Here is a 71415-nt window from a genome sequence, read left to right on the forward strand (position 1 = left end):
GGTGCAGCTGCAACTGGTGATTCATTTTGTGGATAGGCTAGAGGGATGTTCAAGTTTATCTCAGCTCTAGGGCCTAGCATTTGAGATGAGGATGGAGAGTTAAAAGCCTCGTTTTGAGGAATTTCTGTTTCAACAGAATGTGGCACAAAAGGTGGATTTGGAATAAATTCATCTTCAACAGAAGGTTCAGGAATTTGTTGAGATTGTGCAGTGTCATCATACTGCTCATTCCTTTTTCTCTTGGCTCTAGTGTAAACTTTTACAGGAGCTTGGGAGATAGGTTCATTCTTGAAGTGTTTGAGGTTTTTTAAGGAAAACTTCTTGTGTTCAGTTTCAGCAATTTCCCCCTCAAAAGGTACTTTGAAATGATCAAAGATTTTGGTTAAAGCCATGCCATACGAGACACAGAATTTTTTGTTATTCCTATTAGCTATATCCATCATAAAATTGATCATTAGGAATGGAAGGTTTAGCTTTTTCCTTTCAAACAGGTGATGAATGACCATGAGTTCATTATCATCTAGCTCAGCATATTTTCCTTGTCTTGGCAAAACACTTCCTTGAGTTATGATATGAAAAACTTTGGATAAAAAGTTTAGGTCAGAGGTTTTGCGAGAGTCTTTTGGAGATTCTAAAGTGAAAATAGGGATTCTAACTTCTTCAAATGTGGTTTTAGCTAGGCTATACCAGTTTCTTCCATAAGACATAAATCCATCATTTGGAATTTTAAAGATATCAGCAATAACATCAGGGTTAAGTTCAAAATCTACTCCCTTAACAATGGTTTTAATGGTGCAATTTTCACGATCACACTTAGCCTTAAAGTAAAAGGCTTGAACTAACCTAGGGTAATAGGTTTCTTTAAGAGATAGAAAAGAGGACCAACCTTGAAAGTCAGTGTAGGCTTTTATCTCAAGAGGATGTGATTGAAGAGCTTCAAAATTGAAAAACCGTCCTGGTGCTATTGGCTTGGTTCTCCATTTTTCTTGAAAAATCTTTTCTTCAGCTTCTGATGAGTACATTGGTGTTTCATCTTGAAACATAGCATTCACAGATTTTTTCTTTTCCAATCTCTGTTTCGGCTTAGAGGAAGTTTCACAGACTTTCTCTTTTCCCTTTTTAGTTTGAGTTTGAGTTGGAATGGTGGAATCTGACTTAGTTTCCTCGCTTGAGGATTTTGATGAAGGGTTAGAGTTAGATTTGGATGATGGAGGAACGAAAGTTTCTTCCTCATCACTTTCTTCTTCATCAGTTGAATCAACATTTATGTAGATTTTTTCAACATTGCTCTGAGTTTGTTGATTTGCAAAGTTTTCTTTCAACCTTTGGGAACGGCGAGGAGGAGCAGAAAAAGAAGGTTTTTTCTTTGATTTTGGCTTGAGATGTGGTGGAGTTTGATTTTGATTTAGTGGTGTTTGAGCTGGATTTGGTGGTGGTTGATCATAGTAAGGAGGAAACAAGGTTCTTAAGGGTTTCAAGTTTAAGGGTAACGATGAAGATGGAGGTGGTGAAGGGTTGCGGAATCGTGGTGGTGAACGGTTGAATGGTGGTGCGCGTCTGGCTGTTTGTTTGGTTCTCATGATTGTGATGGAGAGGAAGATTAAGGAAGAAGAAGGGTTTGGAGAGGATGATGAACTCGGTTGAAGTGAGAAGAGGAAGAGTTGATGAATGAGGAGTGATGGTGGGAGTTGGTTTAAGTAACCGAGGGAGGGAGTGATTAGATGTGATATCTTTGAAAAGATATCCCTTTTCAGATACTTAATAAAGTAAGTTAGATGAAAAGTTTTTAATAAGAAAGGAAATCATTAATGGGTTGTCATTTTATTAAATGATAAATTTTTAATTCACCTTAGATATTTCTGGATTACTAGCTTTTAATGGGATTTTGAATTATTTTTAATTTAACTTTTAACTCATTAAAACGATCTTCTACTAAGGGTTTAGTGAAGATATCAGCTAGTTGATTTTTTGTGTCAACAAAAATTAGTTCAATTTCCTTTTTATTAACATGATCCCTAATAAAATGATGTTTTATCTCAATATGCTTGGATCTTGAATGTTGAATGGGATTTTTTGACAAATTAATTGCACTAGTATTATCACAATAAATAGGTACATTTTCGTACCTTATTGAGAAATCCTCAAGCTGATTTTTAATCCAGAGAACTTGAGAGCAACAGCTTGCAGCTGACACATATTCAGCTTCAGTGGTAGATAATGCTATCGTGTTTTGTTTTCTGCATGACCAGCTTATGAGTGCTTTTCCAAGAAATTGGCATGCACCACTTGTACTTTTTCTTTCAATTTTGTCTCCAGCGTAGTCAGCGTCACAATAAGCTATTAAATCAAAAATAGAATCTTTGCTATACCAAAGACCAAGATTAGTAGTACCGACAAGATATCTGAAAATTCTTTTAACAGCAGTTAGGTGCGATTCTCTAGGAGAAGTTTGAAAACGTGCACATAAACCTACTGCAAAAACTATGTCTGGTCTACTTGCAATTAAGTACAATAGAGATCCAATCATACCTCTATATTCCTTTTCAGGAACAATTTTTCCTTCCTCATCTTTATCCAAATTTGTAGATGGATGCATGGGAGTTGCCATAATTTTGGCTTCATTCATTTTATATTTTTTGAGAAGATCTTTAATATATTTTTCTTGACAAATAAAAATTCCATTTATTTCTTGTTTAATTTGTAAACCAAGAAAATATCTCAGTTCTCCCATCATGCTCATCTCAAATTCATTTTGCATGAGATGGGAAAAATCTTCACATAATTTTTCATTTGTTGATCCAAAAATAATATCATCAACATAGACTTGAACAATTAATAAATCCAATTTATCAATTTTTGTAAAAAGAGTTGTGTCAATTTTTCCTCTAGAAAAATTGTTCTTGATTAAGAATGCACTTAATCTGTCATACCAAGCTCTTGGAGCTTGTTTTAGACCATACAAAGCTTTTGAAAGTTTGAACACATGATCTTTTTTCTTTTCATTTTCAAAACCAGGAGGTTGATGAACATAAACCTCTTCATTTAGAAAACCATTTAAAAAAGCACTTTTAACATCCATTTGAAATAATTTAATATTTTTATGTGATGCATATGCTAAAAGAATTCTTATTGCTTCTAACCTGGCAACTGGAGCAAAAGTTTCATCGTAATCAATACCTTCTTGCTGGTTATATCCTTGAGCAACAAGTCTTGCCTTGTTTCTAATAACCTTACCTTCTTCATCTAGCTTGTTTCTAAAAACCCATCTTGTTCCTATGATTGAGTGATCTGTAGGAGATGGAACAAGTAACCATACTTGATTTTTCTCAAACTGAAGAAGTTCTTCTCTCATTGCTTCTACCCATGACTTATCAATAATGGCTTCGCCAATGGATTTTGGCTCTATCTGAGAGATCATTGCCATGTTGTTATCATTGTCTTTGAATGATAGTCTTGTTCTTATTCCATCAGTGGAACTTCCAATGATTTGATCTTGAGGATGATTCCCAACAATTCTCAATGTTTTTGGAGGAAGAAGAGGATCATCTTCTTTCTTTTGATTTGGAACAACCTGAGAAGTTAGTCTTTCTTGCTCATCATCAATTGATGGCATTATAAGATCATCAAATTCATCAAAGATAATATTCATGCTTATTTCCATGGTTTGAGTTTTCAAGTTATAAATTCTATATCCTTTAGAATTAGTAGCATAACCTAAGAAAATAGCTTTATCTGATTTTGAATCAAATTTACCAAGATTATCTTTTGTGTTTAAGATATAACAAAAACATCCAAAAATATGAAAATATGATATGTTTGGTTTTCTATTTTTCCAAAGTTCATATGGAGTTTTGTCTAGAATTTTTCTTATTGAAACTCTATTTAAAATATAGCAAGAAGTACTTATGGCTTCAGCCCAAAAATATTTTTCAACATTTGATTCATTTAACATTGTTCTTGCCATTTCTTGTAAAGTTCTATTTTTTCTTTCAACAACTCCATTTTGCTGAGGAGTTCTTGCACAAGAAAAATTATGAGAAATACCATTTTCATCAAAGAATGATTTGAAAGATGAATTTTCAAATTCTCCTCCATGATCACTTCTGACAGAGATGATATTTGAGCTTTGTTCATTTTGAACAAGTTTACAAAAGTTTTTGAAAGCATCACAAGATTCATCTTTATTTTTCAAAAACAAAACCCATGTGTATCTGGAGAAATCATCAACTATAACAAAACCATATTGTTTTCCACCAAGACTAGTGGTGTTGACAGGACCAAATAAATCAATGTGAAGTAGTTCTAGAGGTTTTTTAGTTGAAATAAAATCTTTTGGATAAAAACTACTTTTGACTTGTTTTCCTCTTACACAAGCTTCACAGATTTTATCTTTGTCAAACTTGATTTTTGGAAGACCTCTTACTAGATCAAGTTGAGATAATTTTGAAATTGTTTTCATGCTTATATGACCAGCTCTTTTGTGCCAAATCCATTTATCTTTTTCGATAGACATAAAACATGATTCAGCTGGAATGTCATCTAAGTATAAAACATACAAATTTTTCTTTCTTGATCCGGAAAAGAAAACTTTTCCTGATGAAGTTTGTTTGACTTCACAAATATTTGGTTTAAAAATAACTTCAATTGACTGATACTAAGTAAATTATGTTTTAGACCTTCTACATATTGAACATCTTCAATTTTTGCAGAATCATTATTACCTATAATACCTTTTCCTTTTATTTGTGCAGTATTATTATTACCAAACGTAACTGACCCTCCTTCCTTTTTAATGAAGGAGAGAAAACACCTTTTATCTCCTGTCATGTGTTTTGAACAGCCACTGTCCAAAAACCATGGCTTTTTCTTTGCACCTTGATAGTATCCCTGTATTTTGAAATTTTCGTTTAGGTGCCCATAATGACTTGGGTCCTTGAGGGTTAGTTTTCACAATTTGTTTATTTTTAAAATAGCATTCTTTTTCAAGATGCCCAAAGTTTTTGCAAAATGAACAATGTTTATTTTTTCTCTCCAAGTGACGATAACGTTTTGGTTCATAGAAAAAACTTTCATAACTTTCTTTTTGATAGCAAATTGATTCATGATGACCATTTTTGTTACAAAATGAACATCTCAACTTAGACTCTCTGTTTGCTGGTAAAAGAACATTTTCAAAAATTTTGTTTTTAACTTCATTAAAACCTAAGCCATTTTTGTTAAGAGCTTGAGATTGTGATCCCATAATGTTTTGAAAAGTTTCAGTTGATTTTATAAACCCAGTGAGATCATTTCTCAGTTCTTTTATTTCATTTTTCAACACAACATTTTCATCTATTTTCTTAGATAAAACACTAGAGCAAACATGTTTTTCTTTTGACTCAATTAAGTCTTTGTTAATTTTCTCAACATTAAGAATGTCAATTTGAAGTTTTTTCTTTTCTTCTTTTAGTTCAGAAACTTCTTTTTGTAACAAAAAACATTGTTTGGATAAGAATTCAGAATCATGTAATAAACTATCAAAATTAGTTTCTAATTCTTCATAAGGATGAGTTTTGTCAAAGAGAAATACCTCATCATTTTCTGAATCTGCCATTAGACAGATGTTGGCTTCTTCTTCTTCTTTATTTGTTTCAAATTCATCATCATCATCCCAGGTAGCTAACATGGATTTTTTCTTGAAGGGAAAATTTCTGGGTGATTTGTTTAAGGGACATTCTGATTTGTAATGTCCAAGTTTGTTGCAACCAAAGCAGGTCACTTGACTTTTGTCAAAGTCATTTTTCTGCATATCTTTTCCTGAAGAAAAGTTTCTTCTAATTTGATCTCTTCTTCTTAACATACGTTGGATTTTGCCAGAAATGAGAGCTAGTTCTCCTTCTGCCTCTTCTTGGGTAGATTCTAATTCCTTAGAGTCATCTTCTAAAAAACTTATATCTTTTTGAGAAGCTTTTAAAGCAATGGTTTTTTCCTTTTTTAAAGGTTTATCTCCTTGAAGAATAACTTCCTGAGCTTTTAAAGTACCAATAAGATCTTCTATGGGAAGTGTTTTCAAATCTTTAGTTTGAGTAATGGCAGTAACCATTGGTCTCCAAGTGACTGGAAGACATCTTAAAAGTTTTCTAATTCTATCATTAGTTGAAAAAGTTTTTCCAAGTGATCTTAATTCATTTATGATAGTAGTAAATCTTGAAAACATTTCATCAATAGTTTCGTTTTCAATCATTTCAAAAGTTTCAAATTTATTAGTTCCTATGTCTATTCTTGTTTCTTTTACATGACTAGTTCCTTCATGATGAACTTGTAAAGTGTCCCAAACCTTTTTAGCAGTATCACATTCATCTACTCTTTCACTTTCTTCCATGCTTAGAGCACAGGATAGAAATAAATGAGCTTTAGAGTTTAGGAGTACCTTTTGTTGTTCTGCAGTTGTCCATGCATCTTCAGGTTTGTCTGAAATGACTCCCTCAGCAGAAGTTACAGTAGGAACATAATTTCCTTCTGTGACTATGCGCCACATTCCTACTTCTTGAGATTTTAAAAACAATTGCATTTTGTTTTTCCAAAAATAGTAATTTTTTCCAGTGAACAAAGGTGGTCTTGAAGCAGATCCTCCTTCTGGAATGTATCTTTCTTTTGACATTTTTCTTCCTGAATCTTTTTCCTCTAACACTTGTTAAGTGTATAAACCTGTAGAGACAGGCTCTGATACCAATTGAAGTAGCAATAAATGTCACAAGAAAGGGGGGGTTTGAATTGTGACCCTTTTTAAAATTATTTTATGTGAGTTTAAAATAACTCAAGACAATATTTCTTTTAATTGGTTAGTTAACAATTAACAAAGAAATATAGTTAGCAACAATAAAATAAACAATATATAAATGAACAAAATAAATACTGAGTTAGTTGCTGAATAAGTAAATGTTTAAGGCCCAGAGCACTCTGGTATTACTCAGTTAGTTAGTTTAGTATGTTTTAAGGATTTTAGAGTCCAAGAGAAAAACACACAAAAGTTATCCTGGTTCACCCAACTTGGGCTAGTCCAGTCCTCACAGTCCTTGTGAGATTGTCCACTATAAATGCTCAGATCAGAACCTTCTGCTTCGCATCAAAAACTTGATCACAACTGGATCAATACAAACTGCTTTTCTTCACTCGAAAAGACTTTTACACAAATGCTTTTCTTCACTCGAAAAGACTTTCACACAAATGCTTTTCTTCACTCGAAAAGACTTTCTCACAAACACTCAATCTAACATAAAAGAAAGACTTGAGAGGGTTACAATATTTGTGGGGAATATGGGTTAAATCAACTCAAGTGAGAGATTGATAATAGCAAGCTTTGTCTATTTGTTTTTCACAAATTTATGATATATCTTTGATGCTTTGCTTTGCTTTTGAAGAGTTTATTACTTGTTGATTTTTGCTTCAACTAAGTATATGATTTGATTCTTTTTGCAAACTCTTAATCTTCTCTTCATGTAGCTCCATTGTATTTATAGGCAAATATAACCTTGGAGGAGCGTATGAGAGAGGGATTTGAATTTCAAATCCAACTTGACATGTCACAATGTTGTGCTGTCAATTTGCTGTGAATAGTGCGTTATCGTTGCTTCAGTAACATTACCGTTATGGCAATCTGCACTACACTTTTAATCCAATGACAACCACTGCATTTACGTGGCCCATATATGTCCATAAGAAGGAATCTTTCCTAATTTAGGGTTGGACAACATGTATGCAAGTGGGAAAAAATATCATGTAATTATTGTACTTTGTTTTGGTGACTCATTGTCCTTTGTTGTTTCCTTGTCCCCTCTATGTTCCCTTGAAGAGAATGAGACATGCTACAACTTGGCTTATGGTGTGACTTCACCTTGTTGGCCAATTTTCGTCCAAGCCATCATTGTATGATGTGGCTTTCATTTGAAATTCAAATCTTCATCAATCATTGATGGAAGCTTCCTTTGTTTGTCCAAAGGGGCTTTTATTTACTTTAGTCCAAAAAGGCTTTATGGCCCATGATTCAATTTATGTCATGTTTGGCATATTCCTTACATATGTGTTTCCTTAAAATACTACCACTTTTGATGAGGCAAAGGAATAATATCTTTGTGAAGCACTTCATCATTTAAGTCAAGACTTTAAGATGCTTCTTTTGTTTCTACTCATTGCTTATATGTTTTGCTTGTCCATTGGTTGCTCATCCAAAACGTTACCGTTGACAGATGATATCATTATCGTTGAAACATTTCTCACAAAACACATTAGTAGATAACAAGATAATCATAATTAAAATTAATTAATATGTTTGTTATCTTTAAAACATCAAATAAGGATTTTGTCCTCAACAGGCGTGAGTTCAACCATTACCAACTATGTGAGAACATATTGGATTCTTCTCCTCATCAGTGCCGTATCTTAGGGGGGGTGAGGAGGGTGACGGCCTATTAGGCCCCCAAATTTTTTTTAGGGGTACATATATTATATATGTCAATAATATAAAATAAATAAATATCAAAATTCTTGTGAAAATTTAAAATAATATGTCTAAATATCTTGTGAAGATTTTAATATATATTACAATTATATTTACAAATAAAAATATTTTCAAAAAAAATTATATTTACAAATAATAAATTGTTAGAGGTTATTGTTTATATTTTTGTTTTGAATGTATCAAAAAAAATAATTTTGTTTAGAATCTTTTAAGATTTGCTTCTTTTATAAATATATATGATTTAGAAATATATATTTATTACAATTTAGCTCTATAAATATAGCAACAGAGTCATGAATCCATATCTATATTATTATATATAAAGAGAATATATACATCAGTTTTGGTGTGGACTTTTCATAATGCTTGTAGGAATTGTTTTGTATGAGTATTTTGATATTAAATAAAAAATTCAATGTGTATTAGCAATTCAATTTTTTTATACTATTTAATAGTTAGACCCAAATTTTAAGGTCGCCCATAGGCCCCCAAAACCTTAGAAACGGGTTGCTCCTCACGGAGGTTTTGATCTATAATTTTAACCAACAAAGTAAATCAAATGTAGATATAATAATAATAATAATAATAATAATAATAATAATAATAATAATAATAATAATAATAATAATAATAATATTGTTATTATAAAAATTAAAATAAAATATTATTAGACCCTTTTTCTATTACGATTAAATATATTTTATATGGACACCCTTCTCCGGAGCCTGATGGAATGATGTTCAACCAACAACCCCCTAATCATAGAGAACAAACTTTTCTTATCCACTTGATAACCCTTCATTTCTTTCTTTCCACTCTTGAATTTTGTTGCGATTTCTTCTATAGCTCTTGTTTTTCTTCGTACAAATTTAGAAACTAATGGAGGGTATTGAAAAAGAAAAACTCTTCTCACACTTGGATCATCTGAGTATGTTGTTAAAAAGGCTTGTTTCTAGCCAGTTCGTTGACGGATTCCGGACAACAAAGCTTGATGTTTCACTCTTGAAAAAGCTGAAGACAACATTGATGAAACAACAAGCTATATTTGAGCATCTGATCACCTACAAACATGCTGCAGTACTAGTGCAATGGCCAAATTTGTTCACATATAATGTCTTTCATATTGACATTTTGCTTGACGAAATCGACACTGAAAGCTGCAAAGTGGAAGAAACCTTAACTACTACTTCTCATTTCAAACTGTTGATTAATTATAGATTGCAAAAATCAATTGAAAGATTAGAGTTCATGTCATGACTTCAGGAGCTGAAACTTGTACTACAAGTTATGATCTAGCAGCTGATGAATCTTCTATACAACTCCCCTCATTTTTAACTTCTGTCAAGGTGTTGTTAGACAGGCTTGATTCTACTGAGTTCCTCAACAACTTCGCGAGAACGAAGCTTGATGTTTCACACTTGGAAAACCTCAAGAAAACAATGCTGAATCTTGAAAGTATATCTGGTTACGCTGAGGAGAAAAATCTACTTCTCAGGTGTTGAAAAATCTTTCTACTCCTTTCAAACTATATAATGGAGTGAATAATTCTGAATTTCAAAAATTAATTGAAAGATTAGAATTCTTGACTTCACGAGCACTGGTTCTGGGTGAATTTGATAGTTCTCGATCCAAAAGTGTTTCGCGTGAAACTCCTACAAGTTCTATTTTGGATGATGAATCTTCTATTTATGGAAGAGAAGCTGATTTAAAGAAACTTAAACATCTTTTGTTGTCTACTGATTGTGGTGATAGTAAAATAGGAATGATTTCAATTGTTGGCATTGAAGGGATTGGTAAAACAACCCTTGCTAAACTTCTTTACAATGATCCCGAAGTATATAATAAATTTGAGTTAAAAGTGTGGGCACATGTCTCAGTCCATTTTGATGATTTGATTGTTCTGGAAACCATTCTTGATGACTTGAATGCAAACAGAAATGACACAAGTGACGTGAATACCGTTTACCCAAAAATTTTGCTAGTATTGGATGAGCTACAGGATGCAAAATCTATCATGACATTACTACTGAATTTCTCAAAAGTTTGCGAAACAGGAAGCAAGATAATCGTCACAACACAGGATGAAGAAGTTGCACTATCCATGCAAACTTTTGTGCCATCCATGCAAACCATTATTTCTATCCACTACTTGAGACCTTTGGAAATTGAAGATTGCTGGTCTTTACTTGCGAGACATGCATTTGGAGCATGTAACGACCAACAACGATCCAATCTAGAAGAAATTGGCAGAGAAATTGCAAAAAAATGTTACGGATCACCATTTGCTGCAATAGCACTTGGGGATATTCTTCGCGCCAAATTGTGCCGAAATTACTGGAATTTTGTGCTCGAAAGTGACATTTTGGTATTGACTGATCATGACGTGCAACCTTTTATGCAATTGAGCTACCACTATCTTTCAGATCCTTTAAAACGATTCTTTGAATATTGTTCAATTTTTCCGAAGAAGTCCATCATAGAAAAAAAATTGGTAGTTCAATTGTGGATTGCAGAAGGCTTAGTAGAATCGTCCACTGACCAGGAAAAAGTTGGAGAAGAATACTTTGATGTACTAGTATCAAGGTCGTTGATACATCGACGATCTATTGGTGATGAGGAAGCAAACTTTGAAATGCATAACCTCGTCCATGATTTAGCTACAGAGGTTTCATCTTCATATTGTATCAATATGGACGAAGACGAACATGAGCTACATGATCGGGTACGTACCTTATCATACAATAGAGGGATACATGACTCATATACTAAATTTTCTAAATTGTATGGACTAAAAGATCTACGTACCTTTCTAGCATTACCATTACAAGAAAATTTGCCTCTTTGTTTTCTTTCAAACAAGGTAGTACATGACTTGCTGCCATCAATGAAACAATTACGCGTGCTGTCTTTGTCAAACTACAAGAGTATCACTGAGATTCCCAACTCTATTGGAGATTTGTTATACCTGCAATACTTAAATCTTTCTCACACTAAGATTGCAAGGTTGGCTATTGAAACATGCAAGCTTTACAATCTGCAGTTCTTGTTGTTGGCAGGCTGTAGAAGGCTCATTGAATTGCCAGAGGACATTTGGAAGTTGGTTAATCTCCGCCACCTTGATGTTAGTGACACTGCACTAAGGGAGATGCCGGTACAAATAGCCAAACTAGAAAATCTCCAAACTTTGTCTAATTTTGTGGTCAGCAATGACAATCATGGATTGAAGCTTGTGGAGCTTGGAAAATTTCCCCACCTACATGGAAAACTTTCTATCTCCCAGCTACAAAATGTTAGTGACCCCTTTGAAGCAGATCAAGCCAATATGAAGATGAAAGAACAGATAGATGAGTTAGCTTTAGAATGGGATTGTGGAACAGAAGAGTAGGAAACTTACCTGATAAATTTCCTTACTTAATTAAACTTGAGTTAAGAGAATGTCCTCTACTGATGCAATCATCAGATCATTTATTCAACCAACTGATGTTCCCTTTGAATTCTCTTCGACAAATGACCATAGACGGCTTTCCATCTCTGACGTCTTTCCCAACATTTGGTCTACCAAAAGCCTTGAAATTTCTCACAATAAATAATTGTGAGAATCTAGAGTTCCTTCCTCAAGAATACTTGCACAATTACACATCGCTTGAGGAATTGCAAATATCTTATAGCTGTAATTCAATGATATCATTTACCTTGGGCGCTCTCCCTGTCCTCAAGAGTTTGTTTATTGAGGGTTGTAAAAATCTGAAATCCATATTAATTGCAGGAGCGTCAGAAAAGAGTCTCTCATTTTTTAGAAGCATCAAAATATGGGATTGCAATGAATTCGAGTCATTTCCCTCGGGTGGATTGGCTACTCCAAACCTCGTTTATATTGCAGTGTGGAAGTGTGCGAAGCTTCGTTCACTACCTGAAGCAATGAACACTCTAACTGACCTTCAAGAAATGGCAATTGATAATCTACCAAATCTTCAATCTTTTGTTATAGATGATTTGCCTATCAGTTTACGGGAATTGACTGTTGGATCTGTTGGAGGGATTTCGCGGAAAACTGAGCCAACTTGGAATCGTCTTAAATATCTGTCAGTGTAGCGAATTAAAGGTGATGATACTGTGAACGCGTTTGTGGTGCCACTCCTACCTGCATATCTCATGACACTATGCATTTGTGGTCTTAGTGATAAAAGCATTGATTGGAAGTGGCTTCAACATCTCACTTCTCTCCAAAACCTTGAGATCGTTAACGCTCCCAAACTCAAGTTGTTGCCAAAAAAAGGATTGCCTTCCTCTCTTTTAGTACTAAGTATAACTCATTGTCCATTACTGGAAGCAAGTTTTCGGAGAAAGCAAGGGAAAGAGTGGCGTAAGATTGCTCACATTCCCTCCATAATTATAGATGGTGAATTGATCACATGATTTTCATGTCCAGGTGAGTCTCTAAAATGATTCTTTTCTTTGTTTCTTCCTTATTATATGTCATCATTAATTAATATTGTTATTTTCATTAGTAACATCAAAGTACAATAATATAAGTCTAACACTAACTTAATTTTTAATTCCATTCGGTCACCCCTGTTTTTGCATGTTGGGTTTCAAGTGTGAGTGATTAAGTGTCACATTGACTATGACCGGAAAGAATGTTGGATTTATAAGAGAGGTGACTTAGTTGAGATATGGCGCCTCCCTCTCTTGTGGTCTTGGAGCATTTGAGTTTGACCCGATATTTCTCTCGAGCTCCCCGGACTCCCCCAACACTGCACAACCTGCAACCAAGTCCATTAAAAGTTTTACCCTTGGGGAACGGGTGAAAAAGAAAAACAACAACTTCAAATATGTTAGGTACTCTTTTTGTCTATATATATTTATATTTTAATGAGTTTGTTTCAATGCATTGGTTGTATCAAACATTTGTAACATGGTTTAAATTCTTCAATGATAGCTTGTACCAAGGGCTTCAAGTGAGATTGATGGCTTTGTACCAAGATTGAAGCAGTGACATCTCAGCTATAATTGATTTCCCTCTTTGATAGGTTTTAACATGACTCCTTATAGCATGTTCTATAATGCTCATATTTCTTTTCATCAATAAACTATTTTGTTTAACATTGTCCAATGCTCATCCTTATTTCCAAATTGAAGACAGCCTCTAGTTGTGTTCATGACATAACTGATAAATTGTTTAACTTCAACGCCGCAGAGTTGGTGTACTGTGCAAGCAATTTTTGTTTGAGCCCCAAGGATCAGTTCTTTGAGACAACAATTATTGTGAGTTTTCCTCCTCGAGACTAAGTTATTTAATTTTTACAAGCTCTTGTTTAGCTGCACTTTGCTTTGCTATGCAACAATTATTTACTTCCATATCACTTCTGGTTTTATTACAGGATTCAGGAGAATAATTCTGGAGTACTAGGACAAGCAGCAATTATATGTTAGAGTTTTGATTTCGCAGCAACTTCTTTGCCGCAGAGCGCTGGATGCAGTAGAGAAACTGTACTCATAAAATTAAAGAGGAGCAGCGTTTTCTTATAAGCTGCATTTTGTTGTGATTTCTAGCGTCATTCTTATTCATTCAAACTAAGCAACTTAGGGTGTGACTTTTGTTCTATGGAACACAATAAAAAACAACCCCTCTTGTTCATTCATATTGATGTTTCTCATTGATGAAGATAGTTTTGGTGAAAGAAAGAAAAAAAATAGAGTATTGCACTCCCTTATCTTGAGAGATGTTTAAATCACACTCTCATATTCTCTTATGGGAAGTGCTATTTCAAGCTAACAAAATTATCACGAAATCATAGTGAAACATTTATGAGCGTCAAATTCTTTTTTTTACTCAAATAACCTCCGCTCATTTCATTAAATAATCGTTGCTCAAATTCTTATTTAGTTGAAAACATGAGTGGATGGATGAAAAGTTGAAAATGCCATCTTCAGCACCACTATGTCATGATGTTTTGCAAGAACTTTTTCGCTACAAGTAACATTAGCCTTCTCTTAATGTTGTCCAAATACATTAGTTTTACGATGAACCTAAAAAGTAAAATTTCACTTATATATACGCTCTTCCCCCTTCTTATACAAGATATCTCTTATATATTCTAAGCTTATTCCGATAAGCTAACCATAAACCTAATCATTTTTCCTCTCTTTTTATTGTTGTTTTATATATAAAAAAAATTAATTTGTCTACAATGGAAATTGAACATACATCATCTGCTTACAATAAAGTTTTTCAACCACTAAAGCATATGCTTCAATTGTGATTAAAGTTAAAAATCATAATATGTTAACTTAATATTAAATACATTTATAATCTTCTCTTATCTCTTATATTCTAAGCTTATTCTGATAAGCTAACCCTAAACCTAATCATTTTCCCTCTCTTTTTATTGCAGTCTTATATAAAATAAAATAAAATTGTCTATAGTGGGAATCGAACCCGCATCATTTGTTTACAATAAAATTTTTCAACCACTAGAGCATGTGCTTCAATTGTAATTAAAGTTAAAAATCCTAATATGTTAACTTAATATTAAATGCATTTATAATCTTCTCTTATCTCTTATATTCTAAGCTTATTCTGATAAGCTAACCCTAAACTTAAATCATTTATAATCCTTTATTTTTTATAAATAAATAAGATAAGAACCAAAGTGTTGCAAATAAAAGATAAAGGACCAAAATGTTAAAAAAATAAAAATAAATGACCAAAGTGTTACAGAAAAATAAGATAAAGGACCTGCAGTGTAATTTTGTCATCCTAATATGTTAACCTAATATTAAATGCATTTATAATCTTTTCTTATATATTCTAAACTTATTCTGATACGCTAACCCTAAACCTAATCTCTTTCCCGCTCATTTTCCATCTCTTTTTATTGCAGTTTTAAATTAAATAAAAAATTTGTCTAACGTGGAATCAAACTTGCATTCTTTGCTTACAATAAAGTTTTTTTAAAATACCTTTTAATATTATAATTTTTTTGTTACATATTAGGCTAATTAAATCCGTGCGCCGCACGGGTCGAATTTCTAGTATTAGAGAAATGTTTACCGCTTAAATTTCATTTCTTCTTATTGAAGCCTACATTTCCCTCCTTTAATAATACTACTCCATTTTAATATGATCAAATTTCTAATGCATATATGTTTATTATTATTTTTCCTCATGTCATTAACATATAATTTAACATATAATGTTAAATGTTGTTATAAATTATGAAATTATAAAAAATAAAATACAAATTTGTCATAAATAATAGGCTTATGAAAAATTCATGTTTTTTTAATAAAAAAATATTATACAATGTAGAGACGTGATTTTTAAAAGATAATTATCTTAATAATAACAAAATTAAAAAGCGATGTAAACAATATTTGGATAAACATATACAAAAATAATAATAATAATAATAATAACAAAGACTAGTAAAGATAATAACTGATAGTTATCCTAATAATAACAAAAAAAAACTAATAATAACAACTTAAAGCTTTATCAAAATTGTGTTTGGTTCCACTTCTCTTAAAAAAAAAGTAGAGAGGTAGAAAATAAGTAAGGTGAAGCGCAACCTTGGTAGTTTATTTAAAAAATGTATTTTAAGTAGATTATTTATTATGGTTGATAAACACAAAATAACTTCTATTTTTCCTAAATTATGCGTTTGATCTACTAAAAAACAGGGGATTGAACAGAACAACTTTTGTTGTATCCTGTTTGATTTTAAATTGGTTATGAGACTGGAAAAATTAAGTAGCAAGAGACAGGACAAAAACAAGATTTTTTGTCCCTCACTGAATCACGGGACAATTTTTTGTGCACAGTACAACTATAAAAAATATGAAAATATCCATTTTATTTTCGAATATAAAAATATTATCTTCATATATCTCTCCAGTATAGTTTTGTCATGTCCTGTATTATCTTGTTATGTTCTATACTGTTTTGTTCTATCCAGTATTGCTGTTTTACGAATCAAACGCACCCTGAATACTAAAAATAAATTTTTGGCAAAATATTGGTCCTGTAAATTTCTTATTTGGTTCTTCAAAAAAAATTCTTATTTGGAACAATTAGGTCTTTTATGTTTTTCGTCTAATAAATAGGTTTTTAAGTTATATAACGGTTGTGTCACAAAAAAAAAGTTATATAACGGTTCCTGTCAAAAAAAGTTATATAATGGTTACAATGTTGCCCTATTTAACGTTTGTCGTTCCAAAAAGGTTAAAAAAAAGTCTGATAATGAAAACTAGAAAGCGCATTATTTTAAAGAAACGCAAAAACTCTTCTCCCCCAATTTGAAAGTGATTATATCAGTTCTTTTTCCCCCAAATCGAAAATGCAGAAACCCTAAATTCAGACACGAGATGAAAGATTGAAATAAGAAGATAAGAATTTCAATTGCAATTTGGAGAAGATTACTTAGGTTTCAACTTTATCAGATAAAAAAATAATTAACTTTTTTGGAAAATGTTTGTAATTGTTATATAATTTAAAGAACCTATTTATTACAAATAATAATAATAATAATAATAATAATAATAATAATAATAATAATAATAATAATAATAATAATAATAATAATAATAATAATAATAATAATAATAATAATAATAAGCCACCTAACTATTATAAATACAAAATTTAAAGGATTGTAGGACCAATGTTATCTAACTTTCTTAATAATTCATAATCAATGTGCAATATACCAAACATTTTTCAAAACTTTTCAACGCTATTTCAAATAACTTATATCTTATAGCTTATCATTTTTTCTTCCAATTTTACCCTTGTCATTTTACTTGAAAAATTAAATATTAATTAAAAACATCTTTTTTTATGTCATCTCATACTTATAAGCTAGTTTAACCACTAATTTTATCAAATACTACAAATTCATTCAGCTAGCTTATACGCTATAAGCTAAAAGTTGACTTATAAGTTATTCGCTATAAGTCCATCCGCTATTTTTTACCAAATAGAGCCTCGGCCTTTCGATTTTAGAGAAAGATTGATCTAACAATTTAAATTTCGTCGGTAAAATCTGATTATGAATTGTTCCACTATATACTTGAACTTAAGTTTTTCCAAACAATTTATCTTTTGACATAGCTCATTAATCACTTTGAGAAAGGGGACTAATAATTCAGAGTTCAACCGAAAAAGTAAGAAAAGTCCAACAAAAATTTTTTAACTTAAGATTCGAATTTAAATTCTCTCCAATAATTTAGAAGTGTCTTTTGATCCCCATCATTTGTTTGCTCTCAATCTTTATAAACACGTCTTATGCCAATTTTGATAAACATGAAACATGAGTTTTTTTTGTCAAGTGAAACATGAGTATTATTGAGTCAAAACGTGTGTTAAACGATCAGAGATGTCGTTCATGAAGGATGGATACTTACGGTAGTCTAGAGCCACACACTAAGCATCATGTGATTCACACAAGTATGGTAAAATCCAACAAACAAGTTTTACTCCCATTACAATCGTTTTGAATTTGTAGAGATTTATAGCAAACAAAGACTTACAGAAGCTAAGCCTACAAATTATTATTATTATTATTATTATTATTATTATTATTATTATTATTATTATTATTATTATTATTATTATTATTATTATTATATGGACTAAAATCATATTTTAACTAGTGTCATCACCAAGATTTATATGTTTATTTTATGTGGAAATGAGTGGGAAAAGATTCTCTCCCGTGAAGTTTTTTGTTAGTCAAATCTTCACCCTTTATTTTTTTCACCACTTATAATTGTATTTATTAATAAATTGAATCAATGGATGGATGAGCACACGTGAGAATATCCAGTGAGAAACACACCGGAGACCGGGGACGGACGCAGAAACTTTAAGTTGTGGGGGCAATATATTTATATAAATTTATAGCATTAAGCATGTATAACAATTCATTTTTAATTTAGTAAAAAAAAAAACAATTCATTTTTAATAAAAATAAATATCCTACGGGTTTTAATATTGATTTTCTCATCAATGTAGATAAAAATGCCCCTCTATATAAATAAATAAACAATCATGAGATGAATGGATTTGCGGTGAGAGTTATTTTTTTATAGGGAAAACAATCATTTTAATTGTGAATATGTAAAATGTTGTCATTGTGATCCATAAATATACTGAAATTGCAAACATAGTGGGGGCTCAAGCCCACACAAGACCACACTTAGGTCCGTCCCTGCCGGAGACAACCCTCACCCGATAAGGAGTTGAGTAAACTGGAACATAACATAGGTATGGAATATGTTGTGGTCCTCTATGATTCACGGGCGTACCAAAAATGTTATACCCAGTCCAGGATGCTACATAATGATAATGGTATTGTCGTTAGTGCCAACCTTGAAGCTAGAGGATTTGGTTTGAGAGGAAAACCAAATTGAATTGTTATTAAAATTTACAGTAACCGAACCGAATCAAACTATTCGTCTTATGAACTAAATCGAATTGTTGAAATGGTTCGGTTATATGGTTCTGAATCGAACCATAATTAACTTTTAAAGAATTAAAATTTACTATTTCAAACTTAATTAAATTGATTTTAATTGCATTGTTATTATTAGTACCGCTGAAAAGAATTTAAAAATCCAATCTAGATCGAATATTAAGATTTTTTTTAAAAACAAAAATTAATCTGAACTATTAAACTGAACCGAACCATTAAAGGGAACCTAATCAAACTGATAATCATAAACCGAACCAAACTGTTTCAATTTAGTTTCAAAACCGTTAGTTATAGTTAAAATTATTTTTTGGTTTGGTTTGATTCGACAATTCGATTCAACTTTTTAGTTTTTATGCCCACCCTAGACAAGGTGCTTCACATAAGTTATGGATATCGTGGTAGCAGGAGCCATCAGCCATGTGATGTGCAGAGATTAGCATAGCATAGTGCTCCAAACAGCAGATATATTCTACGATCACAGCTTATCTTACTAATATCACTTGGTCCCCCTCTATAGATGCCTTTACCGAATAAAACTGTCTTTTATGGAGTAATAATAATATACATACATTTTATTGATTTTGATTTTTGATGCTTTGTTAAAGAGATATTTTAATAGACGGAATAAATTGATGGAAACTTTTGATAGACTGCCCAACAGGAGTTTGATGAACTACCATAGATGATCTACGGTCTACCAGTAACTTGATCTCGAGCTTAAAAACTCTTTTATTTTGTGTTTGTTTACCTTAATGAAGATTTATAGAAAATGATTTTCAGTTACTCAAAACAACTTTCTATTTAAGTAGTTTTTAGATTTTTATTTGTTAAAAAGGAGGTAACATGAAAAAATTATTAAACATGATTATTCTATTAAAAAAAATTGTAAGTATTGGACCTTATAAATTATGGCTCTGGCTCTGTTTAGTCTTGTCAAATGCTAGAATTAACTTATTTTAAAGAAAGAAAATTGTATTGTGACACTAGTTAAGCATATTAATAAATAAAAAATTTGTTTAGAAATATGTACTCTCCGTCCCAAAATATAAGTAAAAATGAGTCAAACAAACTTGATGTATTTGGTTAAAGATTTGAACCAAATATATTCACTTTTGTTGACAAACTTTTGCTTATATTTTGGGACGGGATGAGTACTATATTCGATACCTTAAATAGGGCTGGGCACAACCGATCCAACCCATTTTTAACCGATCGACCCAAACCGAAAAGGCATATTCGGTTTGATTTTTACGGACCCGCGGGTTGAACATTTGTAAACCGTGGATATTGAAGATTCAAACGAACGGATTGTGGTTGTAAGGTTTGGACCCCAAATGAAACCAAACCCGTACCAAAATTGTTACTATATTTATAATATTATATTATTATTTCTTACACTTGGCTGAAATATGCATTATCATCAGCCCAAATTCTATTTATCTGGTAATCTTCACCAAGAACTTGTATAATTTTCATCTCTGTTTATCATTTTGTGGTGATTTTATCATAATTTTTTCTTATGGATTTGTAAAATAAGAAATATGAATATCAATTTTTAATATGATATTCACCGTAATCATAATATATAATTTTGTTATGAATTTGCCATAATATTTTTATTCAGGAACTTAAAAAACAACAATATTTTTATTTTGTGCAACTATAGTCAAAAACAAAGTTGGACAACTACAAAAAAAAACACATTTGAAACAAATCGCACTAATTAAAAATTTAAGAAAAAAATAAATTTAAAAATGGTCAAAATCGTTGAACCGAACTGAAACCGAGTCAACCCGAAAACCAAAAACCGACCAAACCGAGTAAGTAATTAGTTCGATATTGAGTTTATATAATGTCAACCATGGGTCCGACTGATTTTGAGGTTTGAGCCCAAAACCGAACGGATGTCCACCCCTAACCTTAAATTTGTAAAAAGTTGTTTTCTAGAGGCAAGCATGATCCAATTGTATTTGCTGAATATAAAAGTACTGATGAGCATTGACCAAAAAGAATTGACATCATCTAAAAAACAAGATGGACCCGGAGGGCTGAGACGGACGTTAATTAATGAACAATGACAGAAATGGTACAATTTGTCTGGACAAAGAGAGACTGAATTAAAATACAGAGAGGTTACCATTGGTACCACATTCAAATCAAGTATAAGGTCCAAACTAACCTTAACTACAGTATTCAAGAATTATAAGCCATCAGGGTCAAATATTCAAATTTATAAACCACAATTATGACTCAAACTCAACAACATTTGATATTCATACTTCTCAATAGTGTTCTCATTTTCCAAATGCTAATGTTTTTTATTGACTAAACCACATGTTTTCTATTTTTTGAAAGATAAAACACATGCTGATGTTAAATTCAAAACATCATAGTAACATAAAGAACAAACTTACCACCCGCAAAGAAACATTATTTGATCAAGTTAAACTCACCACCATAATTTGCTTAGACAAATTACTTGACACATCCTTCAAGTTTCAGAAACCACTGCTGTATTAACACAAACATTTCATCTGCATAATTCAAAAAGACAAAAACAGACTGCGAGTATTTCTATAGCACAAACACTACTGATCGAAGGTGTGTCCGGTGTCTGACATATGTCAGTATCCAACATTGACATGTGATTACGTTCAGTTAATTCAATTTTTCATATTGTTACGGTGCAGTTAGGGTACAACATAATACTACCAACTAATGTTGGGAATTGGATTCCCTGCAGTCAAATTTTGACTGCAGGTTAATCACAATCATTCATTTTTAAACCTGGGCCACCAAAATTTGCATCCAAAGACTCACAATGCATGAATGCATGAATGCATGGATAATTGAATGCATTGAATCCAGGTCCCTAATGTTGGGTTTAAATTGAACCTAATATGCCACATGCATTCATCCTAATATCTAACCAATCTAACAACTAACCAATAATCAACAATTCAAACAACATAATCAACAATTCAGAGATAGAAAATCGGTTATGTCAGTGTCGTGTCCGTGTTTCATTAGGCAAGTATACTTTTACCAAAGGATAATACAACAATATTTTAATTACAAATTCATATACTATAACAAAAATGAACACAAAGGCAAATAGAAAGGGGAAATTAAGAATGGGACAATTATTTTATACATTCCCCAATAGATAAAACAATTTCATAAATCTAAAACCCCTAAACTGTTTAATTCAACATTACAAAAAACTAAACCAGTTTAGTTTTGCCTATAAGCAATGTAATTAGCCAAAGCAATCAAAGGAGCAGATTTATTAGAATCAAACCCAGAAAGCTGATCTTGTGCATCACTGTTCAATTTCTCAGCAAATTCTTTAGATTTTTCAATTCCCAAAAGCTTTGGATAAGTAACTTTATCAGCTACCAAATCTTTCCCAGCAGTTTTACCTAATTCCTGTGAAGATTTTGTAACATCAAGAATATCATCAACAACCTGAAACAATAAACCTATATATCTAGCAAATTTTCTCAATTTTTCAACATCTTCATCACTACCACCACCAAGAATTGCACCAAGAACAACAGCACCTTCTAACAAAGCAGCAGTTTTATGAAGATGAATGAATTCAAGTCTCTCTAATCCAACATCTGATAAACCTTCTGAGTTTATATCAACAACTTGACCGGCTACGAGTCCTTCGGAGCCGATCGATTTCGCTAATTCTCCGATTGCACGGACAATTCTCGCCGGAGAAACTCCTTTCGTCGACACCGCGATATGCTCAAAGGCGAAAGCGAGTAACGCATCTCCGGCGAGAACCGCCACGTCTTCACCGAATACTTTGTGATTCGTCGGTTTACCTCGTCGGAGATCGTCGTTATCCATACAAGGAAGATCGTCGTGGATTAACGACATGGTGTGAATCATTTCAACAGCACAAGCGGCTGGCATCGCCATGGATTCGGTTCCGCCGACGAGTTCGCAGGCGGCTAAACAGAGAACCGGCCGGACACGTTTTCCGCCGGCGAGGAGTGAGTATCGCATAGCTTCGTGAACTTTTAACGGTTCGCGTAACGAAACGGCGTCGTCTAGGGCTTTGTTAACCCTAGTCGCTTTTTCAATCATATAAGTGTTGAAACTGAAAACTGGTTTTTCTTCAGTTTCTATTGTTTCTTGTTTTGTGAGCAAAGATGAGACTGAAAATTGGTGATTATGATTATGGGTTTTTGGTTTAATGGTTGAAATTGAAATGGGTATTTTGGTAAAATAGAAAGATGAGATTCTGGATCTGGATCTGGATCTGGTTGTGGTTGTTGAAGCAGTAATAGTAAGTTGATTGAACATGAAACATGTGTTAAGATTCATGGTACTCATGTTGTTTCTGTTGATGTTTTTGATTATGTTTCTAAGAGGTGTTTTTTTAAGTTCTTTCTTATCCTTTGTTTATTCTATTGTGTATTCTCTTATTTATAGTGAGATTTGATTTGAAAAAAGTGGTGATAGTAGTTTTTTTAAGAAGGAGTGTACTTGGTGGTGATGTGAGTTTTTTTATTTGTGTTTTGTGTGAGATGAAAATGAAGATTGAAGAGAATGTGGCAATGGAAAGTGGAAACAAAAGTGTGGGTAAGGTGAGATAAGTAGATGTTTCCACCAATGAGGTGAGTGTGATGTGTAATGGACAAGATAGGGTTTATGGGATTTTAGTAGGGTGTTTTTTTATTGTGTGCCTTCATTCAGCTTCATTGGGTATGTCATTTATTTTGTGTGGCTAATATTTCATTCATAATAATGTATAGTAATATAATTAAAAAATTACATCAAAAATATTGCGAAAAGTATGAGATAAAATTGCTCTTATAATTGCATGAGTGCTACTATTTACTTGACGTCTAGTGAAAATAACTATAAAGTTGTTATAGTTACTAAGTAAGATCATATAGTCTTGAATAATTGAACTATATTCGGATCGATTAGGTTTCATGTTATTCAAATCATCCACCATCATTTTGCAGTCCATCTCAAGATAGATTTTGTTATATCCCAAACTAACCGTCCAATGAATACATTGGTTTAAACTCCAAGTTTCCGCTTCCGATGCGACTATTCACCTTCCTTGTAGGTTGTCATGGCAACAATAAATTTGCCTTTTTCATCACAAATACAAGTTATGAGCCTACCTTGTTATCTGTCATACATGTTGTCGTATCAAGGTTGCATTTTACAAAGCCTATAGGTGGCCTAGCATTTGTGTAACAGTCTCCGATTTGTTCTTCCATAATTGCAAATTTTGCCTTTTCCATATACTTCTTGCTATCATCGCAAAGACATGGCTCATATAGATAGGGATAGCAATTGCACATGTATCTAACGTAGCCGAAAAACTAAATATTTATGATAGATATGATATGATAAAATTCCGCATCATAAATACGGATAATTATCCGTAAAATTAAATGGGTATGACGTGGATACATATACTCTAGTGTCCACCTTGCATCCATTTGATTGTGCGTCAAAGAATATCAATGATTTGGAGCTATTGACATTGTATCCATAATTATCAATCAGAGAAACAATTATGAGATTGCAACGGAGCCATTTCTTAGATTTTGGGACTGAGATAATTTGCAATGTCATTGAGGTCTTGAAGAAAACATATATGGTAGTACTTAAGATTATGGGTGGCAAAACGAGTTGGGCCTGTCGGGCCGACTCGTTTGACCCGTCATTTTTTGCGAATCGGGCTGAGGTTTTCGACTCCATACTTTAGATTGGCCCGTCCCGCCTAGTCCGCTTAAAAAACGTGCATTGGCGAGACGGATTTTGCCTGCAATTTTGTTAATACTTAAAATGAAAACTGGGTAATACATATAATTCTTTTTCCCTTTATAAAAACGTGCATTCGGCGGCTCAATCCACTATATATTTTTTTCCTTCTCTTTACTGATAAAAAATTGGTCTTTCTTTTTATATAAATAGATAGATAGATATGTATTGCATATAATTCTAAAACTAGGTTTTCTTGCTTTTGAACCAAGTGGATTATTTTAGTCTTTTAATGTGTGTTTATTTTCAGTTTTTGGTGTTATAGTTAAGTTGTTTTGTTTATGTTGTTGAAGAATATGATATTGACATTAGGGCTTATTGAAGTTCTATTGTTCGTTGTTAAAAAATATCTTTAGTTGGTCTCTTTTGTACTGATTAATAATTTTGTAAATTATGTAGTAAATCAAACTATAAAAAAAAAGTCTGACTGGACGGCTCGCCAATAAATGGGGCGCCCTTGAGTTTTGAGTTTGGATACCTAAATTAGCCCGACTCGCCCCATTTTTTGGCAGGACTAAACGGGGCGGGCGGTACACTTTGCCACCCCTACTTAAGATAAAACAAAGCCAAATTGTATTAAAATTGTGCATTATATCTCTCAATTTTTTTAAGACATAATTATTATTCGTAGAATCATTTACAAGTGCCTTTAGATCAAGTTAGCATAACCCAAATACTAATTAATATTAATATTGTATTGGAATAACAAAGTGACACTTAATTTGAAATTTTTACTTTTGCCGAAAACAATTACTACTTACTCCTTAAATAATATAAGAGTTTAATTGATATATACTGACGGTGTAAAATAGTTTTATACGATCGTCCAATAAATAACCATCATTTTGTCATGTCATGTCAAGAAAGTGAGGTGAAGTGGGGTGATGTGGCGGAAAACATGGTTGGTATTGGTTGACTGTGTAAAATTATTTTACACCGTCGGTGCATATCAATTAAGTCCTAAATATAAGGGTCCGTTTGACCCAACTTTTTTTAGAGTTTATGCAAACAGCTTATGCAATATAAATTAGGTTTTATGCTATTTTATAAGTTCGTGAAAATTGTAATTTTATAAACTATTTTATCATAAACTACCTTGACAAACTTATAATAATATATAAAAATTGCATAAACTTTTTGCATAAGATCTAAAAAAATCTGGGTCAAACGAGTTATAAGTCTATGTAGATTAACTCACAAGAATTAAGGATATTGGTACTATAGTGTTAAATTTGTTTTTGAACAAGTATAGTGTTAAATTTGTTAATAATTAATAGTGTTTATAATTTTATCCTTTAAGAAAGAATGATTTTTTTTTTATAAGCAATGTTAGTGTTAGTATTACAATGTTATGTTAGTTTTTTTTTTCTCTGCCATGATTTGAACTCTGGACCTCCTGCTCTTTAACCCTTAGCTCAACTAGCTTAACCAGTTGAGCTACCCATCCACCCAGAAAGAAGGAATGTTGATTTATGTACTCAACATAATATTTACAATTGATTGCAAAGAAATACGTGTAAGATAAATAGGGGTATGTTGATAAAAATAATAATAAATGCAATTGAAAATCTTAATATGATTTTATTAAAAGGGAGGAAAAAATCTCAAAAGGATCATATATTTAGGGAAAGGGTTAAATATGCAAAAAGTCCCTGCACTTAAGAGTCATTTGAGTTTTAGTCTCTGCATTTTAAAAACATTTCATTTTGTCACTGCACTTTCATTTTACTTTAAAAATGGTCCCCAGACCTTTTTTTGTTGTTGAAATGACACATTTTTGATGATCTGTCACTGTTGACTGGACTTTAGAGTTGCAGTGAATCGATCAAAATACCCTTAAATAAGTAATTTTTTAAAAGTAAATAAAATTGACACATCATAAAAAAATGTGTCACTTCAACAAAAAATGGGTTCAGGGACCATTTTTAAAGTAAAATGAAAGTGCAGTGGCAAAATGAAAGGATTTTAAAATACAGGGACTAAAACTCAAATAACCCGTAAGTGCAGGGACCTTTTGCATATTTAAGTCTTAGGGAAATAGGTAGTATTAATTTGAAATTGAGGTAGTTATACTGACCTTACACTACCCTTTTAGAATGATAATGTTAAAAATCTTTGCATTTGTCATGTAGCACGTGGCATAGAAGAACACAGATTCATGGCATAGAAGAACACGGTTTGTGGCATGTAAAGACAATTTTTTGTGTTAACAACGGTTTTTCTCCTTCTTAGTTTATCAAAGAGGGGTGATTTCAGGTCAAATCTTGACCTAAAATCACCCCTCCAAATTATTTTTTCTTTCTCGTTATTAAATAAGTGTGATTTTTCACATATTTGTTTGGTTTTGTGTTATTTGTTATCCCGTCCTTGTGCGGTGTATTCTGTTGTGCCGTCTCTGTGCGGTGTATTTTATTTTCCCGTCTTTGTGCGGTGATCATTTGTTTCAGGTTGAAGGATTAGATCCGATCAAGTACAAATCTATCCAATGTCGACTTTTGTGTCATCAGCGCTGCAGATCTGGGGGCATGGACATTCCAGACACTTCAATATAGTCATATATGTAGGCTTATGTAATTTGCCGTTTTATGCTATTAACATGGATGCTGTGAGTTTGTTTGCAGATCCATCCTTTTTGTTTTTAGCAAATTTGAATTTGTATTACATCGATGTACTCTATCAGTTTGAATGAATGAATATCCTTTATTTTTAGTCAAAAAACGGTTATGGCCGCCGCCCAAAATTAAACCAAAAAAAAAAAAAACTACATCAGCCGCCGCCGCGCTGCCTCCTTCCGTCTGATGACACTGCTGCAATGGCATCTATTGTTAGTCTCTCCTAGGAACATCCTTTGTGATTCCTCGTGAGTGTTTTGATTTCGATTCGGTAGGATTTGCCGTAAGATCCGGAAAACTAATCCTAACGTGGTCGCTTTGTTTTTGGGGTCCGATCCTCGTGAGTGTTTGACTTAGATTCACTACCAAATTGATTGATTTGAAGCCAGTGTGAAGGTTTTCAGGTTTGCTGCTTATCAATTTGGTGTATTTTGTCTTTTATAGAATTAAGTATCGGGATTGCTTTTATGAACTGATTGGAGATTTGCTGGGTATACTGAAGCTTGTATTTTGTTGCTAATTCATTTGGATGCTTTCTATCTTGTCTCTCTTTGTGGTAATTGGGTTTGATCTGGTACTTTCTATTTGCCGTTTGGTGAGGCTTTCTCTTTGTTTGGGAATTTGATATTCATGAAGAGAGTTCATATGCATTACAACCACACCAGGCCTGCTACTAATGAGTATAGTAAGTTGATGGTAACAATACATATGCTGGTAGTGATATTATCTATTCATGGTAAACCATTGTTTTATGTTGATGTTGTAATGGCGGGCATTGAGACTCGGATCTGCCAAGAAAAATGAGTATCATCAGCTGGAATTGTCGGGGCTTGGGGAACCCGAATGCAATTCTACATTTGAAATTCCTCATCCGTAGGTATAAACCAGATGTAATGATCTTGTATGAGACCTTGATTAATTCGAATAAAACCAATGATCTACGTTATGAATTGAGTTTTGATTCTTGTTTTGCTGCTGATCGGGAAGGTAGAGGAGGGGGCGTGGCTGTTTTTTGGAATAAGAATATTGACTGTACTATCACCAATTTTTCTTCCAATCATGTTGATATTAGTGTGAATGACTCGGTTAGAGGAAAGTGGAGATTGACAGGATTTTATGGGTACCCAGAAGGTAGTCGTAGAAGAGATTCTTGGAATTTTCTTAGGCAACTTGCTAACCTCTCTACTTTACCTTGGTGTGTTATTGGGGACTTTAATGACATACTTTCATCCGACGAAAAGAAAGGAAGAGTGGACAGAGCAAATTGGTTGATTAATGGATTTAGAGAAGCAGTAATGGACGCTGGCCTGTTTGATTTAAACATGCATGGATATCAATTTACTTGGTTCAAAAGCTTGGGAACAAACCGGGCAGTGGAAGAAAAACTAGACAGAGCGTTAGTTAATGATGCTTGGAGCCAAAATTTCCCAAACGCTATGTTGGAGTGTTTGTCAGCTACTTCCTCTGATCACTATCCCATACGGCTTACTTGTGATTATGTTCAGTCCAACAACTATGTACATAGGCATTTCAAATTTGAGATGGCCTGGTTAGAAGAACCTGAATTTGCAAAATTTGTGAGACATAATTGGGGTAACTATAATGCTGGTGATATTATGCATAAGCTCAAGGAGTGTGCATCCGATTTAACAAGCTGGAGCAAGGAAAATTTTCATAATTTGCGCAAGCAAATTGATTTCTACCACAAAAAGCTGGAGACTACTCGCTTAAATGTTGATGAATCCAATATCAACTATTTCAATGCCTTGAAAAGAAGACTCTCGGTACTTCTTACTCAGGAGGATCGTTTTTGGAGACAAAGGGCAAAAACTTACTGGTACAAGGATGGTGATTTGAACACCAAGTTTTTCCATGCAGCTGCTTCTACAAGAAAGACAGTGAACCGAATTGAAGCCTTGATCGACGACAATAATATTGAGTGTCGAAATCCAGATGGCATGGTTGCTATTGCTAGGGAGTATTTTTCAAATTTGTTCCAAAAGCAGATCAGTGCTCGTGATGAAGTGTTGAATGTCATCACGCCTACAATAACAATTGAAGATAATGAAAAGCTCCTTGAACCGTTTGTGTTTGAAGAATTTCGTGAAGCAATTTTTTCCATGCAAGCTGATAAATGCCCAGGTCCAGATGGCTTTAATCCTGGATTTTATCAACACTTTTGGGACCTCTGCGGTAAAGATATTTTTGATGCTGGCTGTTCTTGGTTGGACTCAGGTGTGTTTCCTCCAGGGTTGAATTCTACTTGTTGGATATTTGTGTGTTGGCCTCATTTTGCTAAAACAAATATACAAGCAAGATGTTGGACCAAATGTTTCAACATGTTGGGTACAAAAGATGTTGGACCAAATGTTGTAACATGTTTGGGTACGACAGTCAGATTGCCCAAATCTCGCGCATTTATTACACGTATCTGCTATATATGGAAATCCACTCTACAAACGTGTATATCAATATTTGATCTGATCAAGACGTTATTAGTGCAGATATGTTCTTATCAAGACTTAATGGAATGATTCAACACATTGTTTATTTCCTAAAGAGGATCAACTATTTTAGGAAAGTTTTTATTAAGGTCTGATTTGCTTAGCTGGACGTGACTCAAAGACCAGCTGTGTTCTGAAGCTTATCTTGGAAGATCAGGAGCGTGCTAGCTCTGTCTATATAAAGAAGACTCAAGGCCAAGATTTTATTAACCGAAACCATTGTTCATCAAAGATGTAGTCTTTAGGGTTTCGTGTTTTTGAGCCACTCTCTAGGAGAGTTGGTGTAAGTGAACCACTCGGGTTGTGAGATGGTCACTATGTCCTCACTCAGAAACCTTTAGGTAATGAGTAGAGTATTGTAATATCTCTGAAGCTTTTAAGCAAGGAGATAGTGTTTGTGAGCCTCTCACGTATTGATTTAATACTTGAGTAGGACTGTGTTTTATTGAGTTGTAATGTTTTAAGGTTACTCCTAAGCTTTGAAGTACGGAGTTAACTGTGTGTGATTTACTCGAAGCTTTTAAGCAAGAGTAAAATATGTCACGGTGATTGTCGCCACATTTTACTCAACATTATATGAACAACACAGGTTGTGTTGGCTGTGTGGAAGTGAGATGGGATCTCATGTCTAGGAGTTCCTAGGCAGAAGTTGCATGAGTAGTGTCGAGGTCATAAGGCGTAAACCTAGGATTTGCTGGAGGTCTTAGTGTAAGACGTAAACCGAGGGTTTGCTGGAGGTCTTAGTGTAAGACGTAAATTCAAAGAGTTTGCTGGAGGTCTTAGTGACTAGATCTATTAGTGGATTTCCTTCCTGGATTGGTATCCCCCAGAGTAGGCAGGTTGGCTGAACTGGGTTAACAATTTCCTGTGCAGTTTATTTACTTGTTGATTTTATTATGTTTCGCAAGATGTTCCAACATTAAGTATGACATTCTCTTTAAATTGAATGTTGGAACATCTGATCAAACATTATTTCTCAGTATACGTTTTAATGTTATATGCCTTGCCGTGTTATTCATGTCAGACCAGATGTCTCGACATTCTATACAACATCTGGTTCTGCTATACCAGAATTTCAATTGGTATCAGAGCAGGCATCCTGTTCTGTTTTCTGGATGAGATCTTAGGGAAGATACTTTCTGGTTATGGGCAAGTAAGGAATACTGAAAATTTGTTTGAACTTGGAGAAGTTCACATTGATTGAATGGTCCCTAGAAGTGGAGGATGGACTATTCATGATAGGGTGTGTATTAGACCTATCTTTTGTTGTTCAGGCGTGTAGATCTTGTGATGAGTTGATGTATGGTTTGATTTATTTTCAAACGTGTGTTATTGTAGTGTGCCTGAAGTTTGTTGAGGAGTTTTGTGGTTTGAATTCCGCTGCATATATATCTGATGGAAAACTCCTGGTGGTTTTGTTTGTTGAGGATGCACCACTCTGTTCTATGATGTAAGCCCTGGTGTGGTGATGCTCGAGGAGAGTTTTTTTTTAATTAACTGGTTAGAGATGCCAAAGATACTTGGGGTGATCTTAAGTCCACTCATAAAGGCACTCATGTATGAGTTTGTTGAAAAGGGATCTGAAGGAAGTTATGAGCAATTTATTTTTGCTTCCAAAAGCTAACCTCCATTGGCTTTGATAAAGGATTTCTTGGTGCGTTTCGTTAGAAGGGAACTGATGTCTTACTAGATGTTGGAACATCTGACGGAACATCTGACGAGCAGATTCTGCAGAATTTTGTTGGATGACAGTAGGGCATGACAGATGCTTGGGTGCTAAACAAGTGTGTGTTGGTTACATATGTTTGGAACCTTCTCCTGACCTGGAAGAGGAGGCATTTGTGTCTGAGATGGTTTCTACACTAGAAACATTTCTTAGATAAGTTTGTTGGGACACGATCAACATATGGTTGACCTCTTGGGTTAGTTCATGTCTGATCCAAGTAAGTGGTAGTTGAAGTTGTGTGCAGTGTTGATGTGTTATCTGATGTTTTAACCATGCATGTTATATTCGTGTGATAAGTTGTATGAATGCATGATTAAGTAAGGAGGATTTATTATTGTTGGGACCAAAGGATTATGGTTCTCTGGTATTTTTGGTGAAGTTAATTTTTTACCTTGTGCATTAAAGATATCTCTTGAATTAAGATTGACGAAGTTTCTACTTCCCTTCAAGATGAGTGTTTGTGTTGAAGTGAAATGAAGTATATGTTGCATCCCTCTCTCCATTGTCTGGTGCACGTTAATCAAGGGAAATCCATATGATGTGGTTAATACTTCCACTGAGGTCACAAGTGAGTTTGTTGATGAATCTCTCAAAGGATCTGTCTCTGAAAATGATGTTGTGTCGAATGTTGGCACATCTTTGGCACCTAAGACTGATGTTGTGCTAAGTACTGTCCCATCTGTGATACCTGATATTGTGTTGGATCAAAATGTTCCAGATACCTGTTAGAGGGAATCTCCTCTATAGGTTCAGAAGAATGACATCAAACATCTCAAAGTAAGACGAGAGGTTTGAACATTAGAAGAAGATTTTGAGATGTATAATATGCACGTCCCTGCATGTGTGGATGATTTGATATTGAAGGTTGATCAACTACTGATGGTTGATTCTCTTATGTCCCCTTGCAAGAGTTATGGACTACTATGGTATCTTCAGACCATAGTTCAGGATGAAACCGATGGGATTTAGATTGATGTCAGAATTAATGTTGAAACATCTTCTCCAACATATGCTCCTTCAGCCAAGGAAGCTGGTTCTACTCAGGGTGGAGTACAAGGTCAAACAACTGACCTAATCTGGAATGACTTTTTTGTAAGAATAACTGTCATGAGTGGATGTTATCTGTTGGTGCCATATATGTGCAGAAGAATGATGTCAGATCTAATGTCCTACCTTGTGTGAGAAGGTAATCCTATCTGACAAATGATAAATACTTTAATGGGAGCTAAGTAGCTGTATATCCTTTGTTGAAGTTATGCATAAAACTGATATATTTGTCTGAAGAGCTGTGCAATTATGAAGTCTGAACTTTATTGTTCGGAGAGTATATTTCTCTTCATGGTATTCAGGTGTTTTGAAAAACCTGGATGATCTGCATTGATGGTACTCTATTGGGAGCTTCTTGAAGGATGTCTATGCACAATGAGTCCTTTTGAATGATGATTTATGAACCAATATAATTGGGTTCCAAAATCAGAAGCTGATGTCCCAAATGATGTTGTAACATCATATTTACTGATGATTGTTCTGTGGAAGGTGCTTGAGACTTTGCATGGGAGTGCTCAAGCTGTGTGGTCAGAAGACGTGTTTCTGACTATGTGAATCAGAATGTGGAGGTTCTGATCTTGTTTTAATAGTATGCTCTGGCAATGCATGACTATTTATTCCACTAGTATCAACAACTACTAGTGAATGTAAGGGCAGAAGAATATTGTCAAATACTGAGGTTTGATAATTGTCTTTGGTTTTCTTCTGTTGCAAGTCACTCTAGAAAATGATTGATAATCAGGATCTTAGTCAAGCTTTTAAGCAAACTAAGATGTTTTGGATTTTGTGAGTGACTTTACACCTTGTATGCATGACATTCTGCCTATTCAAAAGGTCATGATACATAGTGTGGTTCTGCTAGGACATTGATCAGATGTGTCCTTGTTAAGTGAAGAGGTCAGAATGCTTAGATGTATTCTCAAGAAGTGAGAATATCTGACTCAGAATCGACTCTACTGAAGGAGTTGGTGTTTCCCTTCAACATGAAAGCATGAAGTCTTTCACATGTTTTCATTTAGTGCTCGAGTTTTCATCTTCAGCTGGAGCCCTGATTATCTATGACAGGTAGAGTCATGTGTTTATCTGTGGATTGCATTGGTACATATATATTGTCTAGAGTGTTGTACAAGCTTGTGGAGATCTTATGCCTCATATGAGAATATGATGTCAGACAACATGTTGTGACATTATGAAATTATTAACAAGGCATGGTTGATTCTAGTCATGTAAAGCTGAATAATTATATCAGTTATTCACATATCTCTCGAGTGGTTAAATGGTTGAGTCTGGGAGAATTTATTTTTCTCTACAGATTTTTTTTGGAAGGACTTTCCAAGAGTCTTCATTATTGAGAGATGTCACAAATGTGATATTCAGATGTCTTGGTATGTGTCACTAAGTCTAAGTGAAAGGAGAACACTTAGAATCAAGTGGAAGACAGTATGTTTGAAGATGTGTTGATCAATGCAAGTAAAAGAAGACAATGTCTGACTGAATGTTAGAACATTATTCGAGACATGTTTCCTGTAAGATCAACAAGGAAGTGAAATGGACAGTGTGATCAACCACGTGTCAGAAGGGAATACATAAAAGGTCCGTGAATACTTTGAATCCATCTGAATCTACTTCTATTTTGCTTGGTCAACAAAATGTGCATCATCTAGGAAACCGATTTCTAAATCCATTATCCAGGTTAATCTTATCTCTCAAAAGATCCTAGAAAAGCCTATCTATGTTTATTGATGATGTTATTGAACCTACCAAACTCGTTTTGAAAACCTCATTAATTCAGTTGTCACCTCTAATGTTGAATACAATGTTGTTACCTCTGTTAAAGGTTTTTGTCAGTTTAAATGTTGTGGGTAGTGTTGAAACATCTGTGAGATCTGCCACTGAAATTGTAATTCTAGAAAAACTAAGATCTCTTAAAACCATAGGTCAGTCTAGCATGAATGTTGTGGTTGTTGATGACATTTTTTTTTAAAATTTTTTTTTCCATGTGTCATCTTTCAAAGTTGTTGATTCTGTCACTTTGTTATCCCCCACTAAAATTGTGGTTGTGTCCCCCAAAGAAACCTCACCTGAGTCTGATGTCACATTAGATGTTGAAACATCTTGGACCAACCTGTTAGTGTTGTTGAAACCTGTTCTATAATTCCCCAAACTGATGGTAATATGGCTTTGAGAGTCTTAAACCTGATGGTGGTTTTGAGTATTGAAGTTTAGACTGTGGTGGAAGAAACTGATCTTGATGATCTTCCATGTGACCAAGCTATTACTCAAAGTATGACTGAAAGAGAACTGGTCATGCTATGACTGTTTGTGTGGATGTGCATTCTGCTGAGAAGTACTATATTTGTTCAGATGTGTTGTGATCAGATGTGATAATGGTCAGAAATGTGATTATTACTACTATATGTGACAATTTAAGATCTTCTTTTGAAACCTCTAGCTTTATGTTCTCATGAAATATGCTATGATGTCACCCATGATGTCTACACATCCTGATCTGATTTTTTGAGAATTTATTTTCTCTGATGTGTGAGAATTTATTTTCCTCAGTATATGGGAGTTTATTTCTCCCTTTGTGCTTTAAAGGAGAAAGAAGCTACGAGGAGTATTACTAGTACCTGACATTATTATCTCTGTTGGTGTGAATATTGTTGATTCCACAAACACAATTGTAGATGTTAATGTTCTTGTTGCTGCTGCATCTCAGACAAAAGATGCTATTGGTTCTGTTGTGGATAAACCAAAACAAATTGTTCCTGAAAAGGATGTTATGCCAGACGTTGACACATCTATGGTCCAACCTAAGGCTGATGTTACTATTGTCCAGAAACCTGTTCAAGAAACTGTTGTGGTGAAAGTTGTTGGGACATCTGTTGACCCATCTGACTCATATGATGAAGAAACATGATCTGATGAAGAAAATTCTACTGAGGTTGAAGAAGGGTCTCTCAGTCTAAAGAAAGTCATCAAACTGTGCCACTTAATGAAGAAGTGGTTGATTCTGAAAAGAATATGTATGAGGTTAATGTGCTTGTTAGTAAGAAGAAACAGAGTCTGAAAAGAAAGGAAGCATCTTCAAGTGACTCTAAGTATGATGTTGAGGAGGATGTGCCAGACATCACACCCTTTGCCTCAAAGAAAAAGTCTAGTGGGAAAAAGATCTCTCATAATGTGCTTGTTGCTCTCTGTGACAATGTTTCCTTTCATCGTGCTTCCTTTGCACAAAGATGGGATCATGTGTACAATGGGAATTTTAGTTAGATGGATGCTCCATGCACTGATTGGAAGACCACGTGTTTTGATACCATGCTGGAAGAACCTGTGCTAGAAGCTGTGCTACTATATGTTGCAACATCTTTGCTAACATGTGGTGTATTTTGTGATTGCTCCTATTCGCTCTGATACCACGCTAGATAGACATGTTGAAACATCTTTGCAAACATGTGCTATGTGTTGTGCTAACATGTGTGGAAACATCTTTGTTGTCAATGCTCTGATACCATACCGGAGGAACCTGTGCTATCTGATGTGCTACTAGATGGTGAAACATCTTGGTCATCATGTTGAAAATTTTGTGCTGATGAAGTGTGATCTGTTTTAGGCTATTTGATGATGACTCCACTGCTGATCTATATCTGATGAGTGGTTGGATGTGTTCTACTATATGATGTGGTGTCTGATGCTTAGACATCTGCTAACCTGAGTGGTGTAGTATTGAATTTGTGCTGCTGTATGCTTATGTGCTGATATGGATGATAAAATTGAGGAGGAGTAAGAATTGTTTTATGATGATCATTCTGATAAGCATGTGTCAATGTATTTGGAGGGAGTAAAATTAATTTTTGCTCTGATTCTGATTTTGAGGGGAAGTAGCATAATGCAGTAAGAAGTTACTATTCTGTTGTGCAAAGCTCTATTTGTTTGCTCTGGATGATGTCCTGCCATGTGTTGGAACATCCTGGATGCATGAGAACTTATTTTTCTCAGCTTTGTGGGAATCTACTCTTCCCAACTGCTATTTTGTGGTTTGCTTAAGGAGTTGTGATCTGTGATGTGTTTTGTGTGCGGTAGCAGTATGTGATGTATGGTATCTGATGATTATATGATGTGGAGGACATTTGTTTTTTTTTTTTTTTTTTTTTGTTGGTACGTGATGTAATGCTTCTGCTATTTCAAGACTATGGATTTGTTATGCTCTGATATTCTGCACTATGGATTTCCGTGATGTTCATTACTATTGCTCTTAATGCATGAAGTTTTTGTTTGGCATATTTTGTGGCTAAAAAGGGGGAGTAGTATGTTTGTGTTTGTCTGCTACTTTACAATGTTGTATTTGATGCTGTGACATGCTAGTCTAGCCTGTCTATGAAGAAGTAGTAGTGTGTGTTGTGACATGCATTCAAGGGGAGTAAGAACCACCTGATGAGATGCATGAGCTGATGTATTTAGGGGGAGCAAAAGTAAAGTTTCTCTGATCTGATATTAAGGGGGAGAGTAATGTATCAATTTCTCTGCCTATGTGTGCTTAATGTATGGATGTTATGATGCGCTACAAAATGTTGAAACATCTTGATGCTGATGTGGGAATTTATTTTTCCCAAGTGTGCTTGTGAGAGTTTATTTCTCTCTACTGAAGGATGAAGCTAAGTTGGTTATGATTCTGCTGCTGTGTATGCCTCTGATGGTTTATGGTAAAGTTTATTTCTTTACCCTGTGCGTTATTTTCATTTGAGGAATTCTTTTGGAAGTAACATAGAAGATGTTCTACCTTCCTTCATATTTGTGTGCTCACGTTGACTTGAAGGATTGTATGGTTTTTAAATCTCTCTATGCTAATTAATGGGCTGAAGTTGTTTTAGCCAAAAATTGCCAAAGGGGGAGATTGTTGGATATTTGTGTGTTGGCCTCATTTTGCTAAAACAAATATACAAGCAAGATGTTGGACCAAATGTTTCAACATGTTGGGTACAAAAGATGTTGGACCAAATGTTGTAACATGTTTGGGTACGACAGTCAGATTGCCCAAATCTCGCGCATTTATTACACGTATCTGCTATATATGGAAATCCACTCTACAAACGTGTATATCAATATTTGATCTGATCAAGACGTTATTAGTGCAGATATGTTCTTATCAAGACTTAATGGAATGATTCAACACATTGTTTATTTCCTAAAGAGGATCAACTATTTTAGGAAAGTTTTTATTAAGGTCTGATTTGCTTAGCTGGACGTGACCCAAAGACCAGCTGTGTTCTGAAGCTTATCTTGGAAGATCAGGAGCGTGCTAGCTCTGTCTATATAAAGAAGACTCAAGGCCAAGATTTTATTAACCGAAACCATTGTTCATCAAAGATGTAGTCTTTAGGGTTTCGTGTTTTTGAGCCACTCTCTAGGAGAGTTGGTGTAAGTGAACCACTCGGGTTGTGAGATGGTCACTATGTCCTCACTCAGAAACCTTTAGGTAATGAGTAGAGTATTGTAATATCTCTGAAGCTTTTAAGCAAGGAGATAGTGTTTGTGAGCCTCTCACGTATTGATTTAATACTTGAGTAGGACTGTGTTTTATTGAGTTGTAATGTTTTAAGGTTACTCATAAGCTTTGAAGTACGGAGTTAACTGTGTGTGATTTACTCGAAGCTTTTAAGCAAGAGTAAAATATGTCACGGTGATTGTCGCCACATTTTACTCAACATTATATGAACAACACAGGTTGTGTTGGCTGTGTGGAAGTGAGATGGGATCTCATGTCTAGGAGTTCCTAGGCAGAAGTTGCATGAGTAGTGTCGAGGTCATAAGGCGTAAACCTAGGATTTGCTGGAGGTCTTAGTGTAAGACGTAAACCGAGGGTTTGCTGGAGGTCTTAGTGTAAGACGTAAATTCAAAGGGTTTGCTGGAGGTCTTAGTGACTAGATCTATTAGTGGATTTCCTTCCTGGATTGGTATCCCCCAGAGTAGGCAGGTTGGCTGAACTGGGTTAACAATTTCCTGTGCAGTTTATTTACTTGTTGATTTTATTATGTTTCGCAAGATGTTCCAACATTAAGTATGACATTCTCTTTAAATTGAATGTTGGAACATCTGATCAAACATTATTTCTCAGTATACGTTTTAATGTTATATGCCTTGCCGTGTTATTCATGTCAGACCAGATGTCTCGACATTCTATACAACATCTGGTTCTGCTATACCAGAATTTCACTACTAATATAGCCTTAATCCCTAAAGGTGATGTTCAAACCACCATGAAGGATTGGAGGCCGATTGCGTTGTGTAATGTTCTCTATAAAGTGGTAGCTAAAGTTCTTGCTAACAGATTAAAAGGTGTGCTTCACAAATGCATTTCTGACAACCAATCTGCATTTGTACCTAGAAGATCAATTCTGGATAACGCCATGGCTGCAATTGAGTTGGTGCATTTCATGAAGGCAAAAACCAGGGGTAAACGAGGAGAGGTTGCTCTCAAACTTGACATTAGTAAAGCATATGATAGAATAGATTGGGAGTATCTCAAAGATATTATGAGCACTATGGGATTCTCTGAAAAATGGATTTCTTGGATAATGCTTTGTGTTGAGACTGCCGATTACTCTATTATTTTCAATGGTAACACTGTTGGACCTATCATCCCAAGCAGAGGTTTGCGACAAGGGGACCCTTTGTCTCCTTATTTGTTTATCATTTGTGCAGAAGGCTTGTCAGCACTTATTAGAAAGGCTGAAGGAAGAGGTGATATTCACGGAGTCAAAATTTGCAAAAATGCTCCTATTATCTCGCATCTCTTGTTTGCAGATGATTGTTTCCTCTTTTTTCGTGCATCCGACAATGAAGCTGTGATTATGAAAAATATTCTTGCTACCTATGAAGAAGCATCTGGCCAAACAATTAATTTGCAAAAGTCTGAAATCTTTTGTAGTAGGAATGTCTCTCCTGCTATTCAAAATGCTGTCACCACTATTTTAGGAGTGCAACATGTTCTTGGGACTGGTAAATATCTCGGATTGCCGTCTATGGTGGGCCGGAGTAGAAAATCAACATTCCGATTTATAAAGGACAGAATTTGGAAGAAGATTAATTCTTGGAGTAGTAGATGCCTCTCTCAAGCAGGTCGAGAAATTATGATTAAATCGGTTCTTCAATCTATACCCTCATATGTTATGAGTATATTTTTAATTCCATCCTCCCTTTGTGATGAAATTGAAAAAATGATGAACTCATTTTGGTGGGGCCATAATAGAGATCAATCTAAAGGAATACATTGGCTCTCTTGGGAGCGTCTTTCTATGCACAAAAATGCGGGTGGCTTGGGTTTTAAAAGCATTGAAGCTTTTAATTATGCAATGCTTGGAAAACAAGCTTGGAAGTTGTTATCAGATCCAAGCAATTTAATCACAAAATTATTCAAAGCTAAATACTTTCCTAAAAGTGATTTTCTTGATTCGAGCATTGGGCATAATCCTAGCTATGTTTGGCGAAGCATTTGGAGTGCTAAATTTATTGTTCGTGGCGGATATAAGTGGAGTATTGGTACTGGTAACCATATTCCGGTTTGGAATCATAAATGGAGCTTGGATGGTGATATTTTTACACGACCGATACATATGAATCATGTGATGGACACTATGAGAGTCTCAGATTTGTTGATGTCTGATTCAAAGATGTGGAATTTGCCTCTTATTTGCTCCTTGTTTGATGATAGTAGTGCAAGGAAAATTTTGAAAACTCCTCTGTTAGACTCAGTTCCAGTCGACAAAGTTATTTGGAGATTAGAAAAGGATGGGCACTATTCAGTCAAGAGTGCATATCGTTATTGCATTGACGAGGCCATTGATACTACACATCTGAAGGTTCCAGGTCAGTGGCATTATATCTGGAAAGCAACGGCTCCACCAAAAATTAAGAACTTTATTTGGCGGTTATGTCGTAATTGCATTCCGACTAGATTTCGACTGAACCAAAAGGGTGTTAATTGTCCTGGTAATTGTGTTCATTGTGATGATGAGCTTGAAGATAATATTCATCTATTTTTCTTATGCAATAATGCAAAGAATATATGGCAAAAGCTTGGATGGAGAGATGTTATTCAACAACACTTGCAGGCTAACAATCATATAGCAGAGATCATCTTTTCTCTTTTGCAGGTCTTTAACTCAGAGCATTCAACGTTGTTCATGGTGACATTATGGAGCATTTGGCAACAAAGAAACAATAGGGTGTGGAGGAATAAAATTGAACCAACTCATGTAGTTTGTGACAGAACCACCAACTTATTATTGGACTGGAGAAATCCACATTCATATAGGTGAGTCTATCTAAAGTACCCCTGAAGTGTGGTACTCCTCTGACACAGAGAATAGATTTCATTAAGAGTTTTATTAACTCATCCTTTTTCACTTCAGGATACATGCTTCTTATACTTGCATGTTCATTCCCTATTACTCATGACTTGTTGTTTACCCATTGAAACCTAATTCTTGGGATCTCCAGTCTTTTAGGTTGGGTTACCATCATAAGTAATTCACAGTAGGCATTAGTCCCATCTTAACAGATGTATTGTAGACTTTCTCTCTAGCTAGTCCTTTCGTCAAAGGATCGGCTAAGTTATCATCAGTGCGTACATGATCCACTCTAACAGCACCTTTAGTGAGCAAGTCTCTCACGGTGCTGTGCTTTCGTCTTATTTGACGTCTTTTACCGTTGTAATAACGGTTCTCAATTTTTGCGATAGCCGCGGTACTATCACAATGGATCAACACAGCTGGCATTGGCTTTTCCCATAGGGGAATCTCGGATAGCAAGCATCTCAACCAGCTTGCTTCTTCACTAGCAGTTGCTAGTGCTATCATCTCAGACTCCATAGTGGACTGTGCCAAGATGGTCTGTTTCTTAGACTTCCATGATACAGCTCCTCCGGCTATACTAAAAATGAAGCCACTCGTTGCTTTGGAATCATCTGACAAGGTGTTCCAATCAGCATCACTGTACCCTTCAAGTACAGCAGGAAATCTCAGATAATGTAATCCGAGGTTCATGGTCTTTTTAAGATATCCCATGACTCTATTTATAGCTTCCCAGTGCTCATTACCAGGTCTACTGGTAAACCGGCAAAGCTGTCCCACGGCATATGCAATGTCGGGTCTAGTGCAATCAGTGACATATCTAAGACTGCCAATGACGCTCGCATACTCAGACTGTCTAATACTATCACCAGTGTTCTTAAATAATTTTACACTGGCGTCACAAGGAGTATTCGCAGTTTTACAGTCGAAGTATCCATATTTCTTTAGAACCTTTTCCACATAGTGAGATTGGTCTAAGGAAATCCCTTTTTCAGAACGAGTGATTTTGATTCCTAGAATCACACTCGCTTCACCAAGATCTTTCATATCAAAGTTGTTGCACAACAGTGATTTCACAGCATTTACAGCAGAAAGGTTTGATCCAAAGATGAGCATGTCGTCCACATAGAGACATATCATAGTGCAAATGTTGTTATCTGACTTGTAATAAATACATTTGTCACTTTCGTTGAGTTTAAACCCATTTGATACCATTAAATTATCAAACTTTTCATGCCATTGCTTCGGTGCTTGCTTGAGACCATAAAGAGATTTTTCTAATTTACAGACCTTAGTTTCTTGGCCATGTACTACAAACCCTTCAGGTTGTTCCATATAGATTTCTTCTTCCAAGTCACCATTTAAAAAAGCAGTTTTAACATCCATTTGATGTACTTCTAAGTTATAAATCGCAGCAATTGAAATAAGTACTCGAATGGATGTAATTCTCGTGACAGGAGAAAAAGTGTCGAAGAAATCTATATTTTCTCTTTGTCTAAAACCCTTGGCTACAAGGCGAGCCTTGTATTTATCAACAGTACCATCAGGTTTTAGTTTCTTTTTCAAAATCCATTTACAACCAATTGGTTTGCAGCCTGGTGGCAAGTCTACTAAGTGCCATGTCTTGTTGGATTCAAGAGAATCCATCTCATCATTTATAGCTTCTTGCCAAAGATCAGCATCCATCGATGACAAGGCTTCTTGAAGATTTGTAGGATCTTCATCTAATGTATAGGCCGCATAGTCTGGCCCATAATCTTTAGCAACTCTTACTCGTTTACTCCTTCGGAGTTCTGTTTCTACTTCATCATTGCTATCCATATTTGGTATCACAGGAATGTGATTCTGTTTAGGAATATTACTCTGTTCGGTGCCCCCACTATTTCTCGATTTGAAGGGAAATTTATTTTCATAGAAATCTGCGTCAACAGATTCTATGACCACTTTTGCATTCAGGTCGTAAAACCTATATGCTTTACTGTTTGCAGCATAACCAATGAATACACATTCATAGGCTCTACTAGCAAGTTTAACTCGCTTCGGATCCGGAATACGGACATATGCTAGACATCCCCAAGTTCTCAAATAAGACAAGTTTGGTTGCCTTTTCTTTAATGTCTCATATGGAGAGATCATTTCTTTAGACTTGGGGACTCTATTCAATACAAAGCAAACAGTCAAAATAATTTCCCCCCACCAATGGGCAGCGGCACCAGAGTTCAACATAATAGCAACGACAAGTTCAGTAAGAGTCCTATTCTTTCTTTCTGCTTTACCATTCATTTCAGGGGAATATGGTGCAGTCGTTTCATGTATAATTCCATGTTGTTTATAAAATTCATTAAATAAACTAGAATTATATTCAGTTCCCCTATCACTTCGAAATCTTTTGATTTTCGTATTAAATTGATTTTCAACTTCGTTAACAAACACTTTAAACATATCAAATGCATCACTTTTATTCTTCATTAAATAAACAAATGTATAGTCAGAACAATCATCTATAAAAGTGATAAAATAGCGTTTGTTATTTCTAGTTAAAGTTCCATCTAATTCACATATATCAGAATGTATAAGTTCCATAGGTTCAGATTGTCTAATTACTGATTTATGTGAGCGTTTAGTAATTTTAGCTTGACTGCAAAATTGACATTTTTCTACATTATCAAAATTTAATTTTGGAATTAATCCTAAGTGACTTAAATTTGAAATAGAGCGAATATTAACATGACATAGTCTAGAATGCCAAACATTAAAATCACACAAGGAATAAACGGAAGTAGAAATTTTATTCAAATTCAAATCAACATTCAATTTAAACATGCCATCAGTGGCGTACCCTTTCCCAATAAAAGTACCATTCTTAGTGATGGTATACAAGTCTGCCCCAATAGTCTGACTAAACCCAGCCTTATTCAAAAGAAAACCAGAAACAAGATTCTTTTTCATCTCAGGAACATGTAAAACTTCTTTCAGAATCAGAGTCTTTCCTGAGGTGAAATTCAGCTGAACTTCTCCAACACCAGCAACATCAGAAGTGTGGGCATTGCCCATCTGCACTTTCTTGTTCTCAGCACTCGTGTATGTTTTAAACATAGCACGTTCGTAACAGACATGGCGAGTGGCGCCAGTATCTATCCACCATCCATCAGTTACACCGACCATATTAATTTCGGTGATCATAGCAGTATATGCTTCATCAGTAGCATTTACCTGAGCATTCAAAGCAGCAGGTCTAGGCCTTTTCTTGCCTCTACATTTTCTTGCTACATGACCTGGTTTCCAGCAATTGAAACAGAGGAATTCACCAGATTCATTCACAGGAGGAGGTGGAGGCTGTTGCTGCCTTACAGATGGGGCCCTAGGTGGGTTCCCATTCTTAATCCGGTTTTGATTGCGGTTCTGATTCTTAAGAGGTTTGCCCGTAGGCTTCAGAGCCGCACCGAATTTCTTTTTGTTGTTGGAGACAACGAGAATTTTTTCTTCTTCTTTCTGATCTTGTTTTCGAGCCTCTTCTTCAATGCGAAGACGAGTAATCAGACTCTCGATGGAAAATTCTTTTGTTTTGTGACGAAGCTGATTTTTAAAATCTTTCCAACCAGGGGGCAGCTTGTCTATTATTACAGCAATCTGAAATTGTTCATCTAAAGGCATACCTTCTGTTATTATCTCATGAGCTATTTTCTGGAGTTCATGAGACTGCACCTCTACAGACCTTTCATCCACCATCTGGTACTTCAGGTACCGACTCACAGCATATTTTTTCACACCAGCCTCTTCAGTATCATATTTCTTTGACAATGCTTCCCAAACATCACGAGCAGTACTGTATGTTCTATAGTAATCATACAGGTCATCTTCCAGTCCATTAATTATGTAGTTTTTGCAAACATAATCATGACTGATCCAAATTTGTTTTTCCTTTTCAGCTTGCAAAGCCTGGGCTCTTATCTGGTCTGTGTCACTATCTTTTTCACCAGACACAGATTTTTCACCGTTGGTAACCGTTTGGTCCTTTGTTCCTGAACCAGAAGCAGCAGGGATTTCAGGAACAACAGGAATAGGCTCTTTCAGAACGTAGGCACATTTTTTCAAAGTTAGAAAGAAAAACATTTTTTGTTGCCAACGTTTGAAATGAAGACCTTCAAAAATAAACGGTTTCTCAGTGTTACCAACAGCAGAATTACCGATAACTTCTTCAGTTGCCATGATAGTATGAAACGTCTTAAAATTGTTATTTTTCGGTTTTGGAAAATCGTTTTTGAAAATAATAGCAACTGTGAATTTATCGGCCGAGTCGCGGTTCGATACGCTCTCTTTAAGACGTTTCACGGCACTACCCAAATTGTGCAAGGTAGACTATCAACCGTGAAGTCCCCAGGATAAAACAGCCAATTCAAGCGAAATACCGTTAACTACTGCACTGTAGAAAACGGTCAGAAAAACACCTCCGATGGTTACTACGAACCAGTCTAGATTGATATGCAAATATCAATTCGAAGTGGTAAACCACTTTCTCTGAAACAACAAGAAAAATTAATTTGAAGTAAGAATAATATTGAGAGAGAGAGAAGAGAGAGTTGCAGTTTTTCTGAACGTGAAAATTAATTGTGAGAACTGATGTGTATTTATAGGGAAAGAATGCAACTGATGTGGAGCAAGAAGTGGGAGAGAATCAGGGCCAGCACATCAAAAACGTGGCCATGATTTCAGGAATCTCAGTTATGACTGAGTTCAAAATAATAACGGTAACAATTCCGTTTGACTTGACATTCAGCACACAAAACATGTGCGCATTTGAAACGGTAAGCACACTTAGTGAAAATTAATTTTTAATTAATTTTTTTTTCACTTCTGAGTATTAAAAATTAGGATATCACCAAGCCCAAGCCCAAGCCCAAGCCCAGGCCCAGGCCCAGGCCCGGCCCGAACCGAGCCGAGCCGGCCGGACGGCGGCGGCGCGCGCGTGTGATATTCGACATTGTGTGCGGTCTCCCTTTCTTACAAAAGTGGGTACCCCAAGGGCACACCCTTGGTTGCCACTTTGTGGTATATAAACACTACTAAAGGTAGTGACCCATCCAATGTGGGACTTAAAAGTGAACTTTTTCAAATTCACACCTTTAGTTCTTTCACTTGTGTTTACATCTATGCCAAGTTCATCATACAAGTAGCTAAGTTGCTAACTTGTTCAACAATGTTCCAACACAAGTAACTGAAACTCGTTGGCAAAAGCCGCATACAGGGCGGTACAAGTGTAACATAGATGCTTCGTTCTCTGTTCGGCAGAATAAAGTTGGAATAGGAATGTGTATACGAGATGATCAAGGACAATTTGTTCTAGCCAAAACTGAATGGATGTCACCCATCACAAATACTGATATTGGTGAAGCTCTTGGTTTGCTTAGCGCTCTGAAATGGGTTCATGATTTGCAGCTAGAAAATGTGGACTTTGAACTAGACTCCAAGAATGTTGTTACAAGCTTTCATAGTAAGCACAATAATGTGTCTGAGCTTGGTGATGTTATTAGAGATTGTGTTCGTTTGCACAAAACTTATTTTAGAAACTCTAGTGTTGAGTTTATTAGGAGACAAGCCAATGAGGTTGCTCATGCTCTAGCAAGGGTGGCCACTTCTATAGCTAGTTTCCACCTTTTCATTGATATACCCACTTGTATTGTTAACATTCTAAATAATGAAATGCTATAAACTTTTTACTGTAAAAAAAAACGGTTATGGATTGTTGATTTACGTTTTGCTATACTTTCACCCTCAAAATTAGCATAGGGATATCCATGCTTTTACAAATACTACTCACCATATAATATTTTGCGTTTCTGTACTTCACGAAAAGCTTCATTTCCAAGGCTTTTGCTTTTGTAACTCATTCACTTTACCCCCAAAAATATGTGTGACTAAATAAAGAACTTTAATGTATGCTTTGTGAAGTGGCATGTGGCATAGAAGAACACAAATTTGTTGCATATCAAGACAATTTTTTGTGTTAATGGCGGTTATGGGTTGATGTATCTCATTATTTATTGATTTACGTTTTGTGATACCATCACCCTCAAAATTAGCATGGGAATATCCATATTAGTAAGTAGTAACTACTAATAGACATAACACGAGTCGTAACGTTACGACGATATTTTTTTAAGTTATACTAGTTTAGTAATCAAAATTGGTTGCAATTATAAATATTTAAATTGAAAGAAACAATTACATAGAACATACTTATATATCAGTTAGAATTTATCTCATGTAAAATAGTTTTTTTAAAATTTTTATTAGTAAAAACTTGTCTCGCATATGATAATTATTTTGCATTTTTAATCAGTGATAATTTATCCCGTATATGATAGTTAAAATTTATATATCAGTTAGAATTTACCCCGTGTAATTTTTGAAATTTTTATTAATAAGAACTTGTGTCACATATGATAATTATTTTGAATTTTTTATCAGTGAAAATTTATCTCGTATATGATAGTTAAAATTTATATATGAGTTTGAATTAACCCCGTGTAAAACAGTTTTTTTTGAAATTTTTATTAGTAAAAACTTGTGTCACATATGATAATTATTTTGAATTTTTTATCGGTTAAAAATGATTCCGTATATGATAGTTAAAATTTATATATTAAAATTAACCCCGTGTAAAATAGTTTTTTTTGAAATTTTTATCGGTTAGAACTTGTCTCACATATGATAATTATTTGAAATTTTTATCGGTGATAATTTGTGTATCAGATATAATAGAATTTTGAATAAGTGAAGAGAGGGAAAAAAAATTGAATTTGAAATTTTGTGTCATACATTAGGAACCAAAATAGGAAAAGGAAAAAGAGTCTAACATTATTTTGCTGTTTCAATGTGAAATCCACGTGGCTCAATGTTAAGCGTATGATTGATCTAAAGGTACATAAAGACTAAACCGATCTGATTCTAGAAGCTTTCATAGAGCAAACCCTTAAAACGCCTCTCGTTTCAGTGCTGATTTGTTGCCGCGCGTATTCCTTCTCCCACCCTCCGCCGCCGTCAGTCAGTTTGTTTCACCATCTTCTCGTTTCAATTGAGCTTCCATTAATATTCAAGTAAGTCAATTCGATTCAATCTCTAATTTACTGAACAAATTATGCAATTAATTATGTTCTTAAAGAAAACCTAGATTTATGTTTGAATTCATCACTTAAAGGAAAAAAAGTGTTTCAATTCTGCAATATTTGTTCACTAATAACATAGATAATGCATACAATATACACAAAGTAATTACTAATATTTTTCAATATTTACCGAGTTTACTTCTACGCTTTGTTTCAGAGTTGGTTATTGGAGGGAGGGGAAGAGGAGGTTTGTGGGAGATAAACATAAACCCCCCTGTTTTGTAAATAATAAAAAAAAACAAGGAAATAGATTTTTCATTTGTATAATCTTATATTTAATTAGATTTTTATTTTGGCCTTTTTGGTTGCTACTAGATGTAGAAATGAAAAGAATTTGCTCTTGTTGTATGCTTTGTTTTTCTATGCGGATTGTATCTGGTAGTAGTGTTTGATAAATGATGTTGTAGTTATATTTTCTGGAATATGGATTTAGAGAAAAATGCATGTGTTAGTGTTAGTGTATCTTGTAGTAGGCTACTACTCTGTATAGTTGATACCTAAGTTTGATTGATAGTTAGATGATGGTTCATGAAATTTAACTTTAAAATTTTGATTCTTTAGTAAGTTAATAGTGTTTGAAGTGCAGGTTACTCTGTATTGCAGTTGAGTTTAATATATAACTAGATTAGACGGTTCATTGAATGTTATTCAGAATTTTTGGGTAGTTATTGTTTGGAATGTAATCTGGTTTGTGTTGATGTATGCATATATATGGGATTGATTCCAATGTTAGGGAATTAGACAACGTCTCATGATTGGTCCTGGGCAATAATAATTTGTTGTGGTCAATGGTTGTCGGTTTGTTATTGCTATCAAGATAATAATAGTAATAGTATGAGTTGTACAGAAAATCCATGCTTGAGTGATTGATGAAATGCGAGAATAGAAGATCCTGGTGCCTTATGGACAAGTATTAGTTATCAATCATATATTTTATTATAATAAAATGCATTTGTTTGTTGTTAAATAAGGTTCAAATTCAATTGAGTGCTTGAATTTTTTATTTATTTAGGCGTTAGTTTAAAAGGAATCATGTCTACCATTGAAAGAGAGATATTGGCAGCAGAGATGGACTCCTCTGCCCGATATTTTTTTTGAAGTAATTCAATATGCATGAAGTTGAGCTCAGTGGCCTTTGATAGGGTAGGGGTTGGGGCAGTTAGTAACCATGGGATAATATCATTCAAATTTTGTCATTATTCTTTCTTTTTCATTTTGATGGCAAACTAACCAGTTTTTTTAGTATTATTATTGAATTTCAAACTACTGTGTAATGTTTTTGATACTGAATGATCCGTTTGTGCTAATGTTCTGAATAAGATACCTTTTTTTATTATTATATTTTGTTCTGAATCGGTCACTTGTTATTCATTTGAAATCATAACTTGGCGCTCTGGGTTTAGTGGTTTACATGTTCAAAGTTCAAACATTTTTTTTCAGATCCTTTTCACGTTTATTTGATACCTTTTGAGAGGAGTATTTGATATGACTCGGTTAAGATTGGAAACAATGTATATTTCACTTTTTTAAGTAATTGAAAGTGATTTTTCTAAGCTTGAGGTCAGATTGGATATTCTGTATGTAATTTATTTTGATTTTAATATATAATTCATGGAGAGTTTAAGACAATAGCTATGCTGGACACAAAATTTTCTTGGACACTTCATATACACTTAGATAACAGATTTTTTATTTTAAATTAATAAATATATGGGAATACCACAATAACTAAATAAATAATATCATTTTATGACATCTATAATAACTCAACTTAATTTTGTAATATTGATTTTCTCAATTATTCTATTTTTTGCTATTACTCTGTTAATTTTAAAGAAATGTTTTATAACCATGTTGTGTTCTATAATGAAGGTGTTTATTCTGCTGTCATTGGAGGAGAGGGGCTCATAACGAAGATGGAGACTCTGAGCAAGAAAAACAAAAGAACTGAAGACAAAGAGAGCGAAACCAACGGAGGTGATTCACATATGTCTGAAAGCAATGCAGTTGATGATCTTCCTTTGGCCAAAAGTAATGATTATCAACATTTGGTCGAAAGCAATAAAAGTGAAGATGGCAAGCAGGGCAAGAAGAAAAATAAAAAGAAGAAAACGAGTGAAGAAAGCAAAGATAAGGAGTATAAGGAGTTGAAAAGCAACGAATGTGAAGATGATAACCAAGGAAAGAAGATAAAAAAGAAGCAGATGCTAATTGAAGGAAACACACCGAAGGAGTGTAATGACTTTAGGAGCAATGTAGATGAAGATGGAAAGCAAGACAAAAAGGTGAAGAAAAAGAAGAAGAAACTAAGTGAAGAATGCATACATAAGGAGTTCGAAAGCAATGAATGTGAAGATGATAACCAAGGAAAGATGAAAAAGAAGCAGAAGCTAATTGAAGGAAACACACTAAAGGAGGGTAATGACTTTAGAAGCAATGGAGATGAAGATGGCAAGCAAGACAAAAAGATGAAGAAAAAGAAGAAACTAAACGAAGAAAGCAACCATACGGAGTATAACGAGCGCAATAGCAATGAATGTGAAGATGATAACCAAGGAAAGAAGATGAAAAAAAAGCAGAAGTTAATTGAAGGAAACTTTGGAAGCAATGGAGGCGAAGATGGTGAGCAAGACAAGAAGATGAAGAAAAAGAAACTAAGTGAAGAAAGTAAACATAAGGAGCGTAATGAGTTCAAAAGCAATGGATGTGAAGATGACCAAGGCAAGAAGATGAAAAAGAAGCGGAAACTAGTGGAAGGAAACACACTTAATGAGTGTAATGACTCTAGAAGCAATGAATGTGAAGATGGTGAGCAAGACAAGATGAAGAAAAAGAAAAAGAAACTAAGTGAAGAAAGTAAACATAAGGAGCGTAATGAGTTCAAAAGCAATGAATGCGAAGATGACCAAGGGAAGAAGATGAAAAAGAAGCGGAAACTAATGGAAGGAAACACACTTAATGAGTGTAATGACTCTAGAAGCAATGAATGTGAAGATGGTGAGCAAGACAAAAAGATGAAGAAAAAGAAAAAGAAGCCAAGTGAAGAAAGTAAACATAAGGAGTCTAGCGAGTTTAAAAGCAATGAAGGGAAACACAAACGAGTAACTTTTTCTGATGAAGTAGAGACGTTTTGTTGTGATGGCTTAGTGCGTGGGAAAAGGTTTTCACCTGAAGAAGACGAGACACTCAAAGCATCTGTTTTTGCCTATATAGATTCTCATGGTCTGGGTGAAGAAGGTCTGGATAAGGTTCTCCATGCCAGGTTACACAGTGAAGTTAGAGGCTGTTGGAAAGAAATTGCACAAGCCCTACCTCATAGGCCCCTGTATAGTGTGTATCAACGTGCTCATGCTTTGTTGGAAAATGTTGGGAGATGTAAGTGGACACCTGACGAGCTTGAATTTATACGGAAGTCCTACGAGCAACATGGACCTGATTGGAGGTTAATAGCTGATGCTTTGGGTAAAAGTCGGGATCAGGTAAAAGATTTGTGGCGCAGATTAAAATATAAGAAAGCGAGACATGGACATTGGTCCCAAGAGGAGTATCAAACTTTATTTAATTTAGTAAACATGGATCTGCGCGCAAGGTCTTTAGAGCCTTTTAGAAAATCACAACATGGTATGTTGCGAGATAATATTTGTTGGGAGGCAATTGGTCACAAATTGGAAACCCGAAACAGTGCATATTGCTGCAAGAAGTGGTATGAGGAGTTAACATCAACAATGGTTGCTCGTGGTGAATGGTGTGATACTGACGACTTCCGCTTGATAGATGCTTTATATACTTTGGATGCTTGCTGCATGGAGGAGGTAGAGTGGGACGAGCTACTTGAGCATAGGTCTGGTGATGCATGCAGAAAACGATGGGAGCAAATGGTTCAACATCTTGGGGAGCATGCAAGGAAGCCATTTATGGAGCAGGTTGAAGTTCTTACAAAGAGATTCTGCCCTGACTTGTTGGAAGCAAGAGAAACCTTTGACAACAAACCTGTGACTTGTTGATGTTTCTAACCAACAAAATGATTTTGTTAAACTAGAATATATTATGACTTTTTTTGACAAATAGAATATATTATGACTTGTATGGTGTTTTTTGTGGGATAACCGAAACTTTTTCTGTTATATTTTAGAAAATGTACTTTGTGTTAGAATTTGAGGGTGGTATTCTTGTTCCTATTTAATAAAAGTTGAAACTTACTTCAAAGTGTTTGTTTTTATTTAAGTAATAGTTTGGGTAGCTTTCTTTTTAAGAGGATAGTTTGATATTCTTTATTGTCGCTGGTTGTGTTGGCCTGTTATTGTATTGGCCTAAATCATTAAGTTGACCTGGTGTTTGAGTTATTCTTAAGCTACATTGAGACTTTGAATAGGAACACTGATAAGAAGTTGAGTCCTAAATTTTGTGGATCATTTCAGATTGTGAGGATGGTAAAAGCCAGATGTGTATCAGCTACTACTACCTTCTGAGTGTAGTATAGCTATCCAGTATCCACAAATAACTTCTCAATCTTTACCCCCTATGCTGTTTGATGATTTAGAATTGAAGGTGTAGCCAACTTTTGTCTTACTAGTCCTCAATCACTCTTTTGGAGTTATTGATGTCTTGATCTCTTGTTAGAATTTTCTGGTTTTTTTGACTTGTTGGGTATGGAAAATCAATACTAGGACCATGAAGCATTTTCCAGCTGCTCACTGCGAGAACATAGTGGCTATTTTGAGGCTTGTTTTGTTAGCATATCTCCGGTTATCACTTAACAATGCCCATGTTAAGAAGCAGGGTGCCAATTGGGTCATTTTCTGTTGATTTAGGTAGTTAGAGTCGGGTAACATTTAGTAGTTATAGAAGCTCTAACAGAATTAACAGATTGACAGTGAGACGACAAAATAAAGATATAATAAAGAGAATATGGTTTTTTGTTTTGTAGATTTAAATGATTTCAGTAATTAACTACTAGGATGTTACTTCAACATTAATGGCCAGATAAGTGATATGTTGATGTTAATTGGATTTAACGACTTAGAGTTGTCCCATAAATGTTTTGTAGACCCTGTGTTGGAAGGATCAAGGAATGTCTAAGGTGAAAAATAAGAGTTGAATGTAAGCTTCTGAACTTTGAGAATGCCAAAAGAAAATCAGAATATGCAAATAGTTAATGATTAAGATATGAAAACTAATAGAGTTAGTAAAAATGAACAAGATAACAGTTAATTGTTTGAATGAAAGTATTGAGCTCAAAAGCTCGACAATGGTATAGATGCATGCAAATATGATAAACCACAGAGTACTACAACAAATTTCTGCTTATTTGTACATGTCTTGATTTTTCAGAGCCATAATTTCAGCCATGGTAATACCAAGAAGAAAAGATGAAGTAATTGATATGAAGGCTCATATAGCATAACCGGTAAAAGATCATTTCTCCTTTTTATTTGAATTTGTATTAGTAAAAACAAATTATTCGAAGAACAATACAAGTAGAGTTTTACATTGCTACTGCAATCTGTCTTAGCTGGTTGACCGTTTTGATTGAACATATTTACAACTCAAAGATGTTTAAAATATATCATGTGTCTAATTATAACAAATATGGAACCAACCCTGTCATGATTGTGACAAACATGTTTTTATTAATACTCTTTTGTTGGCAACTCAATACACTGTCAAGTATCTGTGATAAATAGTGTCGCTTGAGTGTTTCTTATAATTTTTTTTTTTGGTATTAACTCTCTAGTTCCCAGGGGAAGGGGGCCTCGGTAATCCAGAGTTCGGTTGTGGATTAAGTAAAGTCTGACCAAGAATTGTCCTCACCAGGAATCGAACTCAGGTTCTCCCAAACTATTTGTCCTAGGGGGAGTTCGTTAACTACTTGAACCCAATGTCTTAGTTAGTGTTTCTTATAATTACACTTTCCTAAAATATGACTGAAGAATAGATTGAATGTTTCTTATAATTAAACTATGTTAGGTAACTTTAATGTCTGAACTTATTTATTTCAAATATTTTGAAGAGTGTCTTCCGCATAATGCTTCTCTACTGCATTGACTTCCATTCTTGCTGCTATCAAATGATATTGTTAATGTTGTCCATTACAGTTTGTGTGACAAATTGTCCATTATAGTTGATGACTCCTATTGCATCTTTAGTTATAACTTAATGACTATTTCTTTTTATCGATATTAATGTTCAGCCTGCTTATTTGATGTTTCATCCTTCAGATTTTGTGGCTTGTTTTTTTGCAGTCACTTCTATTTTTCATTTGAATCTTGCATCTGGGAGGAATCCAGGAAACGTCTTCAGCTCCTTTTTGATTTCCTTGGTAAAAAACATATAAGCTACGTCAGTGTGATAGGTATATCAGAAAGATACTGATTGAACAAGTAAATTTTGTTAGGCGAACTGCTTCTGCAATAAGCTAGGTCAGTGTGATATCTTTTGAAAATTATTTATAAGTTAGAGACATCCCTTATCATACAAATCAATTTTGTGAAGTTGAGTTAGACTCAACCCAAGTTGTAACAATTTTCATTGCCGAACACTCCAGAACTTGTCGGATGGAACGGTCAATATTCGTGTACAATATGTTTCAATTTTACGTGCAATTCTTACCAATGTGAATGCCGATTTGAGAATGTAAAAAGAGTGTTATGCAGTGAAGCAAGCTCTGAAGAAATGAGTACCGAGCTTTCGGACACCTAAGTTGATCCGGCTCTATGGGAAATTAGTGGCCACATGAAGTGTTGAAGAGGAATAAAGAAGAGCTATGATGAGGGATTTGAAGCCATTGCTTGGAGGCTTCTTGCAGAGATTTTGCTATACTTTTTCAGTTCCAATCTGTACTTGTTATGGTGGATTTATGTTTACATAGTTGTTTTTTAGAATCTTGACCAAAATAAAGATGTTATTTAAACTCAAAATTGTTTCATGTTGGTTTTTTCAAATATGTTCTGGTTCTATTAAATTGTACAGTTATTTCAGTTCTTTCTTTGTACATTTGCTACAATAATATTTTTAAATAGATGTATGTTCCTTCCACAGGTGATTGAAGCAATCCAGATTCTGTTATAGCCTATAGGCAGAGAACTATTGCTTACCCTTTTTGTTATAAGAATTGGGAATGTGCTATTGAAACTTAATTGTTGAACACAACTAGTAACAAAAGGAAATAATAATGAAAGCAAAGGATGATGAACACAATAAGTTTGATAACGGAGTTCCTCGTTCATAGGTACGTCTCCGACTGTAAAATTCGTTACAGTTCAATTCTATTAGATGAATGAATGAATTAAGGTTTCAGTGTTATAAGCAGTATTTATAATAATAATATTTTGCTCCGCTAGCTTAGTTCCTCGGCCCGGCCCTCTTCCTGATACATATCTCAACAATGTTGCTCAATGCCAAATTTTTAACTCATGGCTTATAACTTGTAAGTTTATATTGAAAGAAATAAAACACCTGTTTGGTAACATTTTTTTTTTTCACGAGCTTATGATAAACAAATTCAATTATAGCTTAAAATCCAACTGTAAAATCTGTTGTGAGACAAAACCATATATCTAGATTATTTCACTAGGATCAAACCTGCTAGCTGCTACTAATTGAACAACAACCCTTTGAGAAATAATATCAAAATAAATTATATTATCTTAACGAGCTTCCACTACTACTCCTGTCATATTTGGAAGGTGACAAAGAAATCTTCATCACGTTTAGGCAAAGACAAATTTAGAAAGTTCTACTAGTGGTGGCAAATTTATATACTATAATTATTTATTTTGAAAACACAATACACGCTTGATGAAATGAAACAATGATATTTCTTTTTTGTACTATAATTAATTTTCTTAAGGACCATTTTGTATGACAAAAATTTACTCAGTAACTTGTTCTACAAAATTTAGTTCTTCCTTCATTTTTATTATATTTTTAGTTTCTGAAAAATTATTATACACTTTGTTTTTGTTCTCATTGTTAGTTAACTTGTATTTTTGAATAATTTTTTCACAAGTATATTTAGAACATTATAAAAAGTTTTTCTAGAAAAAACAAGCTCAAGATAAAACAAGCATGGGAAACTAGAAGAAGTACCAATACCGAAGAGGAAGTTCCTACCCGGTCTAGGAGTCCACCTCCACGATACTCTCCATGATTTTGGGAGTTTTATAGTCGAATATAGAAGTATGGCTAGTCAACTTCTATTGGGTTCGATCGATCTAGAGATTTTTTTTTTGTGGGAAACCTTGCCTCATGTCCTCATTGAGGACTAGTTTAGAGACACTCTCCATAATTTTGGATTTGTTTTTATTCCTTTTTTGTTTTTGCTTTTATTATTTTTGTTCTTTTATTTTTTTTCTTTTGCTTTTTATTTGGGTAATGTTTGGTCTCCCTCACTTTGTGTAGTTTCTCCTTTTTTATATTATATATATATATGAGCATAGATGTATAAGATTAGTGGTACTAGATGTCTCTCTGATGTCTACTAGTCACTATGATGTCTCATAATGCTCTTAATTTACCTAAAAAAAATAATTTTTTTTATAGGTGATGATTTTTGTTATTTTTATTTTGAACTTCTGTCGTTTAAAGAATTCATATTTAATTCATATCAAGTTCTAAATTTTAGTAAATAAACTTTATATGATATTTTAAGCATACCTATGAAAAATTATATTAAAAAATTTTAAAGTTTAAACAAATTTAGTTATTTTTTATCAAATAGTGTAGTGGCTAGAAATTTCATCTATCAGGTGAATAAGTTGAATGACCTGAGTTCAAAATACAATGTCCCTGCCAACTAAATTTAGTTTATTGATAATTAAAAATAAATATACAAAATCCACTTGGGTTGGTTTAGTGGTATTAACTTTGGTTCTTGGAGTATGCTTCTATCAATGTTTCATGTTCGATTCCCTCAAGTGCCAAATTCGGCAGACTAGTCTATACAGAGCAAAAAAAACTCAGCCTTTAAATGAAGTCTCGCAAATGAACGGTAAAATTGATCCCCTCTAATTACCGAGTTTATAAATTAAACAAAATATAAAATTTTGTAAGAAAAAATAACTAACGATATTAAATAATGTTATCCACAAAGGCACATAGTTGTCATATGAGTCATCATGTAACATAAATTGTCCCAAACTTAATCCAGTAAAGACATGGACAGCCCACAACTATATAACCTTCTTGTTTCGCACGTGTCACCCCACAACCCTTAAACCCAATCCAACTCACTCCCTCTTTCTCTCTCATAATAACCCTTCTTTTTCTTTCCTTCACAATCACTCCTATTTTTGGTTACTTTCAATTTCAACACTTTCAAATTTCACATTTCAACCACCAAATAAATAAATCCAACACAAAATTCACAATCCTTGTGAAAAATAACAACATTTTACTATTATTTACATTTTGATATCTTACCTTAAACACAAAAACAAGATGAGTTTGGTTTGAATTTGGATAGCTATATATATATATTACTACAAAACAATACAAGTACAACAAACCAAACCAAACAAAACAAAACAAGCCCTTATTATTCTAGAGTGTGTGTTGTGGTGTTATAGACTTTGAAATTGAAAAAACCAAACTACAACCTTTGTCTCATCCCACTTGGAATTCCACCTCATCCTTTTTTTCTTAACGCCATGAAAACAGGTCAGTCCCTCTTTTCTCTCCTCATGCTTTTTCTGTTAATTTTTGTTAGATCCCATTTTTGAAATTTTTTATTTGCTTAATTAGTAGTATTTCCTCTTTTTGTTTATCCCTTTTCACCATACAATAGTAACAATGCTTTATTTTCAATTTTTGATATTGGTATTTTTGGGTCGCTTATTTAATTTTTTTTATTGGATAATACATAAAAGGGTAGCTAGAAAAGGAAAAAGAATAGCTAAATTAATGATTAAGTATTAATAGTACACAATTTTGAGTGATTTAAAGATTGTGATAATTAACCTGTTGTTGGTTCAACGGTGATTGACACCGAACTTGATTGGGAGGACCATAGTTTGATCCCCTGCCACTGACACTGTGATCGGGATAGGGCTGAAACCACTTGATACGAAAACTGACCCCCCGAACTAGATTAAACTGGTGGTGAAATAAAATAAAAAAAGTTTGTGATAATTATTGGTGAGGAAAGTAATTTTGGCTTTTGGGTATGTTGATGTGGCATTCTCTAAAACAAAAAAGCAAAGTAATTGGAAGAGGAATAGTTGCTAGTGCTTATTATTTTTGTTTAGGTTTAATTTACCATGATTTATCTTGTTGTAGTGTTGGAGTGAAGTAGATTTTGGGTTAGTTGGGTTGGTTTACTGATCTATAAGAGGTAAGGAAATAACAAATAGTATAATAGAAATTTAGCATCTTGTGTGGATAAGCCCATAGGGAAAGATTTTGCTTTGATTTTTTAGGTGTACAAGAGAGAAAAAAATGAAGGAATTTGAAATAATTAAATAATTTTTTTTTGGCAATAAATAAATAGACTATTTTTTGGCAATAAATAAATAGACTATATTGATGAGAAGAAAACTTTTCATGTGTATTTTCTATCAAAATAAGGATATTAGGACGATGACAAGGTAAGTAATTGATGGCATAGTATGTTATAGTATAGTACAGTAGCATAATATAATACTAGTCATTTAAATCATTATATTTGTGCCCTCTAAGAATATCCAAGAAAAGAATTCTAATTGCATCCAAAACATGATTGTCTTTTGATAAACAATTAATAATGAGATTTAGATCCTCTGAAGTTTAAATTTAGAAAAGGGTAAAATAGTGTTTACCGCCTACAATGTTAGCGAATTTGGGTTTACCCCCTGTAATTTTATTTCCCGATTACCCCCTGTAATGTCAAGATTCCGTCCTATTAGCCCCTCATGGAATATGCTTGTTGTTGTTGGCTTCAGATTTCTCGTAAACGATGCGTGGCATGCTTAGTGAAGTGGGTAAACCAAAATTCACTAACATGATTGTCTTTTGACAAACAATTAATAGTGAGATTTAGATACTCTAAAGTGTAAATTTATAAAATCATGGGTTTGTTGTTTTAACAAATTCATGATTTGTTATGATGTACTTACAATATCTACCTTTGATTTGTTTTTTTATAAACCCTTTGAATTTTAATTAATGGTTGATATTATTACACTCAACAATGAATTGCTCACTTAAGAGGAGTCAAGTCCTTAATAATGGCATGTTAAGCTCGTAAAGAAATAATAACGGTATATTAAAATTCTAGATTCTCACATCACTGAAATTGCATTTTTGAATTTATGTGAAAATAAAATATCCATCAGAAGAATGTTTATTCAGATATGTAACTGACAACAAAAATTGAATATTAAGAACCATTTAGTTTATAATTTTGCATTGAATTTGATAGTTTCTGCTATTTGATTCGAGTGTTTTTAATGACCTGTAATTTGCATTTCGGTATTCAGTATGTGATTTGTTACAAAAGTAGCTGTTCAAGTTGATCTTAAGACTACCACAGATATCAATACGTGATCATAGGTTTTTTTGTTTCGTGCATCAAAAGCGCGGTGTTTCTAAGCTGATTTATGGGGACTAAGGAAGATAGCACAACTAAACCTTCTAAATCATCTTCATCAACTCAGGAGGTACCAACAGTACCACCACCATATCCAGATTGGTCAAATTCCATGCAGGTAGTGGATCGTAAGATAGATTTTTTCATCACATTTTTACTTCCATTCAAGCACTTCTGCAGATAAATTATGATCATATTTAGATAAACAACAAGTGTTTGTACAAGTGCTTATGTATAAACTTTATCTGGAGCAAAGATAAAATACAAGCAAACTATTTTCGTATAAGCTATAAGTTGTTTTCCTCAGCTATCCTGGAGAGCTGTGAAAATAAGCTGAAAATAGATTATGTACATGTCATAATCTGTTTCCAATACCTAGGCTCTCCCAAACATTCTCACAAGTTATTTTGTTAGTAGATAAGCTCAAACAAGTCAGTCCAAACAGGTCCTATGTCAGTAACTAATGATTAACTTCTTATTTAGGCCTACTATAATCCTGGAGCCGCTCCGCCTCCCTATTATGCCTCAACTGTTGCTCCGCCAAACCCCCATCCGTATATGTGGGGAGGCCAGGTAAATGTTGTCCATCATTTGAGATGTATGCCGTTATTATACTATATATGTCAGATAATCATCTCATGCACAATTTTGTTGAATTTTTCAGCATCCTATGATGGCGCCATATGGGACTCCAGTCCCGTATCCTGCTATGTACCCTCCTGGAAATATCTATGCTCATCCTAGCATGGTAGTGGTAAGTTACTTTTTGATTCTCTAATATGTACACCGCCTCTATGTCTCGGCAGAAAAATGTGAACTTGTCATATGCTTGGCATTTATCAAAGCTTGGCATTTTAATTTGTACTAATACTTTTTTTGTTTGATTCTTTTTATCATTTTGCTAGACTCCAAGTGCTATGCACCAAACTACAGAGTTTGAAGGCAAGGGACCTGAGGGAAAGGATAAAGATTCATCTAAAAAATCGAAGGGCACTTCTACTAATACGAGTGCCAAAGCAGGAGAGAGTGCAAAGACAGGCTCAGGTTCAGGCAATGATGGCTTTTCACAAAGGTTTGGCAAACCTCTCTCGATAATTTAAGATCGTTTTGAGAATTTTCCTTTTCAATTTTTTTTCTAAATTTGAATTTCTATATCATTAAACAGTGGTGAAAGTGGTTCAGAGGGTTCATCAAATGGCAGTGATGAGAACCAACAGGTATATGACAGATTACCATCATTACGTGTATCCTCACTTGCATTTAGTAAATAACAACCTTTCTTATGAAACACTGACACAAACATGGACACCAGACACAGCACCGACATGCCTACATCGGTAATAATTTGAGAAAAATGGTATAATTGAAATTTAACTGATAACTATATTTGTCAGTGTCAGTCACCGACACATGTCTAACACCGGACATGACTTCAATCTGAAATGTCAGTGCTACCTAAGTCATTGTTTCTTTATTCACAACAAAAATATGAATTGACTTGATCTAATTACAAGCATGTTGACCAGTTTTTTGTATTTATTTTTTGCCTGATGATTTCTATCTTTGTAGGAATCGGCTAGAAACAAGAAGGGGGGCTTTGACCTCATGCTTGTTAATGGTATGTGTCACCTGCAATCGCTGTTATCTTTTTTTTCTTCGCTGTTTCTGAAACAAGTTAGTGTTTGCATAAACCTCAGGAGCAAACGTACAGAACAATACCACTGGACCCATTTCTCAATCGCCTGTTCCCGGAAATCCTGTTGTCTCGATGCCTGCTACTAATCTTAATATTGGAATGGATTTATGGAATGCATCTCCTGCTAGTGCTGAAGCCGCCAAAATGAGACACAATCAATCTAGTGTTCCCGGAGCTGGTGAACAATGGATGCAACAAGTATGGATCGCATAGTTGTTTTTTTGCAAAAAGATGTTCTGTTATTGTATTGCTTTTTGTGGTCAACACTTTTCATCTTTGTGCTTATGCCAGTGGATAACTTCCTCCAACCTCTTAATGTGTCTCATATTGATTGATATTGATAGGATGATCGTGAGCTGAAAAGACAGAAGAGAAAACAGTCTAATCGAGAGTCAGCTAGGAGGTCAAGACTACGCAAGCAGGTTAGTTATACTTGATGTTCCCGTGAGGGGGAGACTGAGCCAGTTAGTGGTTTCCGTAATTACTTTTTTTTCTTATTCAAATATAAAGAAAATAGAATATGCCCCGACGGTGTAAAGTAATTTTACATTGTCATCCAATAACAAGTAACAACGATGTATTCCGCTAAATCACCCCACTATACCCCACGTTAATTATATGACATGGCAGAATGCTTGATATATATTGAATGTCAGTGTAAATTAATTTACAGGGACAACGCATATCTATTAAACTCATATTTTTATAGGTGGTTTAGGGATGTGTAAAAAATATTATAAAACACCTAATAAGAAAAGTAGATATCATAGCAACCTAGATCCTTTACAATCGTTCACTAGGTCAAGGAAAATCTTAGCCGTTGTATTGTATCAAATTGCAATGTGGATCCAACGACTGAGATTTAGTTGGACAAGTTGAACGGGTTGATCAAATAGCAACCCTGATCCCCTCCAGTAGGAAACAAGGTCAGACTTTTAAAAAATGACTTAGATTTAAATGGTTTGTTATAAACTTATAAGACAATCTAAAATATGTAGCCAACATTACTTAGTTGAAAAAGGCTGTGTTTATTTTCTATATTCATACTTACCATTTTAATTAAGACAAAATGATTTGTTTGCATTTCTCGTCTCGTACCAACCAGGCTGAGTGTGAAGAGCTACAGAAGAGGGTGGAGGCGCTGGGAGGTGAGAATCGAACTCTCAGAGAAGAGCTTCAGAAACTTTCTGAGGAGTGTGAGAAGCTTACATCTGAAAACAATTCTATCAAGGTATGTTGCACTTAATCATTTGGCATATATATATCACAAGTCCATGCCTTAAATTTTATTGTCTGAAAACAATTGATCTAAACAGGAAGAGTTGGAACAATTGTGTGGGCCGGAAGTAGTTGCTAATCTTGAATGAAACAAACAAAACAGTTACTCGGTGTCGTCTTCGGTGGCAATAGTGGAAATTGATTGACTCTTGATTAAGACAAATCTGCAGCTGGAATTTTCTAATCAGTGAACTGGTCTCTTAATTGTGAATAGGATATAATGTTTTTTTACTAATTTTATACCATTAATCTTCAACTGTAATTGCTCTTATAATTTACGCGTAATTTGTACCTATGCGGCGTGAGAATAGAATATGTAGGCTACTGAAAGCACTTCTGTTTCTGTTTAGAATTTAGTTTTGCAACTGATGATGTTGAAAATCTAGTTTAGAATTTAGCACTTCTGTCTAGAATATCTATCATCTACCATCTATTCAAACATACCTTGCTGAGTTTTCATGAAATCAGTTTTCTAAAGTTCAGATTTGTTCATGCATATTTGAGAAGTTATTGGTGGGTATTTATTTTCCATAGTTTTGTGATGATACAGCTTTACATATTTTGTTTGTCCCTACAATTATAGTATTTTTTAGTTTTAGTCTTAGGGGAATAAAATCTAAATATTTAGTCTCATGAACTTAGCTCAATTGGTAAAGACATTGCATATATTATGCAGGCTGAGATTCGAACAATATTTAAACACCGAAGTCATTGCAATGTTTATTAAATTGTTTTCCACTAACTATTTTATTTATTTTTTATATAATTAATAATGTGTTTTAATAAAACAATATTAATTTTGTCAAAAAAAGTAAACCAATATTAATTTAACTATTAAAATCAATCAACTAATTATTTATTTAAGAACCATGCACAATTTATTGAAGAAGTCAAATGAATAAAACAAACCGTGACACACAAAATATTGTTTTCACCTTATGAAGAATCAGATCAAGTGGTTTCGGAAGAAAAGTTGAAATAGTAGCTACTAGAGATTTTAGTATTATTAGAGGGATTGATATTCAACGACTCTACAATTACTAGTCCACACTATCGGATTCGCAAGAGCCGAACCATGCCACACAAGATTCCTCCAACGTTAACATATTATTTAATAACCTCCACACAAAGAGCGTTCAACGTGACCACCTTATTCCAAAACCAAGCCTATGTTTGGATTGGTGGTACAAAATGGAATGGGGCGGAATGAAACATAATGGAATGGAGTGGAACGGAGCGGAATGGAGTAAAGATATCATTCCATTGTTTGGATATATTTTATAACTAGTAATAGACCCGTGCATTCGCACGGGTCGTAATGTTACGACGTTAATTTGTTAAGTAACCCTTTGTGATAGCAAATTAGAAGGAAAATATATATTTTACATACTAATTATAAATAAAGCATATTTTTTTCAAATATGCATTCAGTATAAAAATTTTATCGACAAATTATTTTTAATTGCAAAAAGACATAATTAGATATTACAGAAGAAATTTGTAAATAGCATGTCAATAATATATTAAACATTAAAGAAATTGATGTTTTGGTTTATAAAATAATGAATGAGGAACTAAATATAATAAATAAAATAATGGGTAGTTAATCCGAATTACAATAAAGAATAGTTTTTTGAATAGTCGAAAAATAATAGAAAAATTAAATTAGACATCATTTAAAATTCTAATAAACATATGTTAACAAATAATGCATATTACTTGATTCAAGTAATCACATCAAACATAAAAAAAAAAAAAAAAAACATTAATAGCTTCTTCATTGACACGGATGGTAATATGATGCTGTTCAATTTGGAAGTCACAATTGGGATAGGTTACTAAATAAATAAACTGTTTGGTTTGGACACTAATTTATAATATAAATTAAGCATAATATAATGAAATATTTATTCATTACATCATATTTTATAAGATAATACATAATTGATAGTACGACAGTCATTGAATTAGCTTAACTAAAACAACATTGTTTTCATAATAGTGATTACATATGAACTTCAATTGATTTCCAGGCTGAATGTTGTTAAGTTGACAAAAATATCTCCATCCTTCTCCAAACTTGACGGTCAAATTTTGTTCATATGACACCATAAGTCTACAAATAACAATGTTACCTAATGGTCCACAAAGTTTAAATTCAGAATAATTAGTCTGGGAGATGAGATAATGTCCAAAACGCTGGGAAAGGACCTGTAAATTTAAATTCAATACTCTTTCATTAAAATGTTGCAAAAAAATAGTTAAATTTTATGTTTTTTTGAAAAATAGAATACTCACAAATTCAGATATGATGTTGTTTTCGTCGGGCACAGTTTGACAATCATACGAAGTTGCTCTACTCATGCTATGATAAGATGGAAGAAGACTTCTGGAAGGTCTGATGAAATTATCATTAGGAAAGAACTTTCTCCAAAGTAGAAAAGTGTAAGTTTTTTAATGTCAAGCCAATTATAATGGTTTCTTAATTCTGTCCAGCCATTGGTTAGACGTGGTAGGATTGTGGAACCATTGAAATTAACATTGTGACAAACACCTTCATCATCAAAGAACTTCCACTGATTACTGATCTCATGGAAGAAGTTAACTAAAAAAAAAGGATCCACCTCTCCATATATCTGCATTCAGATTAATACTCACATCACAATTGAGTTTTGAAGCATGAAAAAAATAATGAGTTACAAATCGAACCTGATTTGGAGCATGAACTGTAACAAACATTCCTTTAGGACTTCCTTGCAAGATAGGAGGCCACCTTGATGCCATTGAATTTGAGATGTTATGAATGATTCATTGTGGAACATTAGAAGTTGATTGACTTTATAGACATAGTTTAATATAATATATTTTAATTTTATGATAGGATTAGCTGTATTTTGTCTTCTTTAAAGGATATGACAATAGATAAAAAGTTTGAAAGGATGTTACAAATGTGATGTGAGTATCAATAAAAAGTAGTGTCTGTCTTTTTTTCCTTACAAAACAGACATTTCATGTGCTGATTATTTGTGTCTTACTCTTTTGTCAATAGCATGTTAAGAATATTTTATCAATTAACTAATATATGATGTAACATATCAATGGCATTTGAGTACAACTCTATTGATTAGGTTAAATTGTAGTACAAATATGATATTGTAGCATAGCATGTGAAGATAATGGTTATATATTAGCATAACATATTAATACCAAACATGATTAACACAATCAAAATAGTAGAAAGAACTTAGTCGTTACATACATGTAAAATTTGAATGCAAACATGCAACATATTAAATAATTCATGATAGTTAAAGGTCTATAACAATGTTATCACTAAATAAAAGTCATACAAACACATGACATACAACTTGAACAACATTGAAACCTGAGTTTTGTTTTTGCAACTGCAACATATCACAAATTGCTAGGTAGAACTGATAGCTTGGTTAGTGTTTGAACGCACAATGTCAATGTGAAGAATGTTTGATCCCCTCTCAAGTTCAAAAATCAATCGGTCCCCTTGATTCAGACTATTAGCCAACGCCCAGGTATACCATCCTTTAGTTAAGTATTTCTCAACAATCTTTTTGTTTTTCTTCTTCTTGTTCTTTCTTTGGTAAGTCTTAACAGTGCACCTAATTCCACTCATTTTATGTGGAGTGTCTATGAATACACATTCCTTGCCACTCAATACAAACTGAGAAATTTTAGGTGGAATGTGCTATAAGAAAAAAAAATAACTAATCATAAAGTTTGTAAATCAAAATAAATGATATTAAAATAAGTAAATGACTGTATCAAAATAATAAAGAGTTATGTATTTGCTTACCAAGACTTGAGATTTAGTCCTGCAAGCACATGCCTTACTTACTATGACTTCCCATTTATACATATTCTGATCATTAACTTCTTCATTATCATCAATGTCATCTTCAGTTACATTTTCATATGAATGCATAGATGATTCAGGACTTGAAACAATATAGCAATCTGAATCCGAATCATTACCTGATAAATCAATAATGTCTTCATTATTGATCAGAGTCATGTTAAATAGATTGTCATTAATCTGATAGTTGAGAATTACTGAAGTTGGTTCATGAAAGGAAAAGACAGTTGAAGCAACTCTTCCAGAAGTAATGTAACAGTTAGAATCTTTCAAACATAAACTTATCTGAACTTCATTTCTGTTTGGATGTTTAATCCAACCGTATGACTGTTTCTGAAGTTGATGAATCCAAGCAGCTTTAAATTTAGGACAAATTTGGATTCTTTCCTACATGTATAACAGATAAAATTGATGATGACTAATGCTGAATTGATAAATAATTATGATATGATGTTCAAAGTATAGGCTGAAATTACCTTTTTAGGATAAATCATGGTTTTGAATGATTTTGTTTTTTCTCTTTCAACCACAGCTCTTGTTAATTTGACACTGGAAACATGTAAATTAAGTAGTTTGTAACATCACACTTATCCAAAGTATTGTTTTCTAACTTTAGCTAGTATAGTAAAGACATCGATATAATTATGATTAAATAAATATACAAATCGATAAATCATGTAAGGAAAGTATGTCAAAAACAACAAATAACAAATCGGATAGTTTAGAGAACATGATTTTTAAACACAATATTGAATATTCGCAATCTAAAGTACAGGTTTGAATGAAACCCTAATTTCATAAATTAATGCAATGAATGTAAACGTTGATATGTAACTGGTATCGAAATCCAGAATATCATTAAATCGAAACATGAAATGAAAAGAAATTCTAACCATTTTGAGGAAGAATCAGCCATTTTAGAGGATGAAGCATGATCACGCGCCATGAATTAGAACGTTCTGAGAGATGATAACGATAGCTCAATTTTTGTGGTTGTTGTTTATTGTTAAATGTTAAAAGTAATGTTTTGGGTTTTATCAGATATGGAAAGATTTGAAGAATAAATTTAGTCGTGTGGTTTACTGGGTCCACCAACATAGATATATCAATATTCTTTTTTAAAAGATACTTATAATATTAAATAAACAAATATGAATTGTTTTATATATAATAGTAATTTTCGAAATGTAGTATTTAAATTAGGAAAAAAATGGAATTAGTAATATATGCATACAAATAAATCAAATCATAAAAATAAATGAGGACTTGAAAAAATATATTTATACCCCAAATATAGATATAAAATTGTCAAGTGTCTATTTTGGAACCGAATCATAATATATAACATGGCAGTCAATAATATGACAAAAAACTTAGTAGTAAAAAATTGAAAAGAACTATTAAAAAAACATATTATATAAGTTGAGACTAATGATTGCTATTTAAAAAAATTTGGTCCTAATGAGATCAAAATATTTTTTGGTAAATGAGGATCTAAACATTTAATATGGGTCTAATTTGACGGCATGTTTTTAGATCATTGTGGTGTATATATTTAGCAAAGTTTTTTATTTGGAATTTTGCACCATTTTATTATAGTTCGGGGATCATTTATGGTATCAAATGTTGCAGCCATATGGATATATAGTTTGTGATGGAAGTTTTACCTCATCTATTTTAATTAAATCGGAATTTACCCCCATATTTCACTAATGACGCGGTAATATTGAATTGTTTCTATCTGATTTTAATACTTATTCAAAATTTCTAAAATAATATGTCGAAAAATGTAGACTTGTGTATTTTTTATCAATAGCTATAAATTTTGTTACATTAAAATTTTGATGAATTATTTATTGTGAATGTAAATATTGAATAATAGTAAAATTAAATTGGGATTAAAGAACAACTATCAACGAAACATTGATTAAAATTATAATGATAGCTACAAATTTGATAATATTGAACATCAAGTTCCATAAAGTAAGACAAAAAACTATTAATGATGACTCCACATCTTCGTAACGTACGCCGCTAATTTTTGTTAGTCACAATTTGGGATATCAGATTAACAAAAAAAATAATTGAATATACAATCTAATTAAATATAATTTTTCGACAACTTTTTTTTAATTGCTGAAACATATCAATGGCATAAGTCAAATAATTGCTAATTAAATATATAGGACATAAGTCAAATGTACAAAGGATGTCAATAATATTTTATAAATGAAGCAATAGATGATTTAACTTATCAATGGCATTTGAATATCATTGTATTCATTGAACCATTGGAATACTAATAGAACAAAGATAAGTATGAATTTTGAAATCAAGTTAGATTAATAATAATTGTTATATAGTGGCTAAACATATGCATAACTTAGATAAGTATGAAATTTGAAATCAAATAACCAACATATTAACCAAAGCATCATAGGTAAGGATTTGTAACAATGTAAATGCATCATAAAACTGATACAAAATATAGGACATACAACTTGAATACCAATTAAGGGTGAATTTGTTCAACTGACATACATTACAAATTAGTAATTAGAGGACATACAACTAATTAAAATTGATTATTAATGTTGGCACATAGAATTTAACATTACATTGATCATGTGATAAATCCAACAGAACTTCAAATACAAATTGAATTAACATACAACATGTAAAAAACTGTCAATGATCTAAATCTCCCTAATATGGTCATTGTAATTTTCGAACAATGTCAACGTGAATAATATTTGATCCCCTCTCAAGTTCGAATATCAACTTGTCTCCTTGATTTATACTATTAGCCAAAACCCATGTATACCATCCTTTGGTCAAATATTTCTCTACAGTCTTTCTTTTCTTCTTATCCTTGCTCTTTCTTTCATAAGTTATAACGGTGCATCTAATCCCACTCATTTTATGGGGAGTATCTATGAATAGATACTCCTTGCCATTCAGCAGTAATTCAACAGTTTTAGGTGGTATGTGCTATAAGATTGAAAAAATAACTAATCATAATCTGATTAAATAAAACGCTATGATATTAAATAACAGAATTTAATCTTTTAATGGTAAAAAGAAGAGTTTTGTAGTTGCTTACCAAAACTTGTGATTTTTTCCTGTTTGCATAAGCTTTACTCACAATGAGCTCCCATTTATAAAGACTTTCATCATTTATTTCCTCATTCGAATTCTCATCAATCTGAGGTTCAGGGATAGTCTCATATGAATGAGAAGATCTTTCAGGACTCGATACAATAAAGCAATCAGAGTCATTCTCATTGTCTTCATTGTTTTTAAGAGTCATTGTAAAAAGATTGTCATCAATTTCATAGTTGAGAATGACTGGAGTGGGTTTTTGAAAGTTAAACACATTTGAAGCAATTCTTCCAGAAGTAAAATAACAATTAGCATCATCCAAACATAAACTTATCTGAACTACATTCATATTTGGATGTCTAATCCATCCATATGACTGTTTTTGAAGTTCATGAATCCAAGAAGCTTTAAATTTGGGACAAATTTGTATTCTTTCCTATATGTTGACAGATACAATTTATGATAACTAAATTAAATATTGTATGATGAGAAATAATTTGAAATATGATGGTCATAGTTTAATTTGATGATACCTTTTTTGGATAAATCATGGTTCGAAATGACTTTGTTTTCTCTATTTCAGACACATCTCTTGTCAATTTGAAACTGTAAATATGTAATGAAAACAGTTGGCAATAGTTAAATTGAAAAAATGTATAATTTGAAAACTATAAAGACATTGAAATGTTAAGTTGTTATATGACTTTTAAAACCAAGGTAGCAGCAGCAGCATATAAGGAAAATATTTCAAAACCATAAAATAATAATTTGATCCTTTAGAACTATACTTAAGTAAAAAAATAATTTGAACCAAGGTAGACAGCTTAAGTTTTAATGAAAGTATTTTATATGGTAATGTAACATACAGGTTTGGTTTTTGATAAACACTTAGTGACTTTTCAACAGATTCATCATGATCAGCAACTTGAAGCTCTTGTGCAGTGTAATGTTTTTGAACTCCATCCTGAAAAAATAATTAGATGTCACAAAATATTAAAATTGGAAAACCTAATAAAATTTGTCCAAGCAGAAAATGAAAATTTAAAAGTGTACTTTACCAATACTCCGGTTGATTCAATGGTTTGGTGATCGGATGGTTCAATCAAACTCAATGAAAATATGTTGTTCTTGATTTGATATTGTAGACGCACTTTTGTTGGTTGGAGAATTCCAAATACGGAGGAAACCTCATATCCATACATAACCTTTTCATTATTATTGAATTCAAACTTAACACTTACCGATCGATCATTCCATTGGATCCTACCATAATCAAGTCGTTGGAGTTCTCTTTCCCATTGTTCATAAAAAGCAATTGGAATTTGAATTTTTCTCTAAATTTAACAAAAAGCTAAGTTATAAAATGTTGATATTAGCATTACATCAATTAATTTAACTGTATATAAATGTAGATTATATAAAAATGCAATATACCTCAAATGGATTGATTATTGTTACAAATAATGTTGCTCTATTCCGATTATCAATACTTCCAATTATCGTCATTTCAAAGACATTGTTAAGGATTTTATAATCCAACATAACTTTCGTGGGTTGCCTAAAACCAAAGCTTTCAGCCACGTAATGTGCGTAATACATAAAACATTCGTCATCCGTTAAACACAAACGTACTGTTGAGGATTTTTCATTTGTTCTTATCTGGGCATCTTGTTTTTTCACAATATCACCTTTCCATGATTCAAAAAA

At 33.6% G+C, this 71415-nt stretch overlaps 4 protein-coding genes and 2 pseudogenes across 8 annotated transcripts; 4 read left to right on the forward strand and 2 right to left on the reverse strand.

The window, feature by feature from the left end:
- Window positions 1-4609: 4609 nt before the first annotated feature.
- Window positions 4610-6692, reverse strand: LOC123923593 (annotated as a pseudogene).
- Window positions 6693-9750: 3058 nt separating this feature from the next.
- Window positions 9751-14139, forward strand: LOC123922795 (annotated as a pseudogene).
- A 7821-nt stretch (window positions 14140-21960) lies between these two features.
- Window positions 21961-23667, reverse strand: LOC123923997 (geranylgeranyl pyrophosphate synthase, chloroplastic-like). The gene has a single exon (XM_045976751.1). The coding sequence runs from the start codon at window positions 23320-23322 to the stop codon at window positions 22207-22209; it is 1116 nt and encodes a 371-aa protein (XP_045832707.1). The 5' UTR covers window positions 23323-23667; the 3' UTR covers window positions 21961-22206.
- Window positions 23668-46164: 22497 nt separating this feature from the next.
- LOC123922796 lies at window positions 46165-46738 on the forward strand. Its single transcript, XM_045975485.1, has 2 exons — window positions 46165-46171; window positions 46227-46738. The coding sequence occupies exons 1-2, from the start codon at window positions 46165-46167 to the stop codon at window positions 46721-46723; spliced, it is 504 nt and encodes a 167-aa protein (XP_045831441.1). The 3' UTR covers window positions 46724-46738.
- A 1229-nt stretch (window positions 46739-47967) lies between these two features.
- Window positions 47968-55172, forward strand: LOC123920805 (RNA polymerase I termination factor-like). Of its 4 annotated transcripts, XR_006813762.1 has the most exons (5): window positions 47985-48111; window positions 50053-52210; window positions 53512-53587; window positions 54423-54599; window positions 54725-55169. XR_006813762.1 is itself a non-coding variant. In XM_045973126.1 (3 exons), the coding sequence occupies exons 2-3, from the start codon at window positions 50097-50099 to the stop codon at window positions 52182-52184; spliced, it is 1905 nt and encodes a 634-aa protein (XP_045829082.1). In that variant the 5' UTR covers window positions 47985-48111; window positions 50053-50096; the 3' UTR covers window positions 52185-52404. The 4 variants fall into 4 exon arrangements, 2 of the variants coding, with proteins under 2 accessions (XP_045829081.1, XP_045829082.1); XR_006813761.1 differs by having other exon boundaries at window positions 54423-55172; XM_045973126.1 differs by lacking the exons at window positions 53512-53587; window positions 54423-54599; window positions 54725-55169 and having other exon boundaries at window positions 50053-50819; window positions 51003-52404.
- Window positions 55173-57389: 2217 nt separating this feature from the next.
- Window positions 57390-63181, forward strand: LOC123920807 (G-box-binding factor 1). Of its 2 annotated transcripts, none has more exons than XM_045973127.1 (11): window positions 57390-57837; window positions 59634-59861; window positions 60227-60316; window positions 60408-60497; window positions 60649-60815; window positions 60909-60960; window positions 61313-61361; window positions 61441-61637; window positions 61784-61861; window positions 62545-62670; window positions 62756-63181. In XM_045973127.1, exons 2-11 carry the CDS (start codon window positions 59754-59756, stop codon window positions 62804-62806), a joined length of 1008 nt encoding a protein of 335 aa, XP_045829083.1. In that variant the 5' UTR covers window positions 57390-57837; window positions 59634-59753; the 3' UTR covers window positions 62807-63181. The 2 variants fall into 2 exon arrangements, with proteins under 2 accessions (XP_045829083.1, XP_045829084.1); XM_045973128.1 differs by having other exon boundaries at window positions 57413-57837; window positions 59687-59861.
- Window positions 63182-71415: the final 8234 nt, after the last annotated feature.

The sequence above is a fragment of the Trifolium pratense genome, linkage group LG4 (assembly GCF_020283565.1).
Source record: "Trifolium pratense cultivar HEN17-A07 linkage group LG4, ARS_RC_1.1, whole genome shotgun sequence".
NCBI classification, from domain to species: domain Eukaryota; kingdom Viridiplantae; phylum Streptophyta; class Magnoliopsida; order Fabales; family Fabaceae; genus Trifolium; species Trifolium pratense.

Excerpts from the sequence above, each read along its gene's own strand:
- LOC123923997 (XM_045976751.1), bottom strand. The coding sequence starts at position 23,322 with ATGAGTACCATGAATCTTAACACATGTTTCATGTTCAATCAACTTACT.
- LOC123920807 (XM_045973127.1), top strand. The coding sequence starts at position 59,754 with ATGGGGACTAAGGAAGATAGCACAACTAAACCTTCTAAATCATCTTCA. Across the intron at positions 60,961-61,312 it reads GCAGTGATGAGAACCAACAG|GAATCGGCTAGAAACAAGAA; the intron begins GTATATGACAGA and ends CTATCTTTGTAG. Across the intron at positions 61,362-61,440 it reads TGACCTCATGCTTGTTAATG|GAGCAAACGTACAGAACAAT; the intron begins GTATGTGTCACC and ends CATAAACCTCAG.
- LOC123920805 (XM_045973125.1), top strand. The coding sequence starts at position 50,097 with ATGGAGACTCTGAGCAAGAAAAACAAAAGAACTGAAGACAAAGAGAGC.